Here is a 66,846-nt window from a genome sequence, read left to right as displayed (position 1 = left end):
AGTTCTACTCAGCCTGCGTACTCACCAGACATGTCACCCATTGAGCATGTTTGGGATACTCTGGATTGACGTGTGAGACAGCGTGTTCCAGTTCCCATTGAAGAGGAGTGGACAACATTCCACAGGCCACAATCAACAACCTGATCAACTCTATGTGAAGGAGATGTGTCACGCTGCATGAGGCAAATGTTGGTCATACCAGATACTGATTGGTTTTCTGTTCCATGCCAATAACTTTTTAAAGTATTTGTAACCAACAGACGCATATCTGTATTCCCAGTCATGTGAAATCCATACTTTAGGGCCTAATTAATTTATTTCGATTGACTGATTTCCTTATATGAACTGTAACTGTCACGTTCTGACCAGTAAAGGGGTTATTTGTTATTGTAGTTTGGTCAGGACGTGGCAGGTGAGTATTTGTTTTATGTGGTTCGGGGTGTGTGTTTATGTAGAGGGGTGTTTGGTTTGTGTTTTCCGTTTTTTTTTGGGCTATGTTCTATGTTAGTATATTTCTATGTTCTATTCTAGTCTTTTTAGTTCTATGTTTAGTTTATTGATTTGGCCTTCAATTGGAGGCAGCTGTTCCTCGTTGCCTCTGATTGAAGGTCCTATATAGAGGGGTGTGTTTTGTTTGGGTTTTGTGGGAAGTTGTGGTTGCATAGCTGTGTTTGTGCACTGCTATGGTTAGCCTGCATTAATGTATAGTGTGCGTCATAAAATAAAGATGAGCATTCACGTACCCGCTGCATTTTGGTCCACTTCCTACGATGGCCGTTACAGTAACTCAGTAAAATCTTTGAAATTGTTGCATGTTGCGTTTATATTTTTGATCAGTGTACTATGTCTGTATATCATTAGTCTACCATAAATATATCCATAGTATAACTGCATAATATCCTTCTAAAGCACATTTTGATGGGTAGCCAGGCTGGGACTCCCTCATACAGTCAGTCCAAAACCTTTGTCCAGGGGTGTCAAATTCAAATCCTGGAGAGCCGCTTGTCTGCTAAGTTATTTCCTTTGAATTTGTGTTTAGTTAAGACCTAGAAAACCAGGTGAGAGGAGGTCCAAACTAATAAACCAACAGACACTCGCCCCTCCAGGAATTGAGTTTAACACCCCTGGCTTAGTCCTTACATCAAGAGGTCTGAGCATAACAATAGATTTTAATTTCCAGAATTCAGAATAAATTGGGCTTCCAAAAATAATATGGTTGCCCAGATCGGTTTATTTTGATTGAAGACAAAAAATAAATGTAAAAAGTTATATGGCCTATGTAAACAGCCAAGCTCTGTGCCCAGATTTTAAATCCCAATGTGGGGATTCGATTAAGCTGGTCGAAGCGCCAGGTTGGGTGGAAATTTCATTGGTTGAAAAGTGATTGCATTCCTTTTGAAACCTGGCTGCCTCTTGGGCGTGAGCCGGGTGACATGGCAAAGTTGGCTCAAAACAAAGTGACAACTCATGCACGTGGTGTAATGATTACAACACATGCAAAGTGTTTGCTCTTGACAAAAACACATACAGTACGTACTTTATCTGCCTTAAACTAGTTTGAAAATGTTTACATTTATTTATGGAAAATACATGTTGTATGTTCCTGAACAATGCGCCATGCTGCCTTGATGACAGTGTGACCTGGTGGCGCAGATTACGGTTCTATTTGAGCAGGGCGCTCCTCCCTCACTGCTTTCACCTGTTCATGTCATGAGCCATAGCCCGGTGCACACCGGTTCAGCTTAATCGAACTCCCTCATTCATATGCTGAAACAATGTCAAACAAGGCATATCCACATGGGCAGTAATATGAAATGCACTTCAACAAAGGTTCAGATGCTACTCGATAAGCTAACAAGGAAAGTTAAGTGTTAAGTAATTACACTGTGGTATTTTTTTATATATAAAAAAAATTATAATAAATTCTCCCCAATTTCATGGTATCCAATTGGTAGTTACAGTCTTGTCTCATCACTGCAACTCCCGCACGGACTCGAGAGAGGCACAGGTCAAGAGCCATGCATCCTCCAAAACACAACCCAACCCAACCAAGCCGCACTGCTTCTTGACACAATGCCCACTTAACCCAGAAGCCAGCCCCACCAATGTGTCGGAGGAAACACTGTACACTTGGTAACCATGTCAGCGTGCACTGCTCCCGGCCCACCACAGGAGTCGCTACTGCGCGAGGGGACAAGGACATCCCTGCCAGCCAAACCCTGCCCTAACCCGGACCACACTGGGCCAATTGTGCACCGCCCCATGGGTCTCCTGGTCGCAGCCGGTGCGACAGAACCTGGACTCTAACCCAGAATCTCTATTGGCACAGCGCCTTAGACCACTGCGCCACTCAGGAGGCCCTGACACTGTGATATTATATGAGAAGGAGATCAGCTTACTTTAAAACAAAAACAGTATACTTTTTTGGTGTTTGTGTACCTCCTCTGTAAAACCTTATCACATACCATGGGGATATGCAAAGAATAACAGTAGATAGGATTGTTAAGTACAAACTGAAGTCCTTTTAAGTATGTGCCACTACACTACACTATACACTACATGGAATGTATCTTCATGTTGTCTTTTTTCTTTCCTGCTGCCAGGACCTATTAGCTGCCTGGCTCAGAACCAGTCCCGCCTGGCCAAGTCCACTCATGCTTCTGGCCCCTCACTGTGCTGGGTAACAGGTCACAAACCATAACAGGCTGGAAAAGTAAGTTAAAAAAGTTGTCAGTGAGTTTCAAGATAGTAGGTAGCTAGCTATGCGGCCTCAAAGACAAGAATAGGCACACAAGAAGGGCAAGGACCTAATTTCAGTATGCTTTCCTACAATCGGGGCACAGGATAGTGGAAGTGGCTTCTAGCTTTATACCTGCCTCCATAAGGCTATTGAGTGCTGCACTCTGTCCTGTCTGTCCTCCTAGGCACCCTGGCTGCCTATTTAGAGATTTATGGAAACATTTATTAATAGGCTACACCAGGGGAAGGCAACCCTGGTACAAGAGTGCCGCAGGCACTTAATGTATTTCATTTAACCAACCTGGAAGACCAGGTGTGTTCTATTTAGTCAATCATTGAACTGATCAATTAGCTTAGTTGATCTGGTGTGTTGCCTAGTTGGGACAAAATCCTGCAGTACCTGTGGCACTCCAGGAACAGGGTTGCCTACCCCTGGGCTACACCCTCATGCACAGTATTTTATTCGCTAGTGCACACCCTGTTTTTTATTTAATAATGCATTGTTATGTGAGCTTTAAATTGTGCTTGATGTATATGACACCGCACATTTCTTTCTGGGAAAATAAAGTTAGTTATACATGCTGTTTTGCTATGATGTGTTTCCAGTAGCCTTAACTTGAATATTCTATCCATTTGTCACGTGGATGCTGCAACAGGACTGTGCTGTTTATCTCCGCCACAGGCAATTTACTTATGTACAAGACACATTCTTATTGCTCTTCCATGTTGGTGTGGAAGAGCAAGAAGAACACTTCTGTCCTCTGTTTCCCTATATGTAGAGGGGCCAAGTGGGAGTGAGGTCAGTGAAAAGGAGGGAGGTGAAGCAGGGGCAGGAGGAGTTGGCAGAGTAGACCTATATGTAACCCGAGCTGGATGTGGTAAAAGAGAATGAAATGGAGAGTTAGATGTACAATACCAGTCAAAAGTTTTAGAACACCTACTCGTTTAGAACACCTACTAAGGGTTTTTCTGTATTTTTACTATTTTCTACATTGCAGAATAATAGGGAAGACATCAAAACTATGAAATAACACATATGGAACCATGTAGTAACCAAAAAAGAGAATGCCAAGAGTGTGCAAAGTTGTCATCAAGGCAAAGGGTGACTATTTGAAGAATCTCAAATCTCAAATATATTTTGATTTGTTTAACACTTTTTTGGTTACTACATGGTTCTATATGTGTTATTTCATAGTTTTGATGTAGAAAATAGTAAAAATAAAGAAAAACCCTATAATGAGTAGGTGTTCTAAAACTTTTGACCAGTAGTGTATGATATGGGATATTTTATGCTGATAAATGGTAAATTCATGATCTACCATGATCTATATCCCAAATTGGTTAAAATAAGGTTAGGTTAAGGGGGTGAGGGATGTTTTTATCTCAATGCCAAATCATTTCTGACCCTGGGTAACAATTAAGTACCTTACTATGATTGTTTTTAATTAATATGGTCAAAAAGAAAGATAACAGAAATATTCGCAAAGAGCAATTTCTGAAGCAATAATTTTAGACCTGTCTGGGAGTGGTCTGATTGGGGAGTGGAAATCTAAAAATGTGCTGTTATTGGCAGGCAGGTTTGGAAATCTATTGATGTCACCCTTATTGATAAGGGATCATAGCCTTTACCTGGTCAGTCTATGTTATGGAAATAGCAGGTGTTCACAATGTTTTGTCTGTTATTCCTGAGTCCTTGGTGATAATCCAATAGTTTAAAGCCTGCAAAATACGCATATAGTCCTCTGAATAAATGTCTGGGTGGATGCAGTTTGTCACATTCTCTGAGTATGAATTCTCGTGGCCCTTTTGCTCCAGCATCTATCTGATGATATACACTTTTGAGGTGTGCCTATCGTTGATGTCGAATGCCACATAGGCCTAACAGCTGTTTGCCCCGGTGTCATCTGGCTGCCGTGTCATCTTTCCACAGTAAAAATGAGGGGTTGTTTATTCTGACTTTTGCAGACACATCAAGGTCACTGATGTCGCTTTCGATGAACTCCTCCACCTCAGCCTCAGCCTCAACCACTTTCACCTCCACCTTTGCCCCATGACTCCTTTTGATAGCGCTCTCTCTTAATTCAATTAAAAAGATACTTCTCAAGAATTCCATTCTGGAAGAACATAACAAATACAGCATATAATTTTACTCCACTACCTCACCTCCTCCATGTCCTTTACCTTATAAATTGTCTCTACCTCCCCCACAATCATATTTTTCTTTAATATCCAATTCGGGGTTAGTGGAGCCCACCAACCGCATTGTTTAAACAGGCCCCCAAATCGCTAAGTCCCCTGCAAGTAGGTCTACTGAGAGCACTCTCTCTGAGGTGAATTACCTCAGACTGCTGAAGTGATGTACCTCAAATCAAGCACTCTCAGATTATCTATCAACCAAAAGCTATTGTAATGTTTTACATGATATACAAGTCTATCGTAATGACGGGTCATAAATCCTAGACAATCATATTTTCGAACTATTGTATCTATTTTCATAAGTCATTGAGACTTCACCTACCTCTCTCTCCAATAAGCTTCTCCTTACACACATTTTACAACAAGTTCACTTCTGAGGGGAAAACACAGAGGCCTCTGATTGGCAGATAATTCAAGTATTCGTATATTCAAAACCCATACGAGGAAGTTTAGTAATAAGAGACAGCTAAAGTCATATCAACTGGTATCTGTCAACAATTCAGCTTTATTAGACATAGATAGAAATGTGTACATCATTGTTATCAACACCTTGCCTTTGGGGACATGGTAGCAGTACACCAGTGGTTCCCAACGTTTTATAGTCCCATACCCCTTCAAACATTTAACCTCCAGCTGCGTACCCCCTCTAGAACCAGGGTCAGCGCACTCTCAAATATAGTTTTTTGCCATCATTGTAAGCCTGCCACACACACACACTATACAATATATTTACTAAACTTAAGAATGAGTGTAGTTTTTGTCACAACCCATCCCGTGGGAAGTGACAAAGAGCTCTTATAGGACTAGGGCACAAATAATAATATAATAATAATCAATAATTTTGCTCTTCAGGTGGTTGCAAAGGGCATCAGTGTCTTAACAACGCGATTTGCCAAGGCAGGATACTTTAAGCGCAGCCCAATCCAGAAATCTGGCTGTAGCTTCTGATTAAATCAAATTTTCATAGAACCGCTTGTTGCAATTTTGAAGAGGCTCTCTTGTTCGGATATTGGTAAGTGGACTGGAGGCAGGGCATGAAAGGGATAACAAATCCAGTTGTTTGTGTCATCCGTTTCAGGAAAGTACCTGCGGAATTGCGCACCCAGCTCACTCATGTGCTTCGCTATATCACATTTTACATTGTCCGTAAGCTTGAGTTCATTTGCACACAAAAAATCATACAATGATGGAAAGACCTGTCTGTTGTCCTTGTTAATGCAGACAGAGAAGAGCTCCAATTTCTTAATCATAGGCTCAATTTTTTATCTGAGAAAAAACATCACCCATATAGGCCAGTGGTGTGAGAAACTCGTCATCATGCAAGCGATCAGACAAGTGAAAATTATGGTCAGTAAAGAAAACTTTAAGCACATCTCTCAAAATAAACGTGTCAATACTTTGCCCCTTGATAACCAGTGCCGTTCTGTATGTTGTAAAAGCGTTACATGGTCGCTGCCCATATCATTGCATAATGCAGAAAATACACGAGAGTTCAGGGGCCTTGCTTTAACAAAGTGAACCATTTTCACTGTAGTGTCCAAAACATCTTTCAAGCTGTCAGGCATTCCCTTGGCAGCAAGGGCCTCTCGGTGGTGCAGTGTACCCAAGTAGCGTCCGGAGCAACGGCTTGCACAGTGTTACCACTCCACTATGTCTCCCTGTCATGGTTTTTGCGCCATCAGTAAAGATACCAACACATCTTGACCACCAAAGTCCATTTGATGTCACAAAGCTGTCCAGTACTTTAAAAAATATCTTCTCACGTTGTCCTGGTTTCCAGAAGTGGATGTCTTCCTTAATTGATCCCCCATAAACGTAACGGACACAGGAGCTGTGCCAGGCCCGCCACGTCTGTTGCTCATCCAGCTGTAATGTATAGAATTCACTGGCTTGTATGCGAAGCAATAATTGTTTCAAAACATCTCCTGCCATGTCACTGATGCGTTGTGAAACGGTGTTGTTTGATGAAGTCACTGTCTGTAGTTTTTTTTGCCTTTTCCCCCAGCATTGTCCCAGCCATTTCCGGGAAGCAGGAAGAATGAAGTCCTCCACAATAGTATGGGACTTGCCTGTCCTAGCTACTCGGTAGCTCACCATACAAGACGCTTATAGCCCCTTCTTATTAATGGTATCTATTAATGGTCATCTTAATTCTCACTCAAAAAACTCCTGTGGCTTATTTTTCAAATTGTCATGTTTTGTTTCTAAATGTCTATGCAAGAGTGAAGGTTTCATCGAGTTGTGAGATAGTGCTTTTGCACATATAACACACTGTGGCTGAGGAAAGCCACTACTCCCAATATAAGTGAACCCCAAATCAATGTAGTCTTCTTGGGTATGATGCTACAAGCTTGGCACACCTGTATTTGGGGAATTTCTCCCATTATTCTCTGCAGATCCTCTCAAGCTCTGTCAGGTTGGATGGGGAGCGTCGCTGCACAATTATTTTCATGTCTCTCCAAAGATGTTTGATCGAGTTCAAGTCCGGGCTCTGGCTGGGCCACTCAAGGACATTGAGACTTGTCCCGAAGCCACTCCTGCATTGTCTTGCCTGTGTGTTTAATGTTATTGTCCTGTTGGAAGGTGAACCTTCGCCCAAGTCTGAGGTGCTCCTGAGTGCTCTGGAGCTGGTTTTCATTAAGGAACTCTCTGTACTTTACTCCGTACAACTTTCCCTCGATCCTGACAAGTCTCCTTGTCCATGCCGCTGAAAAAACATCCCCAAACATCCCCAACATCCCCTTCACCGTAGGGATGGTGCCAGGTTTCCTCCAGACGTGGTGCCTGACATACAGGCCAAAGAGTGTAATCTTGGTTTCATCAGACCAGATAATCTTGTTTCTCATGGTCTGAGAGTCCTTTAGGTGCCTTTTGGCAAACTCCAAGTGGCCTGTCATGTGCCTTTTACTGAGGAGTGGTGTCTGTCTGGCCACCCTACCATAAAGGCCTGATTGGTGGAGTGCTGCAGAGATGGTTGTTCTTCTGGAGAGGAACTCTGGATTACTGTCAGAGTGACCATGGGGTTCTTGGTCACCTCCCTGACCAAGGCCCTTCTCATCCAATTGCTCAGTTTGGCTGGCCAGCTCTAGGAAGAGTATTGGTGGTACCAAACCTCTTCCATTTAAGAATGATGGAGGCCACTGTGTTTTTGGTACCCTTACCCAGATCTGTGCCTCGACACAATCCTGTATAGGAGCCCTTCCGACAATTCCTTCGACCTCATGGCTTGGTTTTTGCTTTGACGTGCATTGTCAACTGTGGGACCTTATATAGACAGGTGTGTGCCTTTCCAAATCATGTCTATTCAATTGAATTTACCACAGGTGATATCCAATCAAGTTGTAGAAACATCTCAAGGATGATTAATGGAAACATTATGCACCTGTGCTCAATTTCGAGTCTCATAGCAAAAGGTCTGAATACTTATGTATATAAAGTATTTCTGTTTCATTTTTCTTATACATTTGCAAAAATGTGTAAAAACCTGTTTTTTCGCTTTGTCATTATGGGATATTGTGTGTAGATTGATGAGGGAAAAATATTATTGTATACATTTTACAATAAGGCTGTATGGTAGCAAAATGTGTAAAAAGGGAAGGGGTCTGAATACTTTCCGAATGTACTGTAAATCATGTAGATAGCTAAACAGCTGCCTTGCCTTGTTTTTGCAGACTGTCTACTCCGCTTGTTATGCGAAGTTCATTTCACAGACTCATCTCATAAATCTGAACAGATACTATAATTACCAACATAAAACTGAAGTTTATACATTTTTTTACTTTAATATCGTTGTCCTGATCTCATGACAAAGCTGTCAAAGTTGTGAGAACCCTTTATGCCTTGATCACACCAATAGTATATTTGTGCAAAATAGTACGCAGCATCATCTGGAGATGTATGCAACAAAAGTTTAATATTCACCTTCTGCTACCGTCTACGCATACAGTTTGATGCAAATGTTTGATAAATCCAACGTATGCACCACACCGAACGCACTGCAACTGCCTCTGCAACGCAATGCTGCAAGGCAAACGCAGCGTTTCATTGGAAATTCATGTAATTCTGGTGCACCAAAATGCGATGACGCTGTCGGTGTGATTGAAGCATTAAGGTCCAGTGGAGGCAAGGCACCTCCCAGTGGCAGCATTCACTTTCAGTCCCCTGGCAAAACATTGGCGTCAGTCGTTACTATGGCAATTCAAGTTGGAGTTACCCATACCTCTAATAAACCTTGTTCAATATCAAAATACCCAAAATACAGATGTTTCTATATATTAAATAGGCATGTTTAGTATTCGTGGATGGAATACATTTTTGCTTAGCTTTACTTCCTAAAGGGTTTCCATTCCCCTTTAATTCAACAGTTGTTGTGCTTCAACATGAAATGCTTTATGCGATTCATTCTACATGACACCCTTGAACAGCATACCCTATCAGTGGCACGGTGGCAGAGCTTCCGTCAGTGTCGGCATCGATGTGTGAATGTGCGATTGTCTGTGTGATGAACAATGGCACATTACAGATAACATCAAATGGAGGGTACACTAACCTCTCTTCTCTGTGACCCTGTCACTAAATGCTGTACGCTTCTGTCACACTGAGTTTATGCCTCTTTGTACTGTGCCACGAATAGCCTCATAAACTGGACACTGAAGACTGCATCAAGGTAACTTCAAGATTATGTGTAAAGTAAAGCAGATATCTGCAGATACTGTAACACAGTGTTGGTGTGCATGCGTGTGCATGCATGTTTCCGTGCGTGTGCATATCCTTGGGTTACCATAAAAGCAAGAAAGCATGTATCTTAGCGTTGGATACATGGTTAAACCTCTTGAGGTGACCACTTTCAATCTAGAGAGGGATTAGTAGAAGAATAGCAAAACCTTATATGGAAGGAAAGCTGGACAGCTGTAGAATAGCTATGGATTTCATTCCTCAATGGCAAATGCAGCTTCAGTGAATTGTCCATTGTGGCTGTGTCCTATAGAAAATCGTTCAAGATCGTTTAGTAGGTCTGCTGCTTTATAAGTAATGCATTCCCAAACAAATTCCCAAATGGACAGCTGTTTAGCCAAGGGAAAATGCTAACAATTTAAACCATGTACCCTAATGAGCTATTTATTCAAATAAGTAGCTCTTAAATAGCTATTTCATCAAATAAATAGCTCATGTGGTCAAGGCGAGTGCCAGGTGTGCATCACAATTAGGCTGCCCCACGATGGCATGTGTTTTTTTGGATAGTGTGGCATGTGGTTGTTCTGAAAGTTTTGAATTTCCTGGCAACCCTGCATTTCCATCAAAAAACTAGCTCGGAGAGGAGAGGGCACCAGTGGTTGGTCGTTAACGGGTTGCCATTTCTGAGGTTGACGTTACACCCATCTCAGTTAGGCACTCCCATCACTATTGCTTTTGCTGCTGCTGTTGCTGCTGGGTTCAGCATAGTAAACAAAGGCAGCAGCGCATTCTCTTTGTACAAACTCGGTGACTCACTCAGTGGCACTCTTCTTGATGCACCAATCTGAGAGAATGCTATACACATTGGCGCTCGATACAAACAGGTGCAGGCCTACACTGACTGTAGCTCAAACATGCTTATATGTCTCAGAGCAGAGGTCCCCTCGGTCCCCCTCAACAGACATACTCATGGCCATATAAAAATGTGAACTCGTTGCCTATAGCACTGCTATAATCTGTCGTAAACTCATCCCACTAAGCATGGACTCACACTGATGTCTTTTGGACGTCTTTTATTTATTTTTATTTTAATTTTTTTGATCTGGTCCAAACCAAACCTGAACCAATCATAGACGTTTTTGTTTAGTTCAGATTTGGTCTTGTCCGGACCGGCCTCAATTTCAACATCCACAGACATCCAGAACGACCTATATTTGGCCCAAACATAGATGTCTATAATTGCTTCAGATTTGGTCCAGTTCAAACCGGCCTTGATTTGGCCGGTCTGGACGTCTGTCAGTTTTAAAGCTTTTGAAAAAGCTAATATAAAAGTGTGACAACAATACTAAATATTCTATGTTGTAATCTTCAGTTGGCTCCTCTTTCTTATTCAGTGGTTTAAAAAAATAATTATTGTAATATAATACTTACTTCATTGAGAATGTACAGCGTGTGCAGTTGAAATTCTCTTAACAATCATCTTGAAAAAACGTATACTAAAAACGTGGAAATTAACCAATCCGTAATCATTAACACAATGGAAAAATATAATGATTTATTATTGAAATATTGAAATAGCATGGGTGAACGAGAAAAACAAATTGTTAGAATTAGAGGCCATGTGGCAAACAATAATGAAGGTAACAGGGTTGGAGGTATGAGCATGGGGGTCTGGACAGAGGAGATGTAGTCATTGTTTGCATGTCTGAAAGTTGTTGTTCGTATGTATTTTAATTTTACCTTTATTTAACTAGGCAAGTCAGGTAAGAACAAATTCTTATTTTCAATGACAGCCTAGGAACAATGGGTTAACTGCCTTGTTCAGGGGTAGAACAACAGATTTTTACCTTGTCAGCTCAGGGATTCGATCTTGCAACCATTCAGTTACTAGTCCAACACTCTAACCGCTAGGCTACCTGCCACCCCATATACCTTTGTATATGTAGTAAAAATCTAAAATAAAGGGGAAAACAAATATTAGAAAAAATAAATAATGATAAGCGTTTTCAACGTCCGTAAAATACATATTTCCAGAGTCCCAAAGAATACGTATTTTCACCATTCATTCAGAACCCAAAATGAACCTAACTTCAACGTCTGGAAAAGATGTATTTTAGACCTTTGTTTACTGGGTTATGTCTCTGAGGTGCCCATGCAGGTGGCTCTCACATCTGAACTTATTTATTATGAATAGGTTGCTGAATTTTGGCCTGTATCCAGTCTTACTCTAAACTTCACTCTAAACACTTGGCAGAAGTTGCAATACCCTCATGTGGAAGGTTTGAGGTTTGACTGCCTGTGATATCCACAATGTTCTCATCTGTTCATAAGGTAATTAAGGCATCGGGTCACCTCAGGAGAAATCGGTTGGTCTGAACTAGCTTTGGCAATCTGTAAAACAGGGAGGTAACTCTAGGCTCTCCTGTCGACATGAGAGGTTCTAGTAAAGAGCTCTTGAGTTGGTGAATGATGAAACGAGGAGCTTTTACAGAGTTCAAAGACTGGCTAGGCTGGAGTGTGTAGAAGTGTCTTATGTCTACATGAGTGAGCATGTCTGGGCTAATTCATATTGTTTGGAGTGACTTCTTCATAAGTGTCTGAAAATGTCAGCCTATTTCTGTCTAGGTCGTAGTTTTGTGGAAAAAATTCACCAAAAATGCATTTTACATACATATCTTTAGTATTTATCCACAATCTGCTCTGGACAAGTCCAATTCTGGCCTTAAAAGGTTTTAACACCATCATTGAATGAGTTATTATCTTCCTTATCCATTCTGCATCATACAATAAACTGATTCTAACAACAACCCTTTGAACGTTCTTCCTAGAACCCTCCAAAAACAGTTCTACCAGCCTTATTTTTATTTACACGTCAGGCCTGCAAGTCACATTATGCTGGTTTGCAAAGTGATGTGTGATTCTTATGGGAATCCAGTCAGAGTGAGGTTATTCAACAATTTGTACCACCTGCAACCTGCATTCTATCAGGGTAGGGAATACTGAGTACTGAGATGACCTACATTTTCTAAACTGGAACAACCATCTCATTAACGGGTGCTATAGTCCAACTACTAACACATTGATTAGTTTAGAAAAATGTATGTTATTTATCTTCGTGCAGCATAAGGTTAATCAACCAATCAACGGACATGCAAAAAACAAGATATTGAAATAAACATTTCTGAAAATCAACCTGCAATAGAGCATGCTGGGAAATATGATAATGAGTTTCCAGTGTTTTACTCTACACAGAGTGAAAATGACACAATCACACTCAACTCTGGTTATTAATACACCAACACTGGAGTTCTTGTACACCACTGAGTGTTAATTTTCAGGAACTCTTTGAAGACCGAATGCTGCCTCAGAGGCAAAATGAGTTTGACACCCCTGCTAAACCATTACTGTTTTAGCAAAGGTTTAAAAGAGCGTCAAAATTATTAAATCATGAATATGGTTGTTTCTTATCTTTTAGTTTCAAAGCCAAGCCGAACACTTGGCAGAAGTTGTAATTGCCTCCTTTGGAAAGTCTGAGGGAATGCAGTGAGACTGCCTGTGATGTTCACAAAGTTCTCATCTGTTCAAAGGGTAATTAAGGTATCGAGTCACCTCAGGAGAAATCGGTTGGTCTGAACTAGCTTTGGCAATCTGTGAAACAGGGAGGGAACTACAGTACAGGCTCTTCTGTCGACATGAGAGGTTCTAGTAAAGAGCTCTTGAGGTGGTGAATGATGAAATGAGGAGCTTTTACTGAGTTCAAAGACTGGCTAGGCTGGAGTGTGTAGAAGTGTCTTATGTCTTCTTGAGTGAGCATGTCTGGGCTAATTCATATTGTTTGGAGTGACTTCTCCGTAAGTGTCTGAAAATGTCAGCCTATTTCTGTGTAGGTCATTGCACTGTAGAAAAGATTCACCAAAAATGCATTTTACATACATGTCTTTAGTATTTATCCACAATCTGCTCTGGACAAGTCCAGTTCTGGCCTTAAAAGGTTTTAACTCCATCATTGAATGAGGTATTATCTTCCTTATCCATTCTGCATCACACCGTCAACTGATTCTACCAACAACTCTTTGAACGTTCTTCCTAGAACCCTCCATAAACGGTTCTACCAGCCTTATTTGCATATTTTTATGACACAACATTAAATATCGTAAGACTTTTCTTTCAGGGCCTAGTTATAGCCTAACACATTGGTTGGAAACTCATGGTTTACAGGCCACATCAGGCCTGCAAGTCACATTATATTGGTTTGCAAAGTGATCGTGTAATTCTTATGGGAATCCAGCCAGAGTCAGGTGATCCAACAATTTCAACCACCTGCAACCTGCATTCAGAATGACTATCAGGGAGGGAAGACTGAGTATTGAGAAGACCCAAATCATCTAAACTGGGACAACCATCTCATTAACGGGTGCAATACGTCCAACTGCTAACACATTGATTAGTTTAGAAGAAATGTGTTATTTATCTTCATGCAGCATAAGGTTAATAAACCAATCAATGCACATGCAAAAAACAAGATATTGAAATAAACATTTCTGAAAATCAACCTACAATAAAGCATGCTGGGAAATATGATAATGAGTTTCCAGTGTTTTACTCTACACAGAGTGAAAATGACACAATCACACTCAACTCTGGTTATTAATACACCAACACTGGAGTTCTTGTACAACACTCAGTGGTTATTAATACACCAACACTGGAGTTCTTGTACACCACTGAGTGTTAATTTTCAGGAACTCTTTGAAGACCGAATGCTACCTCCGAGGCAAAATGAGTTTGACACCCCTGCTAAACCATTACTGTTTTAGCAAAGGTTTAAAAGAGCGTCAAAATGATTAAATCATGAATATGGTTGTATCTTATCTTTTAGTTTCAAAGCCAAGTCGAACACTTGGCAGAAGTTGTAATTGCCTCCTTTGGAAAGTCTGAGGGAATGCAGTGAGACTGCCTGTGATGTTCACAAAGTTCTCATCTGTTCAAAGGGTAATTAAGGTATCGAGTCACCTCAGGAGAAATCGGTTGGTCTGAACTAGCTTTGGCAATCTGTAAAACAGGGAGGTAACTCTAGGCTCTTCTGTCGACATGAGAGGTTCTAGTAAAGAGCTCTTGAGGTGGTGAATGATGAAATGAGGAGCTTTTACAGAGTTCAAAGACTGGCTAGGCTGGAGTGTATAGAAATGTCTTATGTCTTCTTGAGTGAGCATGTCTGGGCTAATTCATATTGTTTGGAGTGACGTCTTCGTAAGTGTCTGAAAATGTCAGCCTATTTCTGTCTAGGTTGTAGGGCTGTGGAACAAATACACCAGATTCCCAGTGGTTATATGGCTAGGTCATCTCAGGATTCAGTTGAATCTAGTTATTTCAGGTAAGCATATCAACATATCAGTAGGTATTCAGACATAATTTAATTTGAAAGGTTTTATCACCATGATTGAATGAGTTATCATCTTCCTTAACCATATTGAAACACACCATAAACGGACCACCAATATACAGTATTTGAGGATTTTGAAATCGTATTGCAGCAGGAGTATGAAAAAAACCTTTAACGCACTGTGGGAATCAATTGTGTCTCAAATTTCAGGAGCACAATTGTCAGTAGTTTAAGCTCAGCCTATTAAAGGCAGCAATCAGGTAATGTCTGTGTGCAGGTTCCTATAGGGACATGGAGGAAGTCTCCTGGCTGAATCTTGTCCCCTTTACTGAGTGCCTGACCCATAGTCCCATTAGATTAACATGGGGTGCAGTAAAAGCTTTTGCAGAGAGAGAGAGAGAAAGAGAGAGAAAGAGATGGATAGAGAGAGGTAGGGAGAGAGATTTTTAAGCTCTAAAAATCTGTATTTCAATAGCTGTGTTTACCTTAGCTTGCCCTGAATGATATTGACTTTGAATCTTTCATTGTCACACACTCCCTGATTTGAGCGTATCTTGAATAATCTTATAGGCCTATTGATCTTGAAGTACACAGAGTTCTTTGATTGATTTCATTTGGCTTCTATGGGTCTTTTCCAGACTGAATAGAAATGGTCTTGACATTAACCAGTCTCACATAGACAATTTTACTCTGGCCCATCTACAAATGTGTTCATCCTATGGAACGTTTTCCAAGAGCACTAAACATTTTTATTGTAAATATATGATGGGTTTTATTTACATTCATTGTATATGTCTTTCTTTTTTTGTAATAAATGTAGAAAAAAAGGAGAGAGGTAAAACTGAAAAGAGAACATTATTAGGTCTATAGCCCTTTCATTATTGTATATTTGTTTCACTAGATGGCAGTGGAAGCAAGCACTGGAGTTGCTACAGATATTTCCAAATATGCTAATAGGCCTATACAAAATCCAAAACGTCATGAGTCCAAGTGTTGTATTATTTCGTTTTTAGTCTCCTCCTACGAGAAAGTGTTGCTTACATTTTCATGCATGTGTTGCAGAGATCTTAGCCATTGACATGGGCTTGTTTACAAATGCTTAACTCCTAGTTTTAAATCAACAGGACACCTACTAACTTTATGACACTGGCCTTTTTGGGTGTGCTCCTGGGATGGGGTGTTATCCTGCGGGTGTGGTTTACTGATTGGAGAACGTTCAGGAAATGAACGTTTTATCAGCCTATTAAAAACAACAACAACATGGTGGGTGGGAGAAACTGCAGCCAATCTAAATAAGGGTGGATTTACATTAGTAAAATGTGTCTAGTGAGATCTATCTCTCTTCAACATCCGATTTGCAACTTTTCTGTTTACACTAGCCTTGGATGTGTTGTGGCCCAAGCCACATTCCTGCTTCTTGTGTGAGTACAGCTATTACTATACTATACAGAAGCTTCTCATCTAAACCATATTGCACATGGTGTTGCACACTTGATTAATGCAATGATTCCCAAAAACATTTCATTTTCTGTTCGGCTAACAGAGCAAAAATGCTATCTACTGTTAAAGTAATGAAGGTAATTATTGCAGGGACGTGATGTGGGAGAAAAAGGGTTTACCCAAAAATGCATACTATGTCACATATAATGCCTTCAGAAAATATTCATACCCGTTGACTTATTCCACATTTTGTTGTGTTACAGCCTACATTCAAAATGAATTAAATATTAATTGTGTTCTCCCATCTACACACAATGCCCCATAACGACAAAGTGAAAACATGTTTTTAGAAATGTTTGCAAATTTATTGAAAATAAAATACAGAAATAAGTCTCTAAAATCTTTGCACACTTGGATTGTACAACATTTCAGCTTTTCATTTTTAATGAATTTTTTTTTTTTTTTAAATCTCTAAATCAAAGTTCCACTTTGACATTATAGGGTATTGTGTGTAGGCCGGTGAAACAAAATCTCTATTTAATCAGTTTTAAATTCAGGCTGTAACAACAAAATATGGAAACAGTCAAGGGGTGCGAATACTTTCTGAAGGCACTGTATGTGCAGATATGTGCACCACATCATTGCTCTCTCTCGTTCTGCTATGTGTGCATCTTACCAGCCGTCACTCAAATGGCAAGGGGCTGAAACTCATTGGCTAAAACTCTAATTGTGCAGATTGACATAAAGTGTAGTCAACTTTATTTAAATTCAGAAATAATCTGATTGGTTTAGGGCAGAACAAGTCTGATTGTTTTCTAAAAGGTCAATGGGCGGAGTTTACGAGATTCACAACTTATGAAAACATGGTGGAGGTTTGAACCAATTATTTGTATATGCACTATTTGGTGTAATTTTTATTTTTTACTCATCTATTTTTTACTTAACAGTTATTTTTCTTAGAACTGCATTGTTGGTAAAGGGCTTGTAAGTAAGCATTTCACTGTAAGGTCTACACCTGTTGTATTCGGCACATGTGACAAATAAAATTGATTTGATTTGATTTACATTCATTCCTATGAAGGACTACTCCGATTGGGGAGTGGCAAAATGGCCGGCTGGTGGCTTCAAAGCCTCTCAATTGCCGATACATAGCATCATCTGCAATCCAGGGTTTTTATACACCATTGGTTTGAACTGAGAATCTTGTAAATAAAACTTTGAGTTAAAAATTGTAGCTAACATTTTGAAATCATTGTGTTACAGTAGTCAGACAAATGTGAGTCAGTGAAGGGAAAGTATGTGCCTAGTCAGTTGCACAACTGAATGCATTCAACTGAAATGTGTCTTCCGCATTTAACCCAACCCCTCCGATTTAGAGAGGTGCAGGGGCTGCCTTAATCGACGTCCATGTCATCATCGCCTGGGGAGCAGTTGTTGTTGGGTGTTAACTGCCTTGCTCAAGGGCAGAACGGCAGATTTTTCCACCTTGCCGGCTCGGGAAGCTCTTAACTGCTAGGCAAACTGCTGCAAAGAGTAAAATGTAGCAAGCTAGTAGCAACATGCTAAGTTAATCAGAGTTGCTAGCTAGCTAAGCACCTCTTAGTAGCACCTCTTAGCTACTCATGTTGAATTAATAAATAGAGCAAGCGAGAAGATAGAACAAATATTACAACAAATGTTATGGTTAAACTCAAATATGCTGATTAATAATAACATTATTTATGGAGAAAAAAAATAAAAATGTGTATTATATTTCTTCATGTATTATGAATATAAACGGTAGAGTTATGTCACATGCAGCTATCGAAAATATATGGGAATGTCTGCTCAATCCAAATTTACAACCAACTGATTGCAGCATTACCACAAAAATGGAGGAAGCAGGTGGAAAAGGGAGAAGGTAGGGAACTTGTTTGCCTGTGTAACGCCCTGGCCATAGAGAGGGGTTTTTTGTTCTTTATTTTGGTTAGGCCAGGGTGTTACATTGGGTGGGCGTTCTATGTGCATTTTTCTATGTTGGTTTGTTTCATTGATTTTGGCCGTGTGGCTTCCAATCAGGCACAGCTGTAGAGTGTTGTTGCTGATTGGGAGTCACACATAAGTGCCTGTTTTTCTGTTGGGGTTTTGTGGGTAATTGTTTCTGTTTCTGTTTAGAGTAATTTCTAACAGGACTGTTCTGCTGTCGTGTATTTGTTATTTTTTGTAGTGTTCTCTTTGTTGTAATTAAAATTCAAGATGAACACTAACTCCGCTGCACCTTGGTCAACTCTCTCTCCCGACAGCCGTTACAGCCTGCCATATATTAAAGTTACAAATTGGCTGAAAGGAATTGGCATGAATATAAAAATATACCAGTTTCATCTGAGGACAAAAATTTTAACAGCTGCGCCATACAGGTTGCAAAATAAATGGGAAGAGATTTACAATGTACTGATTCCATGGCACATGGTTTATGAACTGGTACCAAAATCAACACTTGATTCAACACTTCAAATTTTCAATTTCAATTATTGCACAAAATTATTGCCACATGTAGAATGCTATATATTTCAGTGGCATACAACAATCTCAGCTCTGTAGATTTTGCTGCGAAGAGACAGAATCACTAGATCATTTATTCTGGTATTGCCCCTATGTAGCTTGTTTCTGGTCACAGGTTCAGGAATGGTTACCTTACAAATAGCAGTGTTGGGCGATTTGGAAAGCCAGTCAATAAATAATATAATAATACTTGTAGGAAAGGTTTTCATATTTAGCTCACAATCTGTGGATACTATACGATTAGAAAGGTTCAAAATGTTTGTAAAACATCACAGCACAAGTTGTGGGATGGGCTGAGAGTGGCTGAGGGGTGGGATTAATACTTTATATTTGGTAATGTATTATTGTTATGTGATTGCTTTATTGTTATGTGATTGCTTTATATAAGCGTACCATGTATGCAAAATGTGTATGTAAAATGAATATGTAAAATGTATGTATATGTAGCAGAAAAGCTGTAAAAAACATTTTTTTTAAAAGATATGTGTCCTCTGAAGGGGTGGGGCTAAAAAAGTATATACATATATATATATATATCAAATAGAGCAAGTAGATGTCAGATATACAAGTAAGTCAGCTAGCATCTGCTTTATTGAAATGTTAAGTTGAATAAGCTATATGAACTTAAAAAACAGGAATGGACAGCCCCAGGGGCAGCCATGTAAATGCTAAGCTGAACAGAACGAGTTGGCTAGCAGATAGCTATCTCTTACTAATGTTGAGTCATAGAACATAGGTAGCTAGCTCCCACTTACTATATAAAAATATTTTGAATAAGCTGTATAAACTTAAACATTGGAATAGACTGGTATACTTCAATGGGGGCAGAAATGTAACATGCTAAGCTAAATGTAGTTTAGTTGAGCAGAGAGCTACCTCCTACTAATGTTGAATTATAAAATAGAATAGCTAACAAGCTAGGTCTCAAATCTGACAGTTTGTCAGTTAACATTTGTTTTATTAAAAGTTTAGTTGAATAAGCGATATAAACAAAACAAATTGGAACAGACTGTTTACGATGCCCTGGGGGCAGAAATGTTAATTTGGGTCAAGATCACTTGAGGCCATAAGGGAAGACTTCAAGCAGAAACAGTAATTTAAGAAAGTCAACTGCCTTCAGGGCAGCCTTTTGAATGCACTGTTTAAATACTTCCCCAGGTCCAGTAATGTTAGTTTAGGTTAAGATAACTTGGTGCCCATGGACTTATCTAAATCATATCATATGGTTATCTTCTTAGGGGTGGCAGGTAGCCTAGTGGTCAGAGCACTGGGCTAGTAACCGAAAGGTTGCTAGATCGAATACCCAAGCTGCCAAGGTAAAAATCTGTCGTTCTGTCCCTGAACAAGGCAGTTAACCCGCTCTTCCTAAGCCGTCATTGTCAATAAGAATTTGTTCTTAACTGACTTGCCTAGTTAAATAAAGGTTAAATTAAACATTAAAAAAAATAATTTGGGTGAGCAGCATTTAAACTAAACATTCCAATTTATAGTTTATTAAGCTTAATCTTACCAATACATTTTGCTTATCATTTTCTCATTTACTGGCATATTTGAAAGCTAGCTAGCTAGCTCTGCTTTTTTATTCAACATTAGTAATAGGTAGCTAACTGCTTAAGAATATCTAGTTAACAGAAGAAAAGAAAGAGAATATCAGGACAGAAGAAAAAGGATATCTAAGTGAAACAGTTCTCTAAAGACATAAGAGACAATAATACAAGAAACAACACTTCTGTAGCTTGTCAACTATGTGTCTGTCTATCCCTGTTCTCTCCCCTCTGCACAGGCCATACAAACGCTTCACACCGCGTGGCCGCTGCCACTCTAACCTGGTGGTCCCAGCGCGCACGACCCACGTGGAGTTCCAGGTCTCCGGCAGCCTTTGGAACTGCCGGTCTGCGGCCAACAAGGCTGAGTTCATCTCAGCCTATGCTACCCTCCAGTCCCTAGACTTCCTGGCACTGACGGAAACATGGATTACCACAGATAACACTGCTACTCCTACTGCTCTCTCCTCGTCTGCCCACGTATTCTCGCATACCCCTAGAGCATCGAGCCAGCGGGGTGGTGGCACTGGAATCCTCATCTCTCCCAAGTGGACATTCTCTCTTTCTCCCCTGACCCATCTGTCTATCTCCTCATTTGAATTCCATGCTGTCACAGTTACCAGCCCTTTCAAGCTTAACATCCTTATCATTTATCGCCCTCCAGGTTCCCTTGGAGAGTTCATTAATGAGCTTGACGCCTTGATAAGTTCCTTTCCTGAGGATGGCTCACCTCTCACAGTTCTGGGTGACGTTAACCTCCCCACGTCTACCTTTGACTCATTCCTCTCTGCCTCCTTCTTTCCACTCCTCTCCTCTTTTGACCTCACCCTCTCACCTTCCCCCCTACTCACAAGGCAGGCAATACGCTTGACCTCATCTTTACTAGATGCTGTTCTTCCACTAATCTCATTGCAACTCCCCTCCAAATCTCCGACCACTACCTTGTATCCTTTTCCCTCTCGCTCTCATCCAACACTTCTCACTCTGCCCCTACTCGGATGGTATTGCGCCGTCCCAACCTTCGCTCTCTCTCTCCCACTACTCTCTCCTCTTCCATCCTATCATCTCTTCCCTCTGCTCAAACCTTCTCCAACCTATCTCCTGATTCTGCCTCCTCAACCCTCCTCTCCTCCCTTTCTGCATCCTTTGATTTTCTCTGTCCCCTATCCTCCAGGCCGGCTCGGTCCTCCCCTCCTGCTCCGTGGCTCGACGACTCACTGCGAGCTCACAGAACAGGGCTCCGGGCAGCCGAGCGGAAATGGAGGAAAACTCGCCTCCCTGCGGACCTGGCATCCTTTCACTCCCTCCTCTCTACATTCTCCTCTTCTGTCTCTGCTGCTAAAGCCACTTTCTACCACTCTAAATTCCAAGCATCTGCCTCTAACCCTAGGAAGCTCTTTGCTACCTTCTCCTCCCTCCTGAATCCTCCTCCCCCCTCCCCCCCCCCCCTCCTCCCTCTCTGCGGATGACTTCGTCAACCATTTTGAAAAGAAGGTTGACGATATCCGATCCTCGTTTGCTAAGTCAAACGACACCGCTGGTCCTGCTCACACTGCCCTACCCTGTGCTTTGACCTCTTTCTCCCCTCTCTCTCCAGATGAAATCTCGCGTCTTGTGACGGCCGGCCGCCCAACAACCTGCCCACTTGACCCTATCCCCTCCTCTCTTCTCCAGACCATTTCCGGAGACCTTCTCCCCTACCTCACCTCGCTCATCAACTCATCCTTGACCGCTGGCTACGTCCCTTCTGTCTTCAAGAGAGCGAGAGTTGCACCCCTTCTGAAAAAACCTACACTCGATCCCTCCCATGTCAACAACTACAGACCAGTATCCCTTCTTTCTTTTCTCTCCAAAACTCTTGAACGTGCCGTCCTTGGCCAGCTCTCCTGCTATCTCTCTCAGAATGACCTTCTTGATCCTAATCAGTCAGGTTTCAAGACTGGGCATTCAACTGAGACTGCTCTTCTCTGTGTCACGGAGGCTCTCCGCACTGCTAAAGCTAACTCTCTCTCCTCTGCTCTCATCCTTCTAGACCTATCTGCTGCCTTTGATACTGTGAACCATCAGATCCTCCTCTCCACCCTCTCCGAGTTGGGCATCTCCGGCGCGGCCCACGCTTGGATTGCGTCCTACCTGACAGGTCGCTCCTACCAGGTGGCGTGGCGAGAATCTGTCTCCGCACCACACGCTCTCACCAATGGTGTCCCCCAGGGCTCTGTTCTAGGCCCTCTCCTATTCTCTCTATACACCAAGTCACTTGGCTCTGTCATATCCTCACATGGTCTCTCCTATCATTGCTATGCAGACGACACACAATTAATCTTCTCCTTTCCCCCTTCTGATAACCAGGCGGCGAATCGCATCTCTGCATGTCTGGCAGACATATCAGTGTGGATGACGGATCACCACCTCAAGCTGAACCTCGGCAAGACGGAGCTGCTCTTCCTCCCGGGGAAGGACTGCCCGTTCCATGATCTCGCCATCAAGGTTGACAACTCCCTTGTGTCCTCCTCCCAGAGTGCTAAGAACCTTGGCGTGATCCTGGACAACACCCTGTCGTTCTCCACTAACATCAAGGCGGTGACCCGATCCTGTAGGTTCATGCTCTACAACATTCGCAGAGTACGACCCTGCCTCACACAGGAAGCGACGCAGGTCCTAATCCAGGCACTTGTCATCTCCCGTCTGGATTACTGCAACTCGCTGTTGGCTGGGCTCCCTGCCTGTGCCATTAAACCCCTACAACTCATCCAGAACGCCGCAGCCCGTCTGGTGTTCAACCTTCCCAAGTTCTCTCACGTCACCCCGCTCCTCCGCTCTCTCCACTGGCTTCCAGTTGAAGCTCGCATCCGCTACAAGACCATGGTGCTTGCCTACGGAGCTGTGAGGGGAACGGCACCTCCATACCTTCAGGCTCTGATCAGGCCCTACACCCAAACAAGGGCACTGCGTTCATCCACCTCTGGCCTGCTGGCCCCCCTACCTCTGAGGAAGCACGGTTCCCGCTCAGCCCAGTCCAAACTGTTTGCTGCTCTGGCACCCCAATGGTGGAACAAGCTCCCTCACGACGCCAGGACAGCGGAGTCAATCACCACCTTCCGGAGACACCTGAAACCCCACCTCTTTAAGGAATACCTGGGATAGGATAAAGTAATCCTTCTAACCCCCCCCCTTAAAAGATTTAGATGCACTATTGTAAAGTGGTTGTTCCACTGGATATCATAAGGTGAATGCACCAATTTGTAAGTTGCTCTGGATAAGAGCGTCTGCTAAATGACTTAAATGTAATGTAAATGTAATGTAAATGCTTAGCTAGCTAGTTCAGCTTAGTGTAGCATTTTACATTTCTAACCCCAGGGAAGCATAACAATCCGTTCCAATTTTTAAGTTTATATAACTTATTCAACTAAATAGTTTGATAAAGTAAGGGGGAGATGACTTACTGGTATATTTGAGACTGAGCTAGTTCTATTCTATGACTCAACATTAGTAAGAGATAGCTATCTGCTAGCCAACTAGCTCTGCTAAGCTTAGCATTTTACGTTGCTGCTAACTGTCCATCCCTAATTTTTATTTTCATGTATACTATTCAACATAACATTTCAATAAAGCAGATGTTAGCTGACTTTCTTGTATATTTGACACCTAGCTAGCTAGCTCTATTTATTAATTCAACATTGAGGTTGCTAAATGCTTAGCTCACTTGCTTGCTCTAAGTAGTTTAACATGTTGCTGCTAGCTTGCTGTATTTTACCAGTTTTATCTTAGAGATTTTGTCACTTTTTGTCTGACTACTCTAACACAATAATGATTTATTACAGCTTGTAACTCAAAGTTTTCTTTACAATATTCTCAGTTGAAACCTCCACCCTTGTTTTAAAAAGTTATGCATCTGTTAAACTCTGCCCATTGATCTTTTTGAAGCCAATTGGATTTGTTCTGCCCAATATTTCTGCCCTTAGAGCAAAGTTCACTACACTTTATGTCAACCTGCTTGAATTGCTAGGGGCTGGCCTGCATAGCGGAAAATGTAGTGAAAATGGCACACAGCTTCCAGAAAAACAGTCACTTTCAAACTAGGGATTTCATGGCTAATTGAGGTAAGTCTGTAATTCTGCTCATAGATTATGCATGTATTATGCAGGTTTCAAAAAATATTTAGTAGTCGCCAAAGTTCCGGTTGATGTCTTCAAAGAGAGATTTGAATCTACATCCGGCTCTTTAATAAATTATACAAGTATCTCTCCCGAAACTACTTTATGTTGTGAAAGCAGTGTAGTGTAAAGAGGCCCTAAAATCACTACTGATGCTCTTCCCTTTTTCTTTCCTTAAAGTTTATGATTCATTATCAATGTTGATTGTTTGTGTTAAAGTTATATTGTCTATACTTCTGTATTATATGTGTGTATTCTACTGTCGTCTAATCAAATGTGTAATAGATACATAAAGGAACAACGTGTTAGTCGGTCCCACACAATGCCTACAGTACTGGGTTCCCCTATAACATAGTGAGAATACCCAGTACCCCCGGAGACACCTGAAACCCCACCTCTTTAAGGAATACCTGGGATAGGATAAAGTAATCCTTCTAACCCCCCCCCCAAAAAAATATAGATGTACTATTGTAAAGTGGTTGTTCCACTGGATATCATAAGGTGAATGCACCAATTTGTAAGTCGCTCTGGATAAGAGCGTCTGCTAAATTACGTAAATGTAAATGTAAATGATAGGTGTTCATATCTCCTATATCAAAAATAATATTCCTCTTCTCCATCTCTCTGTTTCCTCCCACACAAACACTCTTTGACACTCCCTCCCTCTCTCTCTCTCCCTCTCTCTCTCTATCGCTCACTCTGTCTCTCTCCCTCTCCCTCTCACACACACACTCTTTCTCCCTCTCTCTCTCCCTCTCTCTCTCTCTCACTCTGTTTCTCTCCCTCTCACACACACACACTCTTTCTCCCTCTCTCTCTCCCTCTCTCTCTCTCTCACTCTGTTTCTCTCCCTCTCACACACACACTCTTTCTCTCTCATGTTTTATTTCTTTTTGTTAGTGTCTGTATTGCTTTACTGATTCTTTATGCAAATGCTTGGCTCTAGGCCACAATGTACTGAATAAAATGTACTATATGTCATGTATTCAGGCAGGCAGCACAGTGGAGAAGGGAAGCAGTGCTCTTTTACTCATCCACTCCTGTGTGGGAGGATGAGGTGATAGTGGGCAAGCATTCTCTGCATTGTCCTCCGAGCTGCACAATTTACAACAAGTAGCCTAGCTGCACACAGAAAACAGGTTGAAAATATCTCATCCAGACAACTGAAAGTGAAAAAAGCAATAAAGTATGAATTGCTAAAAATATTTATTTAATTGGTAATCCCTGATTCATCATTGTAATGTCACAGATCTTTGTGTAACACTCTATTACTACCATTTCTTTAATTTGATATGAACTATTTAGTCATTAAAAGCCCACTCTCAAAACATTGAATATTCCTGTTCTAGTCATCTTTGCCAGAACATATCTGGTGGGTGTGTGACTGTATTGCTCCTCCCACTTTTGCACAATACAGTCCCATACAACAGATTGGTATCTCCACAACCTCATCTGACATGTTTGGAGGTTTTTCCGAGCAAGCTGTGAGAATGTACAGCCCACGTCAGTGAGGAACTGAGGGAGTAGGAGATGAGAGGCAAAGCAGCAGTCCTTCCTCCTAGTTGGAGCTAGATTTTTACCCTTCCCATTGTGATAATGTAAACTGCAGACTGACAACTGGCAGAACTGTGGGAGTTTGATGTGACAAATTCCCCCACAGAGAGGTAAGTGGAACAGCATTCAAGTTTCTGCAATGGTGGTTGTTGAGACAATTGAATTAAACTATAGTTTGTAACTACGAACAGGGCAAGTTATTTGATATTTTGTCATATCTGTGAATCAGGAAATGTTTTGAAAGAAGCTCCTCATTTTAAGACGATTACTTTTATATAGACTCCATAATGACTTGCTCAGTGACTGATCAGAATGACAATCCATATCATGGGTAAATGGAATGAATCACCTGTGAGTCTGTTTAGAAGGAAACGTTGGACTGAGAAGGATTTCACTTGCCAGATGTGTTTTTCAGTAGTCTTTTTTACTTATTTTTGTTATTAACCCAACAAGCCCCCCTCCCTCTTCGGAGGACAAAAATATATATTTTTATATTTTTGACACCAGTCTCAACGTCAACAGTGAAGAGGCGACTCCGAGGTGCTGGCCTTCTAGGCAGAGTTCCTCTCTTCAGTGTCTGTGTTTTTTGCCCATCTTAATCTTTTCTTTTTATTGGCCAGTCTGTGATATTACTTTTTATTTGCAACTCTGCCTAGAAGGCCAGCATCCCGGAGTCACCTCTCACTGTTGACATTGAGACTGGTGTTTTGTGGGTACTATTTAATGAAGCTGCCAGTTGAGGACTTGTGAGGCATCTGTTTCTCAAACTAGACACTCTAATGTCCTTGTCCTCTTGCTCAGTTGTGCACCGGTGCCTCCCACTCCTCTTTCTATTCTGGTTAGATCCTGTTTGCACTGTTCTGTGAAGGGAGTAGTGCACAGCGTTGTACGAGATCTTCAGTTTCTTGGCAATTTCTCTCATGGAATAGCCTTCATTTCTCAGAACAAGAATAGACTGACGAGTTTCTTTGTTTCTGGCCATTTTGATCCTTTAATCGAATCCACAGATGCTGATGCTCCAAATACTCAACTAGTCTAAGGACAGTTTTATTGCTTCTTTAATCACTACAAAGGTTTTCAGCTGTGCTAACATAATTGCAAAAGGGTTTTCTAATGATCAATTAGCCTTTTAAAATGATAAACTTTGATCAGCTAACACAATGTGCCATCGGAACACAAGAGTGATGGTTGTTGATAATGGGCCTCTGTACACCTATGTAGATATTCCATAAATAAATCTGCCGTTTCCAGCTACAATAGTCAATTACAACATGAACAATGTCTACACTGTATTTCTGATCAATTTGATGTTATTTTAATGGACAAACAAATTGCCTTCCTTTCAAAAACAAGGACCTTTCTAAGTGACCCCAAACTTTTGAACGGTAGTGTACATATATACTGTACATACATACATTCTACATTGTAGAATAATAGTGAAGACATCAAAACTATGAAATAACACATATGGAATCATGTAGTAACCAAAAAAACTGTTAAACAAATCAAAATATATTTTAGATTTTAGATTCTTCAAAGTAGCCACCCTTTGCCTTGATGACAGCTTTGCACACTCTTGGCATTCTCTCAACCAGCTTCATGAGGAATGCTTTTCCAACAGTCTTGAAGGAGATCCCACATATGCTGAGCACCTGTTGGCTGCTTTTCCTTCACTCTGCAGTCCAACTCGTCCCAAACCATCTCAATTGGGTTGAGTTCGGGTGATTGTGGAGGCCAGGTCATCTGATGCAGCACTCCATCAAATACCCCTTACACAGCCTGGAGGTGTGTTTTGTGGTCATTGTCCTGTTGAAGAAATGATAGTCCCACTAAGCGCAAACCAGATTGGATGGCGTATCGCTGCAGAACGCTGTGGTAGCCATGCTTTGAATTCTAAATAAATCACAGACAGTGTCACCAGCAAAGGACCCCCACACCATCCCACCTCCTCCTCCATGCTTCACGGTGGGAACCACACATGCGGAGATCATCCGTTCATCTACTCTGTGTCTCACAAAGACACAACGGTTAAAACCAAAAATCTCAAATTTGGACTCAACAGACCAAAGAACAGATTTTCACCAGTCTAATGTCCATTGATCATGTTTCTTGGCCAAGCAAGTCTCTTCTTATCATTGGTGTCCGTTAGTAGTGGTTTCTTTGCAGCAATTTGACCATGAAGGCCTGATTCACGCAGTCTCCTCTGAACAGTTGATCTTGAGATGTGTCTGTTACTTGAACTCTGTGAAGCATTTATTTGGGCTGCAATCTGAGGCTTGTAACTCTAATGAACTTATCCGCTGGAGCAGAGGTAACTCTGGGTCTTCCTTTCCTGTGGCGGTCCTCATGAGAGCCAGTTTCATCATAGTGCTTGTGTCACGACTTCTGCCGAAGTCGATGCCCCTCCTTCCTCGGGTGGTGCTCGGCCGTCAACGTCACCGGTCTTCTAGCCATCATTGATCAGTTTTTCATTTTCCATTGGTTTTGTCTTGTCTTCCTACACACCTGTTTCCAATCCCATTAATTACATGTTGTGTATTTAACCCTCTGTTTCCCCCTCATGTCCTTGTCGGTGATTGTTTGTGATGTTATGTTACGTGTGTATTTTGTATCGGTGTGCGACGGGTTATTTTTACCCATGTTATTTTGTACTTTGGTTTTGGAATTTGTTTTTGTCATTAAATACTCCAGTTTAACCAATTTGGTTTCTCCTGCGCCTGACTTCCCTGCCACCAACATAGACGATTATGACAGCTTGATGGGTTTTGCGACTGCACTTGAAGAAACTTTCAAAGTTCTTTACATTTTCTGGGTTGACTGACCTTCATGTCTTAAAGTATTATTATTTTTTTGCTTATTTGAGCTGTTCTTCTAATAATATGGACTTTTACCAAATAGGGCAATCTTCTGTATACCACCCCTACCTTGTCACAACACAACTGATTGGCTCAAATGCATTAAGAAGTAAAGAAATTTCACAAATGATCTTTTAAGGCACACCTGTTAATTGAAATGCATTCCAGGTGACTACCTCATGAAGCTGGTTGAGCAAATACCAAGAGTGTCCTAAGCTGTCATCAAGGCAAAGGGTGGCTACTTTGAAGAATCTCAAATATAAAATATATTTTGATTTGTTTAACACTTTTTTGGTTACTACATGATTCCATTTGTGTTGTTTCATAGTTTTGATGTCTTCAATATTATTCTACAATGTACAAAATAATAAAATAAAGAAAAACCCTTGAATGTGTAGATGTGTCCAAACTTTTTTCTGGTACTGTACAAATACATACAAACATTAGATTTTACTCCAGTATACATTATATTATATGTAGTGTTTTCATTAATATCATTACCGATCATGAGCTCTTTAATCCCACCCCTTAGCTTCTCTCAGCCCATCCCACCTATCACTGTAGACCACCCTCACTTGGTTTCATGTAGCATATATTTTTCAACTGTGCTTTTATGTTGTACATCTTATTCAGTATCTTATTCAGTATTACTGTATACAGTATGTATACAGTAATAACTGTATACATAATGCTGTGTAAATCACATAAAATATTATTTGTCACACGCTTCATAAACAACAGGTGTAGAGTAACAGTGAAATTCTTACTTACTGGCCCTTCCCAGTAAGGCAGAGAGAGAAAAAAATTACAGAAAGATAATAACACAAGGAATAAATACACAATGAGTAACGATATCTTGACTATATACATGGGGTACCAGTCCCAAGTTGATCTGCAGGGGTATGAGGTTATTGAGGAAGATATGTATGTATAGGTAGCGGTAAAGTGACTAGGCACCAGTATAGATAATAAGCAGTAGCAGCAGCGTATGTGATGAGTCAAAAGAGTTAGTGCAAAGGGGGGCAATGCAAATAGCCCAGGTAGATATTTGGTTAACTATTTAGCAGTCTTATGGGTTTGGGGTAGAAGCTGTTCAGGGTCCTGTTGGTTCCAGACTTGGTGCATCAGTACTGTTTGCCTTGCGGTAGCAGAGAGTACAATCTACAACCTTCAAACTCAACTCTGGACCTTGAAGCCAGTTCCACTGCACTTTTTTCATTGTGCCCCTATAACCAGGGACTGATTTAGACCTGGGACACCAGGTGTGTGCAATTAATTATCAGGTAGAACAGAAAACCAGCAGGCTCCGAACCTTGTACAGTAAGAGTTGAATACCCCTTGTCTATTACTTGGGTGGCTGGAGTCTTTGACCAGTATTAGGACCTTCCTCTGACACCACCTGGTATTGAGGTCCTGGATGGCAGGGAGCTCAGCCCCAGTGTTGTACTGGGTTGTACACACTACCCTCTGTAGCGCCTTAAGGTCAGATGCCACACAGTTGCCTTACCAAGCGGCGAGGCAGCCAGTCAGGATGCTCTCAATGGTGCAGCTTTAGAACTTTTTGAGGATCTGAGGGCCAATGCCAAATCTTTTCAGCCTCCTGTGGAGGAAGAGACATTGCTATGCATTCATCATGACTGTGTTGATGTCTCTGTGGACCATCTTAATTTATTGGTAATGTGGACAGCGATGAACTTGAAGCTCTCAACCCACTCCACTACAGCCCTGTCAATGTGGGGATGTGCTCGGCCCTCTGTTTCCTGTAGTCCAAGATCATCTCCTTTGTCTTGCTGACGTTTAGGGAAAGGTTGTTGTCCTGGCTACCAGGTCACTGCCCTCATCCTATTTGGCTTTCTTTTCGCCGTCGTTGATCAGGCCTACCACCGTCGTGTCGTCAGCAAACTTAATGATGGTGTTGGAGTCATGCACGGCCACACAGTTGTGGGTGAACAGGGAGTACACTAGGGAACAAGGAATGCACCCCTGAGGGACCCCCATGTTATGGGCCAGAGTTGCCGATGTATTGTTGCCTACTCTCACCACCTGGGGGCGACCATTCAGGAAGTCCAGGATCCAGTTGTAGAGGGAGGTGTTCAGTCCTGGGGTCCTGAGCTTAGTGATGAGCTTGGAGTGCACTATGGTGTTGAACGCTGAGCTGTAGTCAATGAACAACATTCTCACATAGGTGTTCCTCTTATCCAGGTGGGAAAGGGCAGTGTGTGGGGTGCAATAGAGATTGCATCATATGAGAATTGGAGTGGGTTTAGGGTGTCTGGAATGTCAGTGCTACGGGGCAATAGTCATTTAGACAGGTTACCTTGGCGTTCTTGGACACAGGGACTATGGTGGTCTGCTTGAAAAATGTAGGTATTACAGACAGTGTCAGGGAGAGGTTGAAAATGTCAGTGAAGACACTTTCCAGCTGATCAGTGCATGCTCTGAGTACTCGTCCTGGTAATCCATCTGGCACCGCGGCCTTGTGAATGTTAACCTGTTTAAAGGTCTTACTCACATCGGCTACGGCGAGCGAGATCACTCAGTCATCTGGAACAGCTGGTGCTCTCATGCATTGTTCAATGATGCTTGCCTCGAAGTGAGCATGGAAGGCATTTAACTTGTCTGGTAGGCTGGTGTCACTGGGTAGCTTGCGGCTGGGTTTCCCTTTGTAATCCGTGATAGTTTGCAAGCCCTGCCACTTCTGACGATTGTCAGAGGCAGTGTAATAGTATTCGATCTTAGTCTTGTATTGACACTTTGCCTGTTTGATGGCTCGTCGGAGGTCGTAGAGGGATTTCTTATCAGTGTCCAGATTAGTGTCCTGATCCTTGAAAGCAGCAGCTCAAGCCTTTAGCTCAGTGTGGATCTTGCCTGTAATCCATGGCTTCTAGTTGGGATATATATGCACGGTCACTGTGGTGATGACGTCGTCAATGCAATTATTAATGAAGCCGGTCACTGATGTTATGACATGAATCCCGGAACATATTCCAGTCTGTGCTAGCAAAGTAGTCCTGTAGCTCAGCATCCACTTGATCGCACCAGTTCCGTATTGAGCACATTACTGTTACTTTCTGTTTGAGTTTTTACCTGTAAGCAGGAATCAGGAGGATAGAGTTATGGTCAGATTTGCCAAAAAGATGCTATAGTACCCCTTCTTAGGTAAGAACCATCTAGATGTTTTGTTTTTGCTGATGTACTCTATAGTTAAAGCTGTTTTTACAATCTTGTCGAGATATATTTTTTATTGTTTGTCTGGTCTTTCTGTGACCAGAACCTCATCAGTTCCAGATGCTGAGTTAATTAAGTTACCAACAGCTGTTTCAATGAATGTCTCTCTCTCTAGAAATATTATACACTGGGTAGGCGTGTGTAGTGGAATTGAGACATGCAAGATTTCATAGCTAATTGTGTCCTTTAATCTAGGTTTTCAGACTTCCATCAAGTTCACATGCAGTGGGTCGTGACCCAAACCTTTTTAACCATGTAATTGAGCATTAGCAATTAATTTGTCAAGTTTAAGCAATGTTTTGGCAAAATAGGGGATGGGAGGAACAGATGCAGTATATCATAATGAGAAAGACATAATTTGGAACATATTGGATATTTTCTACACAACACAAGTCTCTTTAGCCATGAATTTTACTGAAATAGTTGCCATGTTCTTAAAAGTAAAGTTATTTTGGTAAACACTGAGTGCACAAAACATTAAGAACACCTTCCTAATATTGAGTTGCACCCTATTTTGCCCTCAGAAGAGCCTCAATTCGTCGGGGCATGGACTTTACAAGGTGTCGAAAGCGTTCCACAGGGATGCTGGCCCATGTTGACTCCAGTGCTTCCCACAGTTGTGTCAAATTGGCTGTATGTGCTTTGGGTGGTGGATCATTCTTGATACACACGGGAAACTGTTGAGCGTAAAAACCCAGCAGCGTTGCAGTTCTTGACACAAACCGATGCGCCCGGCTCCTACTACCATACCCCGTTCAAAGGCCCTTCAATTTGTTGTCTTGCTCATTCACCCTCTGAATGCCACACATGCACAATCTGTCTCAATTGTCTCAAGGCTTAAAAAATATTCTGTAGCCTGTCTCCTCCCCTTCATCTACACTGTTTAAAGTGGATTTAACAAGTGACATCAATAAGGAGTCATAGCTTTCACCTGGATTCATTTGACACTGCCATCCCACATTGTTTATGAAAATGTATAACACTCCAAAATATACCGTAACCCTAAAGATCTTTATTTATTAAATGCATTTAAGTTATGTCCTGGAAAGAGCAGGTGTACTTAATGTTTTGAACACTCAGTGTATATGTTTTAGCTTTCAGCTTCATCTTCCCATGGTCTAGTTTTATATGATAAACCCACCAGGAGTTAAACTTGGCCAGACCCTTACTCCAGCCCAATAGTCAGCCGCACCCTAGACCACATCCTATGATGGAGGCAATAGAGACCAATCCAGTCTCTGCCAGGTCCTCCATGTACTGTAAATAAACAAAGCTTGGCCGTCTCCTCATTCTCCCCCATCCAGCTCAGTCCTCTCTCCTAGCCATTATGTATGTGTTGTATCTGTCAGTTTTAAATTCTATATAAAGCTGTGGAAAATACTGTTCTGACTGCAGCAATGTAAATTGCTCCAGGTCCCTAGTTGCCTGTACATGTACATTGCTGCTTATCACCCACACTGCTAAAGTGAAAAGCAGAACCATGTTCAAGTCTAGTGGAGAGTACAATGCATATTCATAAGTAGTGTGATTGTATTTAAAAGATAGACTGGCAGTCAGAGGGTTTCTTATTTAGAAATTCCATATGATTATGTTCCCCTATAGCATGTTCTTCATATTATAGAGTTTAGCATACATGTAAATGTTTGTAACAGTAGTTCTCTTGTTTGTGCATTTGACAGTAAACTTAGAACACTACAAGGGGGAACAATAGCTCAGACCAAAGGCAGAAGGAGTAGCCTTCAGTTAAGCTACGCAGTGCTCAATATCCTGAAATAGGGTTTCAGAAATAGACGGTTCTCAGGACTTTGACACTGACTTGGTTATTACATAAGGCTCTTGGGGGAAATTATCTACATTTCCATTATATGAGAAAGCTGTGCACCACCCATTTACAGTGAGGTATCAATTTAATCAGCATTACAGAGGCTTAATCCTATTTCATTACTTACAAAAAGGCTTGAAGTGGGTAACAAATTCAGTGGCTAAGACGCTCTCAAAGAAAATGTGTAAGGTTAAGAATGTTCATGTTTATGCATACTGTATCTAGGGAGTTGTGAAGTTGTTCAACATTGGTCCATGGTGGTATTCTCTTGAGAGAACTGTTGTTAACGGATATTTTTTCTCAGTGGAACCGACTTGAAGGCGCTGTTGGTGAAATTCGATGAGGTATCCATTTCCTCAAACTCTGAAACTATGCGGTGGGATATTTTACTGTATCAAATTAACTCATAAACAACACGTTATTTTTCTCCCAAGAGGACTGTGGTGTCTGTCAGCTCTCAACAGTTGGTATCAATTAGTTGGGTTAGGGTCAAAGGTCCTTTTGTTGATAATAAAATATGGTGTTCCCCATCACAGAGGCCAAAGGATAATTCCCGAAATTGAGGTATGGGAGGGGACAGACATGGATGTAAAAGTCTCTGGAAATATTTCATAGACCCTAGAGAGAAAAGTTGCCCTTTCAATCTTTAAAGAGTCATTAACTAGACACAAGAAAATCAACAGATATGACGTAGAGCGAATGCGAATGGCTGATAAGGGGCTATGACCTTTAACATTTTGCTCTGACGGCAGGAATAATCAGTCAAGAAGGCAACATGACCTGTAATATTGACTGATGAGAATAGGATGTTTCCACCTCCAAGACACCTAGACTCCCCCCTGAAAAGGACTTTCGGACAACTGCTGATGTAAAAATGGCTTTATAAAGAAAATGTGATTGATTCATTGAAAAAGGAAGTTTGGGGGAGATAGGGCTGCCTGGTCTACATTATTATGATTCATTGAAAAAGGAAGTTTGGGGGAGATAGGGCTGCCTGGTCTACATTATTATGATTCTCACTCTCTTATTTCTTTCTCTGCGCTGACAAACATATGATTTTCTGGCTGGAAGCCCAGAGTTCACCATGAGGCTTCCTGTGAAGACATGTCGTTTTTCTCATTATCCCCTCATTTAAGTTTACAGCCACCATGACGTGGACATTATTTCCTCAGTTTGAGCAACAGACATAATAATAATGCCTATAAACTTTAATGGCCTTCAACGAACCAGAAGTCTTGTCAGCTAGAAACATTTGGCGGAGTATGTGAAGGAGATTCCATGATTAGATTCATTGATAGTTAATGTTGTGTTACAGATTAGTACAGTAATAACTACACTGTGTGCACAATTATTAGGCAAGTGAGTATTCTGATCTTATCATTGTTTCTATTCACATTTTAGAACTCCAAACCATATAAACTTGAACGCTTATTGGATTTAATCATTTTCAGGTGATATGTATTTGTGTAATGACGGAGGGTGTGGCGAAAGTGAATACCACCTTATATCAAGGTGTGCATAATTATTAGGCAGCCTCATTACCTCAGGTAAATGGGCCAAAAAATAAATTTAACTGACACTGAAAAGCCAAAAATGTAAAATGCCTTTCAGACGGATGCGACACTCTTTAAATAGCTAAACTATTGAGGTGTGACCACCGGACATTCAAACGTTTTGTTGCGAATAGTCAACTGGGGCGCAAAAAACGCATGGGGAAGAAAAGGTGCAAATTAACTGCAAAAGACTTGAGAAGAATTAAACGTCAAACTACCAGGAACCCATTATCCTCCAGTGCCACCGTATTTCAGAACTGCAACCTACCTGGAGTGTTCAGAAGTACAAGGTGTCAAGTGCTCAGAGACATGGCCAAGGTCAAGAAGGCTGAAACAAGACCACAACTGAATAAGATGCACAAGTTGAAGCGTCAAGATTGGCCAAAGAAATACCTGACGACAGATTTTTTCAAAGGTTTTATGGACAGATGAAATGAAAGTGACTCTTGATGGACCAAATGGATGGGCCCGTAGCTGGATCAGTAATGGACACAGGGCACCACTTTGAGTCAGGTGCCAGCAAGGTGAAGGAGGGGTACTGGTATGGGCTGCTATCATTGAGGATGAGGTAGTTGGACCTTTTTGGGTTGAAGATGGACTGAAACTCAACTCCCAAACCTACTTCCAGTTTCTGGAAGATTCTTTCGTCAAACAGTGGTACAGGAAGAAGTCCTCAGCATTCTAGAAGGCTATGATCTTTATGCAGGACAATGCTCCATGACATGCATCCAAGTACTCCACTGCTTGGCTAGCCAGCAAGGGCCTCAAAGATGCCTGAATAATGACCTGGCCCCCTTCCTCACCTGACTTAAATCCTATTGAGAACTTGTGGGCCCTTCTCAAACGTGAGATTTACAGTGATGGAAGACAATACACCTTTTTGAACAGCATTTGGGAGGCTGTGGTTGCTGCTTCAGCGAAAATTGATCGTGAACAGATCAAGAAACTGACAGACTCCATGGATGAAAGGCTCATGGCAGTTATTGAAAATAAGGGTGGCTATATTGGTCACTGAATATTTTTGAAAGGCCAAAAATGTTATATAATTGTCATTTTGTGTTACTTATCTGTTACACTTACTCTAAAAATGGAGAATAAACAAGTGAGTTGAGAGAAATTATTTTTGTAATTTAGTTGCCTAATAATTCTGCACACTAATAGTTGCCTAATAATTCTGCACACTTATATATTTCCCTGAGAAAGACAAAACTCACTTTTCCTTTGTTAAACATTCAGGTTTGAGGTTCAATAACATTTTGGATTGACCGAGAGCATTGTGTTCAACAATAAAATTAATCCCGAGGAATACAATTTGCCTAATAATTGTGCACGCAGTGTATTAGCATAGCTTGATAAATAAAAGTCTGTTAGAAAATGATGAAAATAAAATGTGAACACTGAAATAGAAAAAATATTTTCATCAAGAGTTCTTGTGACAATCAAACAATTACTGACGGAGTAAGCTAAAAAACAAACAACAACAAAAAAAAAAACACTGGCCAAAACATTCCTGTTTGACCAATGCTGTGTTGATTCAGATGCTCTGATGGGAAAAACAGTTAAAGGAAAAAAAAAGCTAAATGAACGCATGGTGAAAGGAACCAAATGGAGAGAAAGGTATAAATTCATGATTTTAGTTGTCATTACAGTCAGTTTATTAGGATATACTACTGTATGTCTTGCCTGCCAGAGTTCTGGTCCACTGATTCATTAAAGCTGAAATCTAATTGAATTCCTGCCAAACTTTCTCTTTCACAATTATTTTGTGAGTTGTAAAAAACACTGATTGGAAGTTATTATGCCCATTTTGACAATGAGAACAGAAAAAAGCACACCACATAACTGACCCAAAAGACGTGCAGCATATTGCATCTTCTGGAGTGGATATGTGCCATTCACATGTTACCAATCTAAAAGTCTAAGCCGTTTGGGTGGTAGGGGGAGGGGGCATGGGGTTTACTAAGCTAACATATGGAATTGTTTTAAGATGGTCATAATATGGATCCGTTAGCTATTTCATTTAGAATTTTAGGACCCCTTTAGGTATCCCTCCAAAATATATAAAAAATATTTTATAAAATATTGAATTTGGCATTTACTACTATAGCCCACAGAAACGCATTGAATAACACATTCATAAATGGCAAAAAAGACAGTCTAAAAATAAATCATAAGGCATAAGGTTTTGAAGTGTCTGTCTTATATCTAGGAGATATAAGAAAGCTAAGGAAATGTTTTTCTATGGACACATAATTAACCTCTTATTTTTGTTGGCACAAAACATACTACCATTTGTTTGTATGGGTTACCTTCAAACAAGTCCCGTGACACTTGTGGGAGTCTCCCCTTTCCATGGAGTGGCCATAATAGTTTGTAGGTCAAACCGTTTGGACGCTACATATGTTTTCATTAGAAGACTGATTTTTGGGATGTCTCATGGTCTGACAAACACCGCTGGAGCTCGGCCACCTTCCACCACAGATGCGGAAAGCCGACATAGGTGGATGCATTGTATTGCAAAAAAACTGATATCTCGAGCTTAAATTTACGGATTTTGATGGGGATTTTTTAAATTATGTAACTTACATTGACGCACGGGTTTTAAATCAGTGGTTCTGTATGTAAATGCATAACTTTGCAATGAGTCTAGAGTCAAATCAAATCAAATTTTATTAGTCACATGCCCCGAATACAACAGGTGTAGACCTTACAGTGAAATGCTTACTTATGAGCCCCTAACCAACATTGCAGTTTAAAAAAAATATGGATAAGAATAAGAGATAAAAGTAACAAGTAATTAAAGAGCAGCAGTAACGTAACAATAGTGAGACTATATACAGGGGTGTACCGATACAGAGTCAATGTTCGGGGCACCGGCTAGTTGAGGTAGCACGTAGGAAGAGTTATTAAAGTGACTATGCATAGATGACAACAGAGAGTAACAGTGGTGTAAAGAGGGAGTGGGAGGGGGGGGCTTCAAATAGTCTGGGTAGCCATTTGACTAGATGTTCAGGAGTCTTATGGCTTGGGGGTAGAAGGTGTTTAGAAGCCTCTTGGACCTAGACTTGGCGCTCTGGTACCGCTTGCTGTGCGGTAGGAGAGAGAACAGTCTATGACTAGGGTAGCTGGAGTCTTTGACAATTTTTAGGGCCTTCCTCTGACACCGCCTGGTATAGAGGTCCTGGATGGCAGGGAGCTTGGCCCCAGTGATGTACTGGACCGTTCGCACTATCCTCTGTAGTGCCTTGCGGTCAGAGGCCGAGCAGTTGCCATACCAGGCAGTGATGCAACCAGTCAGGATGCTCTCGATGGTGCAGTTGAAGAAACTTTTGAGGATCTGAGGACCCTTGCCAAATCTTTTCAGTCTCCTGAGGGGGAATAGGTTTTGTCGTGCCCTCTTCACGATTGTCTTGGTGTGCTTGGACCATGTTAGTTTGTTGGTGATGTGGACACCAAGGAACTTGAAACTCTCAACCTGCTCCACTACAGCCCCGTCGATGAGAATGGGGCGTGCTCGGTCCTCTTTTTCCTGTAGTCCACAATCATCTCCTTAGTCTCCTACTTGTTAATAATGTTAGAGTGGACATCTTGGAAGTTCATTGGAAGCCTTTGGAAGAGCAGCGAGACTTGTTACTGTAAACCCATTTTATTCTATAAATCAGCCTTTTATATGGTTCCCTCTGCCAAGGAGTGAGGTCAAGTTCATGTCAGGGATGACGTAGGATCTCATAAATGCTTATCTCTCTTGTTGTTATCCTAAGATAATGTGGGTTTCCTCAGTTCTTCATTAAAACATTTTGGGACTATGTCAACAATGGACTAATGAAACAAATAACAATATATTGTTTTTGAGTGGATTTTTCCTTTATGTGTTTTGGGGGATTGTATTTAGGCCCTTAGTAATCAATCATAAGAAATAGGTATGCTTGTGTTTCTGATATATATTTCTTACTGTTTGTGAATAAGATCTCTAGTAATAACACAAGACATCTGGTCAATGCTACACAAGAGGGATTGCCCTGTTTAAAAAGTCAAAATAGAGTTACAGAGAATGTAGGGCTTCAGTGGGAGGATGCTGAGTATGTGTGTGTATGTGTACTACATGTTTAGTGTAGTTTGCAGGCAGGGTTGAAACCATGCTAGCCTTTGGGAGTTGAAGGGTCACACAGCTCTGCAGTGAGAATGTTCTGCTTTTCATTACATCAAACCATATGTCCCCGTATCTGCCTCGCCGTGGAGACTCCACTCTGCTTCCTCTCCCCAAGTGTGTGTGTGCGTGTGTCACCTTTTGAACCGATAGGTTAGAGGTCCTTGGTGCAGCAAGAAATGTTTACGTTTGGTGCATTAGGAGACCAAATTCTACTGTAAACTTTCTGTGTGTGTTTGTGTGGGAGTGAGTGCTCTTATAGTAAGTCAATATTATTAATTGCTCCTAAAAGTTGGCAGAGCACATCAATGATTTGTTGTAATTTGTATGTCTTTGTGTTTGACACAAAAGTTGGCAGAACACAATCTTATTTCTATTTTTGTGCAATAAAGCCAATTTAATTTCTCAGAACAAAAATATGTTGCAAGTGGTTAGGACACAACCCAGAGTGGGAGTTCATTAACAGAGTTAATAGAGTTAAGTTGTATTATTTCCTGAATGGGCTAGTGAACCACATTCCCAAGGAACCAAAACAGGGGCCAGAGATACACATTTGATCAAAATGTAGTTTTAAAAGGATGCCAGAATATACTATTACATTTAATTCAAGTAAGGAATAAAATGTTTACATCAATCTGAAGAGGTAATGAACTGTCATTTCTATTTTTTTTTAAATGTTCTTAATTCATTCAACCCTTGACTAGAACTGGAATAATTTTGTCTATGTCTGTAGGCTAATCAACACGATATCTCCACAATCCCACTAGTGGTTGAGGGGCATATCACTATGTTGCTGTTTGAAATGTGACGTCTATGTGTGCCTTCTATGGCACAGGAAATATCATTTGGTCCATTTGATACATCATTTTTCAATCTAAAGTTCTGAGAGTTGTGAAATATACCCTTTGAGAGTTAAGACTTCAATGGTGTTTCTAGAATAGTCCGATTATTCAAGAAACAGATCAAGTATAGCTATGATGTCTAGACTCAAGAGCTCTCTCAGTAAGTGATGCAATTGTATGAAATGCGTTGCCCTTCAAAGTGCTTTTTAGGTTAAGTCATATTCTGACAAACCCAAGATTGTGGAAATGGGATTATTTCAGTGTGACACATACACAATACTCCTGTTCCTAAAAGGATGTCTGATCACTGTGAACTGAAGGGACAATCCTATAATGTGTATTATTGAGGCATGCATATGTGAACGTTTGTGTTGCATTGCTTCCACTGAGCCACAGAGCAAACCACCTGATTTAGTATAACCTACTACTTACTGCATGCATTCACTTTTTGACTGTATTCGTCAGTGGAGATACACAGCACGTTGAGGCATTTACGTTTTATTTGTTGGTAATGTTGGGCCAAAGATTTGACGTCAACCTCTTCTCCAAGGCCATGGGAAAGGCAGATTTCTCAATTATTCATGAAATTAAATAGCGGATGGTTATTTTCAAGATCGTCATACACATACGCTCTTCCACACACACACACTCACGCGCACACACACTTTTTCCAACAGTGACATCATTCCTATTCCCATTGTTATAAGTATAAGTATTCAGAGAATTAGTCCAGCAATACGATCTATTCCTGATCTGTTTTACTGTAGCCTATTGGAGGTCTTGATAACATAAAAGAGTTTCACTTCACTTTATATGTAATTAGCCTACTGTTACTGAAGTCAGTCTAGAGTTGGATTCGGTTGGATTGAGAGGGGGTGCGAATTGCCATTTTTTGGTCCCGCCAAATTGGCAAATTAGTAGGCGGATATGAGAAGTCACATGGTCTCTCTTTTCCCCTTTTCCCCACACTAACACACCCACTCCAAAGAGTACAGTATGCCCACACACAACACGCGGACGTACTCGCATCGTGCATACACAGCTGTTTAGATATTCACTAGCTACAATGCACAGACGGATATTTTTTTTACACCATTGCAGTCAGAATGCATCGAAATCTGGAATACATTTAACACTTTTCCCTCTCGATCTTTGAATTCTAATTCTGTCCAGGACTGTGTTGGTCTTCTGCGGTTAGATAGCCTACGAGGATACGATCACTGCCAAAAAGGTTTGATGTTTCAAATAGTTACTGCATACTATGTTGTCTGTTTCCTGTGGACTGGTTTTGTGCAAAGTGTTGTAGCACTCTGCGTCTTGATAATAATCATGGAAGGTGAAAGTCACTAGTCGATGTCGACTATAAATTGCCATACATTTTCAACTTTTTGTCTTGATGCGATCCTCAATGGAGTAGCCGATTTCGAGTTTTCTAAGTATACTCGACTACGTCCATAATATACATAATCTCTATTTCCAGTGAGTTGAGTATCTTCATTAGACTTTTGATTGATCTCATGCATGCAATTTTCTCTATTAGTCTGCTCTTCCATCACATCACATTGTTGGATGTGATTTTAAGCGTTAACTCACTCTATTGAGTGCCTCGGTATGCTGCTTGCCAGTACGAATTAGCAGAGCGTGGTATTGTTTTACTCCTTTTTGAACATATGGTTGAATTCATTTACCATTTATTTTTGATTAGAAGCCCCCCATCATTAGTTATTCTATGGGTACAATAAAGGAAATGCTCTGCTGATTTTTTTCTGTAATTACTGTATATTATCTTCAAATAACAGTTTAAGTTATCTTTGGCATTTCATTGTAGAAAAAGTACATTGAATAGCCCACGTTTGACACTGTAAAACGAGTAAAATATTTGTTGCCACAATTTTTGTCCAGCCTTCATCACATCTAGTTGCGTTGATAAGAACGTGCTGACGACCCTGACATTGATCAGGCATAGTAGAGCAACAAAAGAAAGTATGTTGCCCACCACCCCAATGAGTGTTACTTTAACACCCGAGGTGCTAACTGCCCTCCAAAACGAGTTGATTTACATGAGGTGGTAACACAAAACCCCTCTATGATGTTTTATTGACATTATTGTGGCTGTTGGCATGACTAGGCGTAGGTGGTTGTCGTTTCCTTCCCTCACAGATTACAGTTGACACGGGATTCTCTGTCTGCCTGCAGAGGATAGTGGTTAGAGGTTTTGTATTTTATTTAACTAGGTAAGTCAGTTAAGAACAAATTCTTATTTACAATGTCGGCCTACCCCGGCCAAACCCTAATGACGCTGGGCCAATTGTGCACCACCCTATGGGACTCCGAATCACGTCTGGTTGTGATACAGCCTGGAATCGAACCAGGGTCTGTAGTGACGCCTCTAGCACTGCGATGCAGTGCCTTAGACCACGGCGCCACTCGGGAGCCCAAATTGTGTGTGTGTGTGCAAATCTAATTAGATTTCCTCAGCAATAAAATGAACTGATTTACTATTAATCAAGTTTCCTGTGAAATAAATACATTTTCACATCTGGCCCCACTTGTTGACTAGCTCTGGTGAGAAACTGAAGTTTTGGTCTGTCCCCAACAGATTCCCAGAGCCAGCTGTCCTGCAGTGTGGCAGGTGAGGACCAGAGAGAGGTGAGGCCCGATCCTGAAGATTTGTACAGTATGAGTTTGGTGGAGATCAGACAGGCTGTTGGGTCCATGACCCTGTCCCTATCCAGCACAGACTCCAAGGAGAGGTACTTTGACCGGGTGGATGAGAGCGACCCTGAGTACCTCCGCAGCAGGAACATGTCACCTGAAATACAGCAGGACTTCAACATGATGGAGCAGAAGAAGAGAGTCACTCAGATTCTACAGAGTCCAGTATGTTGCTTGTTCTCTGTCTATGTTAATGTCTGTACACAGTACAGCCACTTTCATTATCTGGTTGCAGACCATCAAATGGCCTGAAAAGTTTAGCTCTTTGAGATCCAGGCCTATGTCGTTGGGTCTTGTAGAGACCGTTGATGTTTTCATCAAATCAAATGTTATTGGTCATATACACATGGTTAGCAGATGTTATTGCGAGTGTAGTGAAATGCTTGTGCTTCTAGTTCCGACAGTGCAGCGATATCTAACATGTAATCTAACAATTCTACAACCACTACCGAATACACACAAATCTAAGTAAAGGAATGGAATAGGAATATATAAATATATGGATGAGCAATGACAGAGAGGCATAGCCAAGATGCAATAGATGGTATAAAATACAGTATATACACTACCGTTCAAAAGTTTGGGGTCAGTTAGAACAGCGAAAACTGGCTCTAACCAGAATAGAAAGAGGAGTGGGAGGCCCCGGTGCACAACTGAGCAAGTGGACAAGCACATTAGTGTCTAGGCGACTCCGGAATGCTGGCCTTCTAGGCAGAGTTCCTTTGTCCAGTGTCTGTGTTCTTTTGCCCATCTTAATCTTTTCCTTTTATTGGCAGGTCTGCGGTATGGCTTTTTCTTTGCAACTCTGCCTAGAAGGCCAGCATCCTGGAGTCGCCTCTTCACTGTTGACGTTGAGACTGGTGTTTTGCGGGTATTATTTAATGAAGCTGCCAGTTGAGGACGTGTGAGGCGTCTGTTTCTCAAACTAGACACTCTAATGCACTTGTCCTCTTGCTCAGTTGTGCACCAGGGCCTCCCACTCCTCTTTCTATTCTGGTTAGAGTCAGTTTGCGCTGTTCTATGAAGGGAGTAGTACACAGCGTTGTACGAGATCTTCAGTTTATTGGCAATTTCTTGCATGGAATAGCCTTAATTTCTCAGAACAAGAATCGACTGACGAGTTTCAGAAGAAAGGTCTTTGTTTCTGGCCATTTTGAGCCTGTAATCGAACCCACAAATGCTGATGCTCCAGATACTCAACTAGTCTAAAGAAAGCCAGTTTTATTGCTTCTTTAATTAGTACAACCATTTTCATCTGTGCTAACATATTTGCAAAAGTGTTTTCTAGTGATCAATTAGCCTTTTAAAATTATAAACTTGGATTAGCTAGCACAACGTGCCATTGGAACACAGTGGTGTTGGTTGCTGATAATGGGCCTCTGTACGCCTATGTAGATATTCCATAAAAATCAGCTGTTTCCAGCTACAATAGTCATTTACAACATGAACAATGTGTACACTGTATTTCTGATCAATTTTATGTTATTTTAATGGACAATTTAAAGGACATTTCTAAGTATCCCCAAACTTTTGAACGGTAGTGTACATATGAAAGGAGTAATGAAAGATATGTAAACATTATTAAAGTGGCCAATGATTTCAGGTCTGTATGTAGGCAGCAGCCTCTCTGTGTTAGTGATGGCTGTTTATTAACAGTCTGTTGGCCTTGAGATATAAGCTGTTTTTCAGTCTCTCGGTCCCAGCTTTGATGCTCCTGTACTGACCACCCCGCTACCATTCAGAAGGCGAGAACAGGTAGTGGCTCAGGTGGTTGTTGTCCTTGATGATCTTTTTGGCCTTCCTGTGACATTGAGTGCTGTAGGTGCCCTGGACGGCAGGTAGTTTGCTCCCGGTGATGCGTTGTGCAGACCGCACCACCCTCTGGAGAGCCATGCGGTTGTGGGCGGTGCAGTTGTCGAACCAGGCGGTGATACAGCCTGACAGGATGCTCTCAATTGTGCATCTGTTGCGCCTTCTTCACCATACTGTCTGTGTGGGTGGACCATTTCAGTTTGTCTGTGATGTGTACTCCGAGGAACTTAACTTTCCACCTTCTCCACTGCTGTCCCGTCAATGTGGATAGGGGGGTGCTCCCTCTGCTGTTTCCTAAAGTCCACGATCATCTCCTTTGTTTTGTTGACGTTGAGTGAGAGGTTCTTTTCCTGACACCACACTCCGAGTGGCCTCACCTCCTCCCTGTAGGCTGTCTCGTTGTTGTTGGTAATCAAGCCTACTACTGTTGTGTCGTCTGCAAACTTGATGATTGAGTTGGAGGCTTGCATGGCCACGCAGTCATGAGTGAACAGGGAGTACAGGAGGGGGCTGAGCACGCACCCTTGTGGGGCCCCCAGTGTTGAGGATCAGCGAAGTGAAGATGTTGTTTCCTACCTTCACCTCCGGGAGGCGGCCCATCAGGAAGTCCAGGACCCAATTGCACAGGGTGGGGTTGAGACCCAGGGCCTCAAGCTTAAGGATGAGCTTGGAGGGTACAATGAACAGCATTCTTACGTAGGTATTCCTCTTGTTCAGATAAGATAGGGCAGTGTGATGGCGATTGTATCATCTGTGGTCCTATTAGGGCAGTAAGCAAATTGAAGTGGGTCTAGGGGGATATGATCCTTGACTAGCCTCTCAAAGCACTTCATGATGACAGAAGTGAGTGTTACGGGGCGATAGTCATTTAGTTCAGTTACCTTTGTCTTCTTGGGTACAGGAACAATGGTGGCCATATTGAAGAGTGTGGGGACATCAGACTGGGATAGGGAGAGATTGAATATGTCCGTAAACACACCAGCCTGCTGGTCTGCGCATGCTCTGAGGACGCAGCTAGGCATGCCGTCTGGGCCAGCAGCGAGAGTTAACACGCTTAAATGTCTTTTTCATGTTTGCCACAGAGAAGGAGAGCCCACAGTCCTTGGTAGCTGGCTGCGTCGGTGGCACTGTATTATCCTCAAAGCGGGCAAAGAAGGTGTTTAGTTTGTCTGGATGCAACACGTCGGTGTCTGTGACGTGGCTGGTTTTCCTTTTGTAGTCCGTGATTGTCTGTAGACCCTTCCACATGTCTCGTGTCTAAGCCGTTGAATTGCTACTCCGCTTTGTCGCTATACTAGAGGTCGGCCGATTTATGATTTTTCAACGCCGATACCGATTACTGGAGTACCAAAAAAAGCCGATACCGATTAATCAGATGATTTTTGTATATATTTGTAATGATGACAATTACAACAATACTGAATGAACAATGAACCATTTTATTTTAACTTAATATACACTGCTCAAAAAATAAAGGGAACACTAAAATAACACATCCTTGATCTGAATTAATGAAATAATCTTATTAAATACTTTTTTCTTTACATAGTTGAATGTGCTGACAACAAAATCACACAAAAAGAATCAATGGAAATCCAATTTATCAACCCATGGAGGTCTGGATTTGGAAAACCACACTACAGGCTGATCCAACTTTGATGTAATGTCCTTAAAACAAGTCAAAATGAGGCTCAGTAGTGTGTGTGGCATCCACGTGTCTGTATGACCTCCCTACAACGCCTGGGCATGCTCCTGATGAGGTGGCGGATGGTCTCCTGAGGGATCTCCTCCCAGACCTGGACTAAAGCATCCGCCAACTCCTGGACAGTCTGTGGTGCAACGTGGCGTTGGTGGATGGAGCGAGACATGATGTGCTCAATTGGATTCAGGTCTGGGGAATGGGCGGGCCAGTCCATAGCATCAATGCCTTCCTCTTGCAGGAACTGCTGACACACTCCAGCCATATGAGGTCTAGCATTGTCTTGCATTAGGAGGAACCCAGGGCCAACCGCACCAGCATATGGTCTCACAAGGGGTCTGAGGATCTCAACTCGGTACCCAATGGCAGTCAGGCTACCTCTGGCGAGCACATGGAGGGCTGTGCGGCCCCCCAAAGAAATGCCACCCCACACCATGACTGACCCACCGCCAAACCGGTCATGCTGGAGGATGTTGCAGGCAGCAGAACGTTCTCCACGGCGTCTCCAGACTGTCACGTCTGTCACATGTGCTCAGTGTGAACCTGCTTTCATCTGTGAAGAGCACAGGGCGCCTGTGGTGAATTTGCCAATCTTGGTGTTCTCTGGCAAATGCCAAACATCCTGCACGGTGTTGGGCTGTAAGCACAACCCCCACCTGTGGACGTCGGGCCCTCATACCACCCTCATGGAGTCTGTTTCTGACCGTTTAAGCAGACACATGCACATTTGTGGCCTGCTGGAGGTCATTTTGCAGGGCTCTGGCAGTGCTCCTCCTGCTCCTCCTTGCACAAAGGCGGAGGTAGTGGTCCTGCTGCTGGGCTGTTGCCCTCCTACGGCCTCCTCCACGTCTCCTGATGTACTGGCCTGTCTCCTGGTAGCGCCTCCATGCTCTGGACACTACGCTGACAGACACAGCAAACCTTCTTGCCACAGCTCGCATTGATGTGCCATCCTGGATGAGCTGCACTACCTGAGCCACTTGTGTGGGTTGTAGACTCCGTCTCATGCTACCACTAGAGTGAAAGCACTGCCAGCATTCAAAAGTGACCACAACATCAGCCAGGAAGCATAGGAACTGAAAGTGGTCTGTGGTCACCACCTGCAGAACCACTCCTTTATTGGGGGTGTCTTGCTAATTGCCTATAATTTCCACCTGTTGTCTATTCCATTTGCACAACAGCATGTGAAATTTATTGTCAATCAGTGTTGCTTCCTAAGTGGACAGTTTGATTTCATAGAAGTGTGATTGACTTGGAGTTACATTGTGTTGTTTAAGTGTTCCCTTAATTTTTTGAGCAGTGTAAAACATAAAATCATTTTAGTCTCAAATAAATAATGAAACATGTTCAATTTGGTTTAAATAATGAAAAAAAATAGTGTTGGAGAAGAAAGTAAATGTGCAATATGTGCCACATATAAAAAAGCTAACGTTTTAAGTTCCTTGCTCAGAACATGAATATGAAAGCTGGTGGTTCTTATAGGCTCTTTAGTATTGCCAGACTAATCTCGTGAGTTGATAGGCTTGAAGTCATAAACAGCGCTGTGCTTCAAGCATTGCTAAGAGCTGCTCGCAAACACAGTAAAGTGCTATTTTGAATGAATGCTTACGAGCCTGCTGCTGCCTACCACTGCTCAGTCAGACTGCTCTATCAAATCATAGACTTAATTATAATAAACACACTGAAATTGTATTTCAGGCTTGTAGCCTTTGGTCATTAATATGGTAAAATCCGGAATCGATCATTTCGAAAACAAAACGTTTATTCTTTCAGTAAAATACGGAACCATTCCGTATTTTGTCGCTACGGGTGGCAACCGTAAGTCTAAATATTACTGTTACATTGCACAACCTTCAGTGTTATGTCATAATTATCAAAAATTCTTGCAAATTAATGACGGTCTTTGTTAGGAAGAAACACAGTTCGCAATGAGCCAGGTGGCCCAAACTGTTGCATATACCCTGACTCTGCTTGCACTGAACGCAAGAGAAGTGACACAATTTCCCTAGTTAATATTGCCTGCTAACATGCATTTATTTTAACTAAATATGCAGGTTTAAAAAAATATTCTTCTGTGTATTGATTTTAAGAAAGGCATTGATGTTTATGGTTAGGTACAATTTGTGCAACGAATGTGCTTTTTTCGCGAATGTGCTTTTTGTTAAATTGTCACCTGTTTGGCAAAGTTGAAGTAGGCTGTGATTCGATGATAAATTAACAGGCACCCCATTGATTATATGAAACGCAGGACAAGCTGGTTAACCTAGTAATATCATCAACCATGTGTAGTTAACTAGTGATGATGTGAAGATTGATTGTTTTATATAAGATAAGTTTAATGTTAGCTAGCAACTTACCTTGGCTCGTTGCAGCAACAAGCTCCTTTTGACGCTGCACTCGTTTAACAGATGGTCAGCCTGCCATGCAGTTTCCTCATGGATTGCAATCTAATTGGCCATAATCGGCGTCCAAAAAGGCCGATTTGTTATGGAAACTTGAAATCGGCCATGCCGATTAATCGGTCAACCTCTACTCTATACTGTCATTTTGCTTGTTTGATTGCCTTGCAGTGGGAATAACTACACTGTTTGTATTTGGCCATATTCCCAGTCACCTTTCCATGGTTAAATGTGGTGGTTCGTGCTTTCAGTTTTGTGCGATTGCCGCCATCTATCCACGGTTTCTGGTTAGGGTAGGTTTTAATAGTCACAGTAGGTACAACATGTCCTATGCACTTCCTTATAAACTCATTCACCGAATCAGCGTATACGTCAATATTATTCTCTGAGGCTACCCGGAACATGTCCCAATCCGCATGATCAAAACAATCTTGAAATGTGGATTCCGATTGGTCAGACCAGCAATGGTGGCAAAACGTTTAATCAACTGGCACCATGTTTGTACTACTTTCAGAGGAAACAATATTAAATATTAACCAGTCCAAAAATAAATGTCAGCTTTAATATACATTGTCTGACCAAGTTCACGGTTTAGCATTATTAAAGGTCCAATGCAGCCATTTTTATTTAAATATCAAATCATTTCTGGGTAACAGTTAAGTATCTTACCGTGATTGTTTTCAATTAAAATAGTCAGCAATGATCAAAAAATTGCTTCTTAGCAAAGAGCCATTTTCTCAAGCAAGAATTTTGCTAGGACTGTCAGGGAGTGGTCTGAGTGGGGAGGGGAAGAATGAAAACTAGCTGTTATTAGCAGAGAGGTTTGGAAAACATAATGGGCTTAGAACCTCTAGCCCAGGAAATTTGTGGGGAAACAACCTGTGGTTACCTAGGTTACCCCATTGGCTCACAGCAAAAAAAGTAGACATTTTATTGTTGTCTGCTTGTTTTAGTCAATTACAAAACTACATTTTAAGAAAAGTACAACATGTCTAAAGTTGACTTTTCAACATTGCCTGCTCTCGAGTGTTCTCACTACTTAGAAAAACTTTATATTGTAGGGCTTCCCTCATGCCCCATGATGTTGCTAGCTGCCACGTGAGTGCTAGCTAGCTAGCCAAGACCAACAACACAAAAGGACTATACATCTACAAGTGAGTGGAGTTACAAACGGACTATACTAAACAAGTTAAATGTCTTACCTGTGGGGAAATGCTTTCCACACATATAGTTACGTGTAGCCTACTTGGACAACAGGTCCCCACATTTCCCACTCTTCCACGCTGAAGTCACAGGGCTCTTCTCACAGGCTCCATTTCCCTAAGTGAGAGCATTGCGAACCTTAGGTCTGGATTTTTTTAGCTGGTTACATGTACATTGAACGACACAGCAGCTCTTCAACATGTTTTGTTCTTTCTGTATAACAAAAAATCTACGACGAAGTTGTCTCTTACAATGGGGGTCAATAGGATTTTTGCAGGTTTTCCCCAATTTGTGGGTGTGGTCGATGGGGAATTACTTATTATCGTGTGATAATGGCTGCCTGGTATTGTGATGGAATAATTTCCATGATAATGTAGAATGTTCATTCTAACTGATGTGCCTCATGTAATGGAATGTATTTTTGTAATGTCAGTTGAGTTGATTCAACAAATCACAGCACAGATTTATGGGTACAGTTCCTGCTTTGCTCCTATGGGTACACTCGCAATGGCCACAAGTCCACCCATAATGCCATCAATGACTTGAATGGGGATGCCCGTCTATTAAATCTATTTCTATGTTTGGAACTTTTTCTTATTGGTCTACTAATTTACCACCTGGTGATGTCACCAGGCAGGCCAAAACGCCATCCCACCAAAACAGGCTGAAATTTCAGGTGTTTTTTTTCAAACAGCTCTTACACTAAAAGGGCATTATCATCCTTTTTACAATTTTACAGTTTTATTTCAATTTCATCATAGTGTGGAAATATATATATATATATATATATATATATATATATATATATATATATATATTATAACACAAGACAATCACGTTTTTGACTGCACTGGGCTTTTAATTAAATCAAATGGAGAGACAACAACATATAGGCATGAACAGAAGTATTGGCATCCACTGTATGTATTCCTATTTGACTCAAACCCTTGAGTATAAGCAGAAAATGTTGCCTACATGCACCGATGATAAATACATCATATATGCCATTGTGAATCAGAGGGGCAGATAATCAAGCAGTAAAATGTGGTTAGAGAGGCTGCTAGGAGGTGCAACAAACACATGCCTGTAAAAAATGAGATGAGCCCACGCTCATCTGTGATTGCATAACAGACCCCAACAAGTGGAACTTAGCTCATCACCATGGGAACCGCTCTGAAATGGTGTGGAATGCTGGCGTTCCACCAAAGAGGCTTGCAGAATAATCGTCTTTTTTGGGAAGGGTACCCAAGATTCACAACAATACTGTGAGCATAAATTAATAGGCTGACTTAATGGGAGGGCTACCTCCCAGTCACCTCTATTCACATGGACATAAAGAGGGGTTTAGAAACCTCTAATGTGATTTGTGTAAACTTGTAATAAGGAGGGCCTTGTTAGGCCTGAGAGTACACTGAAAGTACACTGTGCACCCTGTCCTAATGCGAACGGCTGAATAGACATGGAATTGGAACAGGGTCAAGGTGAAAAGTATTGCGTAAATGCACAGACCATACCAGCAGTTGAATAATATTTTTCTATATATAATTTAGCCTAACAGGGTGGAAATTTATGAGTGGGACATAGACTAACAACATGAAACATGGACAAATAGATAAAACTGAGTGTTTATGTTTATTTAGCTTTGCACCAAAGTTTCCCACCAAATAAATTCTGACACTTCCTGAATGTGGGGTATTTGTAGGAAGAGGTTGTTTTCTTAAATGGAGAAGTACAACAAACTAACAGGATGGAAAGTGGTATCAGGGACACAGAAAATATTAAATACAAGTAATAAATTCAATAATCATGAAAAAAATGTATTGATGAAAGAGACTAACTAGGACTATAAAATAAGGAAAGATTTTATTTATTTCATGCCTTATATTTCTTGTGGAGGTTGATAAATTACACCTGTGGACAGCAAAAACTCCTACATCCATGGACAAAAAGTGTTTAAAATGCATATAATTCCCTTTCAGGATCCATATTTTGTTTTTTTTTAAGGTAAAGGACACCTGACCTTTATATTTAAATCCACATTTTACACTAAATAAGAAATGATATTTCCTAGGGATAGAAAAGGCACCGCAGACTAGGAATGACCCAGCTAACATCCTTTCCTCATTTTCTTTGTGACCAGTGACCACTATCCTGGAGTGGTAAGCATTGATAGATGTAAGCCAGTGGTCATTGGAACTATTTTCACTGAGTCATGGATTCCAAGGTGTGTCATTTTACCATGTCATTGTTTGGTTTCCAGGTGTTTAAGGATGAACTGGAAGGACTGATCCAGGATCAGATGACGAAGGGCAATAATCCAACAGGGCTGCTGGCTCTGAGGCAGATAGCTGATCTGATCATGGCCAGTTCTATGGGAGGGCCAGGCTCCTTCACATCTCCTCTCAGTAAGTAGCTGTGTAGGTCTGCGCATTCTGCATAGTCTTTCAGTGATGCATCCTGATTCTCTCTGCATTGACAACGTTTTGGGACATGGAATTCACAAAAACGTGTGACATTGAGAGCCCTTATGCAGCAAAATTCTGCTCAATAACTTGTTGACCATATTCCGAATGTTTCTAAGTGAACCAAATGTTCCCGACTTTATAATGTATTACAGCTGTCTGGAGTGTAAATTATGTTGCCCTCCGCCTTTCAATGGCGGTCACTATGAACCCTACGGCTAAAAAGTTCCATTTTAAAAACACTAGGAATGTGGCTTTGAGGTAATGGAGGCAGAACTGTCTCTTTATAAATCAACAGTCCCTCCTAAAGTGCTTGTAAAAGAATAGGGTTCTGGTTTGTCCAATGCCCTTATACAGTAGGAAAAATATATACTACTCAGAGCTTTTATGAGAAGTACTGAGAACAGCCGCTTTTATGATCCAAAAGTTAAGCATGGGATGCTGAGATGTAGTGAGTTTATGAGGAAGACATTTTTTTATAGCAATCATTTGAACTAAATGTTGTAAGAGCGAGGCAGGACCATTTTAAGAGCTGCTCAAGTTAAACAAGTAAGCATAGATGGTGCTTGTAAGCTCAAACCAAAGAGAAATCAAATTACATTGACCGTGTCATAATGCAACTTGAACATGGAGAATGTTCTTGTTTCATGAACATTCATAAATGTTATATCTCTGAAGTAGAATGAAAGGTTAACACACCAGCTTGTGTAAACACACAAAGAAAGCTGTAATTTGTGGTGGTTGTCACGAAGGCTGTGGGATGTTAGTCACTGTGCTCTCGTCACATCAGTTCACTATGAATGCATGTGTTTTCTCCAGGCCTAGGGATGGTCACCCCGGTCAATGACCTCTATGGGGTAGAGTCTGCATCCTTTACTAAAGGGGAGAAACAGTGTCGCTGTAAGCTAGCCAGTGTCTACAGACTGGTGGACCTCTTCAGCTGGGCCCATTTCACCAGCTCATACATTACTGTGAGTATTACCCTCATAAAAAACCTTATTAGACCTCTCTACTTACATGTAACACAAACTTAATGTAGCATTATAAGCACAGTAGGAATTGTGATTACTGTAGGCATGTCAAAACGACACATGGAGTCCTCGGTCACCCAATACACATTTTATTTTAGCAATTTTCAAGCATTGTTGAAATACAAATAAATAGTCTAGACATTTTTATCTTGAGAATAGTCTACATCCAGTTTACTGTATGTAACCGGTGCAATGTTGTTCTTGGCAATGCCTTTTGACATTTTGCTTTTTGACCTTTTCCTTGTACAGATCCGGGTTAGCAAAGAACAAGACCATGTTCTTATCATCCCACAAGGGCTCTCTTTCACTGAAGTGACGGCTGGCAATCTGGTAGGTATAATGGTGCATGCATTTTCATATTCCAGATTTCTTAGAACTACCATAGAAAATAACAGTTTGTGCTTTTCTCCAGTGGGTGAACAACACTATCAGCAGTATCCAGAAAACCCCATTGAGGTGTGAATCATGCAGAATATGTGTTCAGACTATTGACATAAGCTACATAATCAATAACCAGCCAACCAGACAGCCTCTGGGTGTGCTGAGACACGCCTCACTCTACTTCACCAAGGGGTCAAGGAGAAATTACAGTTTTGTTGAATGGATGTTTTTCAGCTTGTTGTCAGCATGTAGTTGCCAATAGTTACAGTATTGATGGAGCGCTAAGTCCCAATAGAATGATTACTTGTAATCCTCTTGCAATATCATCATAATAACAACTGAATATAGTTTAACTAATAATTCAAATAAGAAAAAACAACAGTGGAATAATGAATCTATTTTAATAGTGCAGCAATATGGTAGCACAGTTTAAAATGTTTGTATTTAACTAGGCAAGTCAGTTAAGAACATTCTTATTTACAACGACGACCTACAGTGAGTTGGAATAATTCCCAGTACAGTTGTGCGGCTTTGCATCCGACTCAGTATCTGGTTGCCATGGTAGCCCTACTGATATTGTGTCCGGGTCTGCTTCCAGGTGAAAGTAAACATGATTGGTGATGTTGTCGACCAGGGATCCACCTACCTGGAGGTGGACCACTTTGGCTTCAGCCCTCACTCTGCTATCTATTCCATGCGCCCTGACATCAGGTGTATCATACACATCCACACCTCTGCCACCGCTGCAGTGAGTACACTCTCAACTAAAACTCAATGAGTGGCCATGGGACCTGGCCATGATACTCAATGACCGAGTTAACCAATAAGGCCCGAGGGGGTGTGATATATGGCCAATATACCATGGCTAAGGGCTGTTCTTATGCACGACGCAACGCGGAGTGCCTGGACACAGCCTTTAGCCGTGATATATTGGCCATATATCACAACCCCCAAGGTGCCTTATTGCTGTTATAAACTGGTTGCCAACGTAATTAGAGCAGTAAAAAATAAAGGTTTTGTCATACCCGTGTTATACGGTCTGATATACCACGGCTGTCAGCCAATCAGTATTCAGGGCTCGAACAACTCAGTTTATAATTAAGAGAAACCTCTTGGTTTTGTTATTGTTTGTACTGTAAGTACACCTAATGTACTAGTACTGTTGCCTTTTGAGGTCGTCTCTTGTAGTTCATGCAATATATCTGATGTTTTACCAGCCGGAAATCAAATAAAAGGTGCCTTTAGGTAGTTGTTGTTGACACAGCATAGTCACAGTTGCTTTTATCCTGAATTCACAGGTGTCCTCAATGAAATGTGGCATCTTGCCAATTTCCCAAGAGGCTCTGGTTCTGGGCGATGTTGCATACTTCAGTTACCAAGGCATTTTGGATGATCAAGACGAGAAGGTGGAGTTCCAGAAAGCCCTAGGGCCCACTGCCAAGGTAACTATTGGTTTCTTTAACAACACCAACGGGTATTGTAGTGCGTGCCATACATAGAAACAGAACACACAGAATTCCATCACCATGGAGATTAGACTGCCTGCCGTTTAATCAAACTGTTTTGTTACTGTAGTAATTGGTGTTTTTACACAGGTACAAGAGCATTCTAAATGTAATGTGTTACTGGAAGTTGTTTTCACTTCAATTCTTTTTCTTCATGTATTTGTATTCACTTATTCATTTCACCTTTTGAACTTGTTGTTATCCCTCGCTTCATCTTTTTGCAGGTGCTCGTTCTGAGGAACCATGGTCTGGTTGCTCTGGGGGAAACTATAGAGGAGGCTTTCCACTACATTTACCACTCACAGCAGGCTTGTGAAATCCAGGTAACACTTTAATTCATCAGCCACACTTGTTCTACCACATCATTGTATAGGTCATGAAATAGTTAGTTCACTGCTATTTCTGTGTTCTTATCATGTAAATTCGATGAGGGCGTGTTGCGATCCAATATACAGAATGTGTTATTTTGCTTCACTTAACCTGTGTGGTCTAAACACATCAGTATGTATTAAATTAATAACTCATGGGCATTAATATGGAGTTGGTACCCCCTTTTGCTACTCTTGCTTCCATTCAGCCACAAGAGCATTATTGAGGTCGGGCACTGATGTTAAGTGATTAGGCCTGGCTTGCAGTCGGCCTTCCAATTCATCCCGAAGGTGTTCGATGGGGTTGAGGTCAGGGCTCTGTGCTGGCCAGTCAAGTTCTTTCACACAGATCTCGACAAACCATTTCTGTATGGACCTCACTTTGTGCACGGGGGCATTGCCATGCAGAAACAGGAAAGGGCCTTTCCCAAACTGTTGCCACGAAGTTGGAAGCACAGAATCATCTAGAATGTCATTGTATGCTCTAGCATTAAGATTTCCCTTTACTGGAACTAAGGGGCCTAGCCTGAACCTTGAAAAACAGCCCAAGACCATTATTCCTCCTCCTCCAAACTTTTCTGTTGGCACTATGCATTCGGGCAGGTAGCGTTTTCCTGGCATCCGCCAAACCCAAATTCGTCGGACTGCCAGATGGTGAAGCGTGACTTATCACTCCAGAGAATGCGTTTCCACTGCTCCAGAGTCCTATGGCGGCGAGCTTTACACCACTCGAGCCGACGCTTGGTATTGCGCATTGTGATCTTAGTCTTGTGTGTGGCTGCTCAGCCATGGAAACCCATTTCATGAAGCTCCCGACGAGCAGTTATTGTGCTTACGTTGCTTCCAGATGCCATTTCGAATTTAGTGTTTCGGTAGTGAGCGTTGCAAACTAGGATGGATTTTTACGTGCTGCGTGCTTCAGTACTCAGTGGTCCCATTCTGCGAGCTTGTGTGGCCTACCACTTTGCGGCTGAGCTGTTGTTGCTCCTAGACATTTCCACTTCACAATAACAAGACATACAGTTGACCAGGGCAGAAATTTGACAAACTCACTTGAAAAGGTGGCATCCTATGATGATGGTGCCATGTTGAAAGTCACTGAGCTCTTCAGTAAGGCCATTCTACTGCCAATGTTTGTCTATGGAGATGTGCTCGATTTTATACAGCTGTCCGCAACGGGTGGGGCTGAAATAGCTGAATCCACTAATTTAAAGGGGTGTCCACATACTTTGTATATATAGTGTATATTAGGTATGTACCAATTTCCAATATTTTCCTTGCCAAAAAACCCGATACCGATATTAAACATTTTAAGCATTCTAGTTAAGTTAAATAGTTGAAACACACACTGACCAAAAAGTTATTTTGTTGGCATTTACGTATGTCCCCATTACCAGTAAAACATAATCAAAACCTATTTCTTTCACTTACTTGCTGTGCTGTTTCGTTGTTCATTTGTTCAGTCGTTTCATTCTCAACCAGGATTTCATCATACATGTCAAGCAGAGAAGTTTCAGCTCTGTCTGTGGCCTTTCTTCCTCGGTGCACACTGTCACTGTGTCGGTTTCCATCTTGTCCAGCTGTGTCTGTAACATTTCACGTAAACCCTGTTTCTTGTCTGCATCGAAGTAGCGGTCCTTGTACCTAGCATCGAGCATGGTGGCAACACAGTAAAGAGGCTCAGAGAGAATGCCACCGAATCGCTTGTTCACAGCCTTGAGTACTTTTGCAAGTTTAACCCCACGGTCTGTCGGAAGTTTTGTTGAGCAGGCGTTTCAATGCCGTGACACAGGGAATTACGTCTGCTGCAGACGCAGTTGATGAGCTTATTTCTCGAGTCAGTTGTTCGAATGGAGCTAGGAGTGTGTTCATGTTTGAAACATGTTCTCAAATGCGATTGAAATGGCAGCAGCGGTATGAGAACCAGCACATTCTTGAGCATGCTTTACGGCTTTCCTCAGTACGAAATCCTTGTCGACCCACTGTGCTGTCAGACTCAGCATGCTCATAGGTCTGACATCGCTGGTCCAAATGTCAGTCGTGAAGCTAATAGCAGTGACGCCCATGGCAAGTAGCTCATGGATGTGTGTTTCAACAATACTGTGTAACTCCTTTAGGGCTACATCTGAAAAATAGCGTCTACTTGGTAGTGTGAATTCCATTATCTTGCCGTTAATGGGTTTCGCCTTTGAGTTGTCTAGCTGAAATTTTCTTACTCTTTCAAATGACTGCTCGACTTGAACTTGTTTAGTTGTTGGAAGTGTTTTTGTTCTAAGTAGTCGCTGAACTTCAAAATAGATCCACACAGCAGACATTGTGGGCTAGGTTAGGAATGCTGTGTAGCGCTGTATTTTTCGTGGCGTCATTACGTCATCTACCTACGTTTCTGTAGGTATGCACGTCAGCTTTGACATCGGTTTTGCACATCGCCGTTAAACTAGACATCAGGCCGATGCCAGTGTTGGAATTTTTAACTGATGTCGGCCGATTCCGATATGCTTACTGATATATCGTGCATCCCTAGTGTATATATAAATCACTGGGTTATACTTGTAGAATGGTTTCCCTCATGTGAAGAAAAATGGTCCCTGGTTTTGGAAAGGAATCAAACTTGGTGTTGGTTGTTTTCCAATTGAATGGTGTTACATTCTCTGCATGAGAGAAAAAATTGTGATAAGTCAGACATCTGTTAAAACAAAGCTAAATCAAGGACTCTGTGTCTTTGAAACCACTGTTCTCAAAGAGCACCAGGTGGAGTTCAGTGTTCTAGGACTTGGTTGAGTCTCATTGTAGCTCATAGCTCTATGTGGAACAGACAGATAGTATTCGCTTATCATATGTGTCTGGGATAGTGTTTCAATTGAGCAGGTCATTCCACATGTGGTCAGTCTTGGATTTCTGTGCTTTATTAACCTCTACTGTTGCACCTTGAAATTTGAATTGATTTTCCCTTACAAAAAATATATCAACTCCTACAAAGATGTCAATTAATTATTATCCACATAATAATTCACATTTCCTGTTGCTGCAGGATCATTTTTCTTGCTGTAGCAAACAGGTTCAAATTAAGAAACTACGTCTGTAGTTTTAGACTTTACTCATTATTAGCCAGACCTGGTCTTTTCACATGGTCAAGACAAACTCCTGGTCTTAACTATGATATGTGTTTTTGATGTGGTCTTTCAGGTCAGTGCTCTGCAGTGCTCTGCAGGAGTGGAGGACCTGGTGCTCCTGGACAGGGAGAGGCTCAAGCCCCTGACCCACGGAGTGGCTGCTGCTGGGGTCACCGTGGACAGCGAGGTCAAGTGGAAAGTAGGCGAGGCAGAGTTCGAGTCACTCATGAGGATGCTGGACAACCTGGTAAGTGACCTCACTATTTTATCTGACTTTTCCCACAATGCTTTGCGTTTCCTCTCCCATGCACATCCTGAGGATGTGTGGGAATACATTGACATCATAACCCCAACCAGATCTCCCATGAATCAAACATGGGAGGTCATGAATGCCAGCTGTAGCTCCTTGAACTAATGCACGATTATTGTCCCATATAACCTATTAAAGAGTGCCACACCGTTGGGGGTTTATCAAAGATGAATGTCCAATCTTAGGCTGCGGCTAGCAGACTGTTTGCTAATGCTGGGTCTGTTTAGCATCCCCTGTAGATAACTGTGTGATGTTCAGAGGGCTTCTCCCCTTTAAACACTACTATCTCAACATCACTACTAATGATAAGGGACAGACACAATCTCTGGGCACAGCACACCCTGCTTTGAGAAAGCCTCTACTGAAACTACTAATGACATGCCATTTCCTGGGTAGGCTACAGCTGTGTTAGCTTGTACAGCTCTGTGTCATCATAGCCCGCCTCCCCCATCATGGATTCCAGATGGCAGGCCATGCTGTGTGGAGTAAAGAGCACAGACCACACAATCCTTCAGAGTCGATTGACTGGAAAACTCAACACACTCCCTGGGTTCCGCTCAACATGGTTGAGTTTGGGGTTTGCGGTCCCCCACCCCCCTTTTCTTTGATGTGTTCCACACAACATTTCCCCTGCCAACTGCACTGTGTGGCCAGACTTTATCTATTCCCTTTGAAATCAGGCACTTCTGAAAGTGTTGTTTATATGTACTGTACAAAGTGTTCCAACAATGTAAAGAATGTCTTCACTAGAGAGGCTGAACATTGGGTGTTCTAGGAACTGCTTAAACCACTGGCTTTAGTCATTTTTATGGAGTGTAATGTTTCACATGGTTAAAGATGGAAATAATCTTACAAACTTTGATGGAAAACTGCAGGACCAATGTCCGAAAATTTGATTTTATATGCTGCCAAGGTGCGAATCACTTAACAGAGAACACCTTGTGGTACTGAGCTTAATTATTTTGCACAAACCTTTTCCTTGAAAATCACATTTCCTAATTAACATTCATGTATAGAGGCTTTACAGTTGATGGATAACAGGCGGCAGAGTTTTCATGGAGTCCATTTTGACAGGTGGACTAAAACAATGTCTCTGTGTTGCTAGGGTTACCGGACAGGCTACGCCTACCACCACCCCATAGTGAGGGAAAAGATTCGGACCAAAAACGACGTGGAGATTCCTGCCACGGTCTACACTGTCCCGTTGGTCGACAGTGATCTGGGTCAGAGAAAACCGTTTAACGTCCTGGTGCAGAAACAGAAGAGGGAGAGGACCCGCTGGCTCAACTCTCCCAACAGCTACCTGAAGGTCAATGTGCCTGAACGTTCACCCAGTGGAGAGTGCAGCCCCAGGACCAAGACCATGGTGAGCTGCTATAAACATTGTTCTTCAATCTATCTTGCGTACTGTACTGGTAGACATGCAGTATTATCTCTATTGCTTCATCCTAACAATCTGTGTTCCTATGGCAGAGCTAAAATATTTGCTCATATATAAGGCTTTTCTGTAGATTGCCAGAGCAGTTTTAAATGTGTGGGTTAGCCTGCCCTCTTGTGGAATCTTGTGTAACTGTATGTATGAAACACCAACATTTTTCTACATAAAATCTTCTTTGCTTACCCAATGCATCAAATGTGTTAATGAGCTCCAGTCTGAAATGTCTTTATTAAACCAATATCTTTCCTTTTAGTGGATGAAATCTGAAGAGACCAGCAATGGCACTGGCACCCCCATAAAGATCGAGGACCCCAACCAGTTTGTTCCCCTTAACACAAACCCCACTGATGTTCTGGAGAAGAGGAACCTGGTGAGCTAGAGCATTGTGTTTTCTAATCATGTTCCTGATTGAAAGTTCAGACATATTGGGCTGGGATAAATATTGAGTTCAACAGCCTGACCATAGGAGGTACTATTGAATTCTCTTCCCAAGCAAATTGGTATTGATCGCAGTGACCTATAGGGTGCAACCTGTCTCCCTTTGGCATGACAGCTGGGTGGACCAGAGGATCAATCAGTCATAAAGCCTTTCTGTTCATTTTGATGGAGTCAAAATGTGGTGTCACTGAATCATTTCAGAACAAAAATAGACTAAATAGACTTCCGTTAGTCTAGGGACTCATTTGGGTGTAGTAGATAGGTCTAATTACCCAGAGTTATGCCAATGTCTTGAAAACAGAACTTACAATTATTTGTAATGGAGATTTGTTTTTTTAGATAAGGCAACAGAACACTGGTGATCATATGACTTCAGGACCAAAGTCCCATCTTCTAGCTGGCATCGTTGTGGACACCATACCAGGACCTGTAAGTAGTTGGATCAACATCACATCACACAACCCTAACATGATATGTCGTTCCACGAAATGTTTGCCTTTTGCGTCCCTTTGATATTTTAAGTAGAAATTGTGCACCAATAAAATAAATAAAAAAGCCTGTTATATTAAATGAAGTGCCCTCTAATATAGACCACATGGAGAATTCAATAAATCAGATGTATACTCTGACTAAGGGACTTGCAAAAGTGCCAAAATTAAGCATTTTGACATGTCCATTTTGACATGTCCGTCAACCCTGTGTCACCTCTAGGGAGATTTTAACTCCATCATTTCAGCCAAGTTTTCACCATCATTCTAAAGCCCGAGTTATTTTGATGCTTTGACAGTCATTTCTGAAGATTATTATTTATTTAATGTGATTTGTGATTCATTTACGTCTGTCCCTTATTATAAAGTCAACCCAGTTACCTGAACTCAATTGTCGTTTTATAATGGTGAAACTATTCCTTTTTTAAATATTTTTTTCAAAAGGAACATTGAACAATGGCCATTTTCTGGTGTTTTGTGGTGGAAAACTGAGTGTCGAGCACAACATGTCAACCCTGTTATCCATAGGCTAGAAATGTTTTGTTGTGAAGCTTGCGTTCCCTGTTGCACAAAACACGCTTCCATTCCAACTTGCTTTTTTATAAAGTTGAAAATGTGCTCTTTATGACAGAATATTACTGCACTGTTGGAGCTAGAAACACAAGCATTTCGCTACACCCGCAAAAACAGCTGCTAAACATGTGTACGTGACAAATAACATTTGATTTGTCACAAGAGATTTTATGGCTGATTTAAGATGAAGTCGTCAACCCTGTCACATTATTTGGCACTGTGTATAGCACTTACTATAGTCAATTTTTTATTAAAGCTGTTGAGATGGGAAAACTTGATTTTATAAAGTTGAACATGTGATCTTTATGACAGAATGTTAAAATTAATTGAAATTGACAAAAAAAAATTGGCAAGTTACACTTCTCAAAAGGCACCTAATTGGTGGAACTGCCCATATGGTAGTGAGTTTCATAGTTGTCATGATCAGAAGACTAATGTGGGTCTTCATTGGTCCATCCTTATATTATGTGTTCAGAGAAGTAGTTGGGTTGGAGATCACAGGTATGTATTGGCCTTACCAATGGTTTTAGGTTTAACTGCATTGGTGGAGCTCATTGGTCACTAAGCAGTATGTCTAGCAGTTAAAGGTTTAACCCCATTTTTATGTACCTCTCTCCCCTCAGGCCTTTATCATTGAGGATGAGGAGCAGACACGCTCTCTTCCTCCCAACCCCTTCAGTGAGCTGACAGAGAAAATGCTAGAAGAGTATAAGAGTGTTTTGGAGCAAAGGCAGCTGGGTCAGGATGGTATGATTCTCCCCTATCTCATTACAAATATCAACTCTGTCATGATGAAGATAATTCTATTCCCACCTCTGTTATCTACAGTAGTGATGACTAGGGCCCAAAGTTTTACCTGGCCAGGCCCTATTGATAACCCTTGAACTTTGAACTTGCAGATGCTGATGATGTCACAGATGAGATGACAACTTTTGACGAGTCCACCATCTCACTGTCCCTGTCTCCACTCATGTCTCCAGCCAAAGGTATAGGCTATTTCATTAGAAAGGGACAAGACCATTGTGTGAAATAGAGTTTCAATGAGATGCTTAATTCCTAAATCAGGGCATTCCTTCCCTTAAACATTGGTTCTAATCCATAGAGTTTTGGAAAGGGGGCACTACAGACAAAATTGTCATATTCGTACTTCCTGTAAAGGAGTATTCTTCTTTTTTTTTAAGTGTATAAGTGCTTCGTTCACCAACCCTTCCTCACTGACTTGGTTTCTTCCTGTTAACAGAGATCATACCCAATGGGAACGACTATATGGAAGAACTGGAGGAGAAACTGAACATCAGGGTATCCAAGATCAGCGTCAGCACCACAGAAACGGTTGAGATCTCCATAACAGAGAAATCAGGGGGAGACAAGACCCCTGAGAGCCAAACCAAGTCCCCAAAGAAGAAGAAAAAGTTTCGCACTCCCTCCTTCCTAAAAATGAGTAAAAAGAAGGAGAAGGCTGAGTCCTAGAGGGAGAGAAGCTGAAGAAAGCCATGTGAGCTTGTTTGGTATGAGATGAGATCATAGGATGAGGTGCGTTCCTTAGAGAGGAAATGTATGACTCACTAAGATCTTAATAGCTTTTGGGAGGGAGCAACTGTGACAATAAGCCTGTTATTACAATCTTCTTATTACTCAATTACTTCCTCTGAGGACTCCACACATGAATAGTAGGCATGGTGATGAACATGTAGTGAATCAGCTTTATTGTTCTCAGTATTTACAATAGCCAATTCGCCATTGTGTAATCAAAACACATGATAGTATATAGCTACAGAAACGAATTCTTTAAAATAGAAAAGTCACTGAAATACCACATTTAGCCTGCTATGTATTTGTGGTCAGATCCTTTTTCCAGTCGGCTCGTCCTTGAATGTACAGTAGCCCATAGTTGGAGGTAAGACATGTAAATGTCATGAGGCAGTGTCAAGTGAGTGTCATATCCTGGTGCCTGGATGTATTGAATGTAGAAGAAGTGTGGTTGGTTTGTATCTGGACCTAGACATAATGCTGTTTTAGTAGATTTTTATGAGTAGGATAAAGTATGGGTTGTAGTTGTGTTTATGGTTATGGTTATTCGGTTAACATTTTTGATATACACTACAGTACATATTTGTGTTCTTAATAATCCATTTGTTATACATAATACTTTTAACAATGCAAGACAGAGAAGGCAATTTTAGCTAGGCAGAAACTTTTCAACTTTTATTTATGCCAGTGGTATTATTTTAGTGGTTGCTGCTTATCCGTTATTGTGACTAAATGGACTGAAAGTATGATGATTAATACAATCTCCAGGAGCTCAATATTGCTGAATACGTTTTACCACATTCACCGATTATGTAGGCATGGATATCATAGGACTGAAAGCGAAATGACAAATGTAATGATATGAGATAGCTAGGCCTATGTAAGGCTATGGAAATGTTATATGAATGTGAAAGATTTGTTGAGACAGTATTTTGATAGATCATTTGAAAGTTGATTAGGCCATACAAATGTAATAAAATGTTTAACGGATGCCCCTCTTAACATATATATATTTTTTGAGAAATCTGACATTGAAGGAAGAAATGCAAGATTATAGCAAAAAACAAATGTTGTGAAGCTTCCAGTAGAGATATTCAACTTCCTCTCTGATTATGGCTACATTGTACCTTTTTTGTCTCCCCAAGAGGCTAAAATATCTTGATTAGGTCACCAGGTGTTAACTAAGGTCACTATAGTATTTTAACAAGAGGGAGTCTACTTTTCACAAACATTTAATTAAATGTGTGTGGCCTTAATAGCAATATGTTATATAAAAAAAAAAAAAAGCTGTTCTCTGGACCTGAGTTAAACCTAAAGACAAAGTAAAACATCCAGAGATGGTATAAATCGAGGATTGGATTTATCCCAGTAAGCAATGTGAATGATTTGCTTCAATCCAAAGGGAGAAACATGGTTTTCCTTTGTAAATACTGTGTTTTGTGAAGCTGTTTTTAAATGCAATACTGAAATGAAGGTTGATCAATTTGCAACGGTCTGACATTTTATTTAGTATGTTTTGATGCTTGTCAGTTTATGGTCTGTTGAAGTATTACAAGCTTAGATGCATAAACCCAGTATATCGTGTTCACATTCCCAGTTTGTAACCTGCATTACTAATACTTATATTGTTCTTGTTCTTTTGTTTGAATTGCTTTTGTATGGACTGAGCTTTTGTAATATAACTTGTGCTCTGTATAGCAGCTTCATAGAATTTCATTACATTCCTTAGGAAATGACAATTCACAACATATAATAAAAACAGTGTGCGTTTACGTGATTGTTTTATTTTACCATGGTCCATTGTTGATTGAAACATACAGTATTGCTTGCATTCTTTTCTATATTTTTGCATTTTTATGTCATTTAATCATGCAACAAACATTGACATACACTGAGTAGAAAACATAACATCTGCTCTTTCCATGACATAGACTGACCAGGTGAAAGCTATGATCCCTTATTGATGTCACTTGTTAAATCCACTTCAATCAGTGTAGATGAAGAAGAGACAGGTTAAAGAAGGATTTTTAAGCCTTGAGACAATTGACACATGATTGTGTATGTGCGCCACTCAGATGGTGAATGGGCAAGACAAAATATTTAAGTGCCTTTGAACGGGGTATGATAGTAGGTGCCAGGTGCACCAGTTTGTGTCAAGAACTGCAATGCTGCTGGGTTTTTGATGCTCAACAGTTTCCCGTGTGTATCAAGAATGGTCCACTAGGGGCCTCCCGGGTGGCGCAGGGGTCTAAGGCAGTGCATCGCAGTGCTAGCTGTTCCACCAGAGACTGGGTTCGAGTCCAGGCTCTGTCGCAGCCGGCCGCGACCGGGAGGCCCATGGGGCGGCGCACAATTGGTGTATTTCGCAGTGCACGCTGACCAGGTTGCTAGGTGTATGGTGTTTCTTCCGACACGTTGGTGCGGCTGTCTTCCGGGTTGGATGTGCATTGTGTCAAGAAGCAGTGCGGCTTGGCTTGGTTGGGTTGGGTTGTGTTTCGGAGGACGCATGGCTCTCGACCTTCGCCTCTCCCGAGTCTGTACGGGAGTTGTAGCAATGAGACAAAACAGTAACTACTAACAATTGGATACCACGAAATTGGGGAGAAAAAGGGGCTAAAAAAAAAAATAGAAAAAAAGAATGGTCCACCAAAGAACATCCAGCAAACTTGACACAACTGTGGGAAGCATTGGAGTCAACATGGGCCAGCA

At 41.4% G+C, this 66,846-nt stretch overlaps 1 protein-coding gene across 2 annotated transcripts; it reads left to right on the top strand.

Moving 5' to 3' along the window:
* The first annotated feature begins 26,129 nt into the window (after positions 1–26,129).
* LOC115193732 (gamma-adducin) lies at positions 26,130–65,909 on the top strand. Of its 2 annotated transcripts, none has more exons than XM_029752688.1 (15): positions 26,130–26,335; positions 43,272–43,552; positions 52,761–52,905; positions 53,782–53,933; positions 54,243–54,323; positions 54,973–55,122; positions 55,673–55,816; positions 56,104–56,202; positions 59,434–59,607; positions 60,776–61,036; positions 61,362–61,478; positions 61,886–61,975; positions 63,231–63,354; positions 63,507–63,593; positions 63,848–65,909. In XM_029752688.1, exons 2-15 carry the CDS (start codon positions 43,352–43,354, stop codon positions 64,075–64,077), a joined length of 2,055 nt encoding a protein of 684 aa, XP_029608548.1. In that variant the 5' UTR covers positions 26,130–26,335; positions 43,272–43,351; the 3' UTR covers positions 64,078–65,909. The 2 variants fall into 2 exon arrangements, with proteins under 2 accessions (XP_029608548.1, XP_029608547.1); XM_029752687.1 differs by lacking the exon at positions 26,130–26,335 and adding an exon at positions 41,657–41,903.
* Positions 65,910–66,846: the final 937 nt, after the last annotated feature.

This window comes from Salmo trutta, chromosome 5 (assembly GCF_901001165.1).
Source record: "Salmo trutta chromosome 5, fSalTru1.1, whole genome shotgun sequence".
Lineage (NCBI taxonomy): Eukaryota > Metazoa > Chordata > Actinopteri > Salmoniformes > Salmonidae > Salmo > Salmo trutta.
This window is presented reverse-complemented; position numbering and strand designations above follow the sequence as displayed.

Coding starts and splice junctions, on each gene's coding strand:
- LOC115193732 (XM_029752688.1), top strand. CDS start 43,352: ATGAGTTTGGTGGAGATCAGACAGGCTGTTGGGTCCATGACCCTGTCC. Junction 55,817..56,103: donor CCCTAGGGCCCACTGCCAAG/GTAACTATTGGT, acceptor ATCTTTTTGCAG/GTGCTCGTTCTGAGGAACCA. Junction 56,203..59,433: donor AGCAGGCTTGTGAAATCCAG/GTAACACTTTAA, acceptor GTGGTCTTTCAG/GTCAGTGCTCTGCAGTGCTC.